General features: G+C 36.8%; 1 long non-coding RNA gene across 1 annotated transcript; it reads right to left on the bottom strand.

Moving 5' to 3' along the window:
* Window positions 1-25,187: 25,187 nt before the first annotated feature.
* LOC123858221 (uncharacterized) lies at window positions 25,188-33,900 on the bottom strand. Its single transcript, XR_006794118.1, has 3 exons — window positions 33,592-33,900; window positions 27,351-27,405; window positions 25,188-25,276 (listed from the first exon to the last, which is right to left on the bottom strand). It is a non-coding gene; the product is annotated as an uncharacterized LOC123858221 (long non-coding RNA).
* Between the last annotated feature and the right edge of the window lie 27,656 nt (window positions 33,901-61,556).

Raw genomic sequence — 61,556 nt, 5'->3', positions numbered from 1 at the left:
GAAGAGACTGTCCTTTCTATATTTCTATATTATTGCCTCCTTTGTCATAAATTAACTCACCATATATGTGTGGGTTTATTTCTGGGCTCTCATTCTGTTCCACTGATCAATGTTTCTGTTTTTATGCCAAGACCATACTGTTTTGATTACTATAGCTTTGTAAAATAGTTTGAAATCAGGGAATGTGATGCCTCCAGTTTTGTTCTTCTTTATCAAGATTGCTTTGGCTATTCAGGATCTTTTGTGATTTCATACAAATTTTAGGATTTTTTTTTATATCTGTGAAAAATGCCATTGGAATTTTGATGGATTTGGATGCCATTGGAATGACTGATGAATTTTGATTGCACTGAATCTGTATAATGCTCTGGGTAGTATGGACATTTTATTTTTTTTTATTTAAAGATTTTATTTATTCATTTGAACTAGAAAGAGAGAGCATGCACGAGCAGGGTGAAGGGCAGGGGGAGAAGCAGACTCCCCACTGAGCGGGGAGCCCAAGGTGGGGCTTGATCCTGGGACTCTGGGATCATGCCCCTAGCCAAAGGCAGCCACTCAACTGACTGAGCCACCCAGGCACCCCTAGTATGGACATTTTAACAATATTAATTCTTCCAATCCATGAGCATGGAATATCTTTCCATTTACTCGTGTCTTCTGCAATTTATTTCATCAATGTCTTATAGTTTTAGAGTACAGGTGTTTCATCTCCTTTGTTAAATTTATTCCTAGGTATTTTTTTAATGCAATTGTAAGTAAGAATGTTTTTTAAGATTTCTCCTTCTGATAGTTTGTTGTTAGTGTATAAAAACACAACAGATTTTTTAATTGATTTTGTATCCTGCAACTTTACTGAATTCATTTATTAGTTCTAAGTTTTTTTGGTGAAGGTTTTAGAAAGATTTTCTATGTATAGTATCATGTCATCTGAAAATAGTGACAGTTTAATTTCTTCCTTACCAATTTGGATTTTTTAAATTTATTTTTCTTGTTTGATTGCTGTGGCTAAGATTTCCAGTACTATGTTGAATAAAAGTGGTGAGAGTGGACACCTTGCCATGTTCCTGATCTTAAAGAAATGCTCTGTTTTTCACCATTGAGTATGGTGTTAGTTGTGTACTTATATATGGCCTTTATTATGTTGAAGTACATTCCTTCTATACCTGCTTTGTTGGGCATTTTTAGCATAAATATATGTTGAATTTTTTCAAATGCTTTCTCTGCATCAATTGAGATGATCATAAGATTTTTTATCCTTCATTTTGTTAACATAGTGTATCACATTGATTAATATGTGGGTGGTGAACCATCCTTGAATCCCTGAAATATAGCCCACTTGATCACACGTATAATCTTTTTCATGTACTGTTGAATTCAGTTTGCTAATATATTTGTTGAGGATTTTTGCATCTGTGTTCTTCAGGGATATTAGACTGAAATTTTCTTTTTTGTGTGTGTTGTCCTTGTCCGCTTCTTTGTAGCAAGGCAATTCTGGCCTTGTAAAATGAGTTTGGAAATATTCCCTACTCTTCAATGTTTTGGATAATTTGGGAAGGATAATTATTGAATCTTCTTTGAGTATTTGGTAGAATTCACCAGTGAAACCATCTGGTCATCTTTATTGACCCTTTTGTCACTGGACTTTTGTTCTTTGGGAGGTTTTTGATTACTGCTTCAAGATCTTTACTAATTGAACTACTCAAATTTTCTATTTCTTCATAATTCAGACTCAGAAGATTTTGTTTCTAAGAATTTATTGATTTCTTCTAGGGTGTCATTTATTGGCATATAATTGTTCATAGTAGTCTCTTATGATCCTTTTATTTCTTTGGTATCAGTTGTAACTTTCCCTCTTTCATTTCTGATATTATTTATTTGAGCTCTCTCTTTTTTTTCTTAGTGAGTCTAGCTAAGAGTTTATCAATTTTTTTATCTTTTCAAAGATCAGCTCTCAGGTTCACTGATCTTTTCTATTGTCTTTTTGGTGCCTATTCCATTTATTTCTGCCCTGATCTTTTATTATCTCCTCCCTTCTTTTCATTAACTTCGGGCTTCATTTGTTTCCTTTTTTCCTAGTTCCTTTTGGTGTAAAGTTAAATTATTTATTTGAGATTTTGGGTGTAAAGTTAGATTATTTATTTGAGATTTTTCTTGTTTCTTGAGGTAGGCCTGAATTGCAATGAATTTCTATTTTAAAACTGCTTTTGCTTCATCCAATAGATTTTGGTATGTTGTATTTTCATTTTCATTTGTCTCAGGTATTTTTTTATTTCTGCTTTGATTTCTTCACTGATCCATTGGCTGTTCAGTAGCATGTTGTTTAATCTCCACATATTTGTGATTTTTCCAGTTTGTTTTCTGTGATTGGTTTCCAGTTTCACACCATTGTGGCTTGAAAAGATGGTTGATATGATTTCAATCTTCTTAAATTTATTTGGACTTGTTTTGTGACCTAACATATGATCTATCCTGGAGAATGTTCCATGTGCACTTGAGAAGAATGTATTTTCTGCTGCTTTTGGATAGAATGTTCTGTTTAGTCCATCTGGTCTAATGTGTCAATGTTTCTTTCTTGATTTTCTGTCTGGATAATTTATCTATTGATGCAAGTGGGTGTTAGAGTTTCCTACTACTACTATATTGCCATTGATTTCTCCCTTTATGTCTGTTAATACCTGCTTTGCACAATTTGGTGCTCCTATGTATGATGCATAAATATTTGTAGATGTTACATTTTCTTGCTTCATTGATCCTTTTGTCATTGTGTAATGCCCAGCTTATCTTTTATTTCAGTCTTTGTTTTTAAGTCTATTTTGTCTGAAATATGTACAGCTACCCCAGCTTTTTGTTCGTTTGTTTGTTTCCATCTGCATAAAACACCTTTTTCCATCACTTCACTTTCAGTCTGTGTGTTTTCTTACACCTGAGGTAAGTCTCTTGTAGACAGCATATAGATGGGTCTTGTTTTTTTTTTTTTTTATTATTCCATTCATCCATTTTATGTTTTTTGATTGGAGTATTTAGTTCATTTATATTTAAAGTAATTATGGAAAACAAATAATTATGGATAGGTACGTACTTATTGCCATTTTGTTCATTGTTTTTTGGCTGTTTTTGTAGTTCCTCCTGTTTCTTTCGTCTTTTATTGCCTTCTTCCACTGTGGTTTGATGCCTTTCTTTAGTATTATTTTTAGATTGCAGTCTCATTGTTTTTTGTGTAGCTACTATAGGTTTTTGCTTTGTGGTTACCATGATGCTTACATATATCAATGTATATAGACTAGTCTATTTTAAGTTGGTAGCAAGTTAAGTTAGAACTAAACTGCATTTTTATTCCCCACTCCCAATGTTTTTGATGTCATATTACATATCTTTTTATTTTGTCTATTTCTTTTTTTAAAAGATTTATTTATTTATTTTAGAGAGAGAGCGTGGGGGAGGAGGGGCAGAGGGGGAGGGAGAGAGTCTGAAGCAGACTCCTTGCTGATCATGGAGCCCAATTTGGGGCTCGATTGCACAACCCATGAGATCATGACCTGAGCCAAAATCACAAGTCAGATGCTCAACTGACTGAGCCACCCAGGTGCCCCATCTTGTCTATTTCTTAACTAAGTTTTATATTGATAATTATTTTTTTTACCACTCTTGTCTTTTAACCTTCATGTTAGCTTTATAAGTGCTGACTTGACTATATATTTATCTTTACCAGTGAACTTTTACTTCCATATGTTTTCTTGTCACTAATTACTACTCTTTCTTTCAGCTTAAAGAAGTTCCTTTAACATTTCTTGTATGGCAAATTTAGTGGTGATGAACTATTTCAGTTTTCACTTGTCTGGAAAACACTTTATCTCTCTTTCAATTATGATTGATAACCTTACCACGTGTAATATCCTTGGTTAGAAGTTTTTGCTTTCAGCATTTTGATCATATCATGACACTCCTTTCTGGACTGCAAAGTTTCTGCTGAAAAATCTGCTTATAGTCTTATGGGGGTTTCCTTGTATATACCAAATCACTTTTCTCTTGATGCTTTTAAGATTCTGTCATTATCTTTAGCCTTTGACATTTTAATTATGATGTATCTTGGGGTGGATCTCTGGATTCATTTTATTTGAAATTCTCTGAACTTCCTGGATCTATCTGTTTCCTTCCCCAGGTTAGGGATGTTTTCAGCTATTATTTCTTCAAATAAGTTTTCTGTCCCTTTTTCTCTCTTCTTCTTTTGAGACCCCTATATATTGTTCCAGTTGCCCTTGTCCTATAGGTTCCTGAAGTTATTTTCACTTTTTAAAATTCTTTTTTGTCTTTGCTGCTCTGTTTGGGTGAGTTCCACTGTCCTGTCTTCCAGGTCACTGATCCTTTCTTCTGCTTTATCTAGTCTGCTGCTGTACCCCTTTAGTGTATTTTCAGTTCATTTATTGTATTCTTCACTCTGTGGCTTCTGTTCTGTACTTTCTTATAGCTTCTATCTCTTTGTTGAAGTTCTCTCTGTGTTCATTTATTCTTCTCCTGAGATTGGTGAGCATCTTAATGAACATTACCTTGAACTTTCTATCAAGTAAATTACTTATCTTTCATTAATTTTTTTTTTTCTGGGATTTTATCTTCTTCTTTTGTTCGGAACATATTCTTGTTTCCTCATTTTGATTGACTCTGTGTTTGTTTCTATGTATTAGGTTAACAGCTGTCTCTCCCAGGCTTCAAGGAATGGTCACAGGAAGACTGGGGGAGTGTTTCAGTCTGCTGTCTTCACTGTGCCCTGAAGATGGTAGCCTGCCAAGAACTGTCTCTATGATGTTTCAGTCCCTTGGCACCCAGAAACACAAGCCCTGATGACCACAGAGCCAGGCATTCAAGGGGTGTCCTCTGTGCAGACTGCCTGCAACCACTGGGCCAGGGCACATCACCCACTGGGCTTAGGGCCATGGGGGAGCACCAGGCCAGGATAAGCCTGTCCACTGGCAATATGTACTTTTAATGATTATTTTATAATGCTATGTCCTTGACAGTTTGAATATATGGGTACAAGAGCTAAGAGGTAGAATTAGGAGTGGCTTGGTTTACTATGACTCCCAGTGGCCAATTTGAAGGACTTATACATCCCTCACCACAGATCTGGACTCTGTGGCTCTAATGATCCCTGGTCCTCAAAAGGAGAATGCTTCCATCAGGGAACATAGTAAAAGTCCTATTAAACTTTAAGCCCTGAATGCCTCTCAGTCATTGGGCTTCTTTTGCTGGGATAATCAACATGGCAAAGAAGAGTCACCATCCTGGCAGGAGTAACTGGCTTTGGTCATTGGGAGTAGTGAGGCTGCTATTATATTTTGGGGACAGAGAAGAATACATTTAGCACCCAAGTGATCCACTGAGGTGTCTCCTGGTTTTTCCTGGTCCAAACCTGGAAACAAATCAACATATGTAGCACATAATTGAATGTTATGGTGACCAGGGGCTCAGATCCCTTAAGGAGGAAGGTCTGAGTCATGCCGCCAAGTAAGCCATCTAAATCAGCAGAGGTATTTGTCAAGGATCAAGGGAATTAATAAAAGAGTAAGTAGAAAATAAACAATATACAAAGCAAGTGGATTTGAACTGTGAAGTGTAGACTGTAGTGGATACCATGGTATGCCATTACCGTCTCTCTGCTTCAGGACTAAGGTATTCATTTCCCCCACCTAGTGAGAGTGCTGGAATCTAATGGGTCTTGCTGAATCCATTTCTAGGAATTGCCTCTGGTCAGAGAACTATCTAAGCCCAAATCACATCCCCACAGGGGCAGCCCACATTCACCCTTGCCTTAAGGCAGGACAAACTCCGAAGAGCAGTCCCAGAGCTCTTAGTAGAAATGGCCAAGGCTTCTGTTACAACTGCATTACAATTCAACTTCTCCCCTGCCCAGTCCTGCTGCCCTTTCTTCTAAAAAGTGTTGTTCCCACGAGCATGTCCCCACCTCCAAACAAAAACAAAAGCATTGTGTGGCACATTCCTGTCTCAATCTATTTTTCAGGGAATCTAATGATGGGTCAAGGATTGATGAGATTAGCCCTGGGGGCTGAAGGCAGGTACTGGTGGCTAGGATGGAAGTGCTGGTAGATATGAAGCTCACTCTTTACCTATAAAATGATATAGTCCTTCTTGCAGTCTTTGTAATGAGATCCTTGAGAATTCATGGCCTTGGCTGCAATTTGTGGGTTTGTTCTTGATTCCATTGGAGGCAAGAAGATGAAGGCACATCTCATTATTACTCAAGTAGAAAACCAAGAAACATTGATGCTTTTTACTCGAAAGAGTGATGGTAAAAAAAAATGTTAGTTTATTTGACAACACAGTGTATTGTTTTGACATATGCTTTTCACATTACTCCATTGGGATATCCATTCATGGTGAGTCTTTATCATTATATATTTAATTTTAAAATCTGAAAAAAATTGAGATATTTTGGTGGCTTTTCCAAGGAGCTTGTTATTAGCTCAGTATAATAAAAAATATAAAAGTGTGAAACATGATCTCTTTAAGAACTCATAATCTAACTACGGAGAGAAAATAAACACATAAGACCACAATAACTGACAAGAGAGAATATACAATTACATTTGAAATGAGTGCCACAGCAATATGTGAGAGAGTAGGTCAGAGAAGAGGTCCACAGAATGGATGCTCTTGTCTCTATCTTTTAACAGATAAGCTTCCTTTTAGTGATCTAAAATACTACCCACTGAAGTCTAAGTACCTCATTTTAAAAAAAGAAAATGTAATCTTAATATTATATATTAGAAATTTGGGCTTTCAGTGTTTTTCCACTATATTTTTCACAAAATGAACAGATTATCCTAAATGCCTAAATCATTGCTGGTAAGAACTGATCTGTACCTCTGAAACAAATAATACAATATATGTTTTAAAAAAGAAGAAGAAGAAGATAGCAGGAGGGGAAGAATGAAGGGGGGGAAATCGGAGGGGGAGATGAACCATGAGAGACGATGGACTCTGAAAAACAAACGGGTTCTAGAGGGGAGGAGGGTGGGAGGATGGGTTAGCCTGGTGATGGGTATTAAAGAGGGCACGTATTGAATGGAGCACTGGGTGTTATATGCAAACAATGAATCATGGAACACTACATCAAAAACTAATGATGTAATGTATGGTGATTAACATAACAATAAAATTTTTTTTAAAAAAGAACTTAGACAAATGTGCAGTAATTTTTACCCCAGATATGATGCCACATTTGATACAATGTTATATTTTCTCTGAAGTTTTCTTTTCTTTTTTTAATTTGAGGAGTTGTCACTTCCTTTCCTGAAACTCTCCACCCCAACACTCTGAGGTATGGATACCCGGACAATCTACAATAGCTACTTGACTACACTTTTAGGAAATTAGGAGAGATAGGACCCTGTGGGAAAGTTAAAGTCCTGTGTTCATTTGAAATGAGTCTCATGATTCCTGAGAGAGCCTAGTCTACCGTGAATGGCAAATTTACTTTTACACAGGAACTATAGAGATATTGTTCATTCTTTAAGGACAGTGCCTGCAATATACGAGCCAGCTCTCTCAGCTATGTCTTAGAAACTTGTGACCATGCTCATGTTTATAGAGCTATGTCAAGCTAGAGTGTGCCCAACAGTAAACTTATAATTTAAGCTTCTCCTATTACTCATGTCATAAATTCAGCATCTAAGTTGTTGCTATTTATTGATGGTTGGTTTGCTGTCATGCAACACTGATTCACTGGCAAGGTTATTTGATAATATCAGGTTTATAAGAGGGGGGAATTTTTTCCCCATAAGGCCAGAGCTAACAGATGCTTTTTTTCCTTATTTAATTGAGATTAAGTTTTATGAGTGATAGATTAATTGTATAACATCCACAACAGTTTTTTCAAAAAATAGTCAAGCCATTAAAAGCCACATTGCAATAATAATAATTAATAATAACAATAATAATAATAATAATAATAATAATAATAATAACTTGCTCTGAATTGTGAGGTAAGAGGTAAGTGGCACTAAGAAGACTCCCTACAAACCTCCTGCTGCCCCTCTGTGCTGGTGAACATACCCTCCTTTGGGATGTCATTCCAGCAACATTGTCAGAGCACATCGCTTCTATGCTGCCATTGCATCTGGCGTTTACCATGATTGTAAAACCTAACCCTCTGAACTGTAATTGCCTCACCCAGTAACCTGGAAACATTTGCAAGAAAACAGAGATTGTTTCTTATTTATTTTTATATCTCCTGTATATAAGGTCTGTGTCTTAGTAACATTAGTAAATGTTCATTGATGTTCAACTCCACCCAGACATAAGCATATAAAGATGACGTCAGTGCAAACATGAACCTAGAAAATTGCCTTTCTCCAGAAGATGCATCAAAAAGCTACTCACTGAATGTACAGATGATGCGCTGGCCCACCTCCCTGGAGCAAAAGTTCACTGATCCATGTGAGCTTTTGCTTATAGTTCCCTTCACCACTGAAGATGTGCTTTTGTAACACAGCCAAAAAAGAGATAGGAGGTAAGTTAACAGCAGCAGGTAAGTCAAGAAATCCTAGTTGGTCCCCATAAAGACTGACCAAATGACCATGATGTTATGAACCAATCAGTTCCAAACTCAACTCTCCAAGAATGCGGAAGAATCATACAATTCCAAAAATAATTCAATCTGCACATGAACCAAAAATTTTAAAGAAAGAACTATTCAGTCATTCATTAAAATACAAAATAATATACCAAAATTTGGAATATGGTGTAACTAAAATACAAATTTACTCTAATTTGTAACCAAATGCAAATGATGTAGCTCAGCTAAATAACGTGTGTACCACCAAACTTCTTTGAATTGCCTATAGATTAACTAAACAATTCAGTTAATGTATAGTGACGGTTTAGCCATGAAATATATGAATAGTTCATTGGTCTTTTCAGAAACATAATATGATGGGTCATGGGGATTTCCCCAAAAGAAGTTGAATATAATAAGATAAAGTTAGAAAATTAAAGACAGCAAGAGATGGTCATTATGTGGATTTTATGATCAGGATACCAAAAGAATTCAAAAATAATTTAAATACAGAAAGAGATTTATTGTTTGCTAGGCAATTTAACTTCATTATAGTGAGACTTATTTTAATTTATTAATACTTCCAAATATCTTCTTTAAGTACATAAAATAAAAATATATGTGGTTTTATGTTTTGTCAAATAGTAAAACAAAGTATTAAGAAAAATGAAATACAGGGGACCTTAATTTAAACCTAAAGAAATACAAAAATGAAATTCACAGTTCATAAATGTTTGCCTTATCAAGATAGTATTATATTTGAGGAGAAGATATTTAAAGTAAGTCCTATTTTTTTTAAAAAACTTTTTTATTCTTTTTAAAAAAATTTATTTATTTTCAAGAGGGAGTGAGAGAGCACATGCACAAACAAAGGGGAGGGGCAGAGGGAGAGGGAAAGGGAGAGAATCTCAAGCTGACTCCCCACTGAGCACAGAGCCTTACCTGGGGCTCAATCTCATGACCCTGAGATCATGACCTGAGCTGAAACCTAGAGTCAGACACTTAACTGACTGAGCCACCCAAGCACCACTCCCCAAAAAAAACTTTAAAAGAAGATTATGGCAGCATCTTAGTTGATCCTAAATAAGTATTTTATTAGATAGGTTGTATCTGCTAAAAAATTAAACATGGTTGAATAATAATAGCATCTTGACAATTCAAGTTAAATGCACTTGTAGCATTGAGTTTAAAGTGACTCTTTTTACTTTAACTAATGAGTCAATGATCTGAATCCTTTTCTTTTATTTAAAGTTGGTATTCCTAGCCAAAAATAAAATAAAATAAGTTAAAATAATGAGAGCTGTAAAATTCCATGATAACGGGGATAAAAATACTGTATTTTTGTATATTATATTAGTATACGATAAGACCACATACATTCATTTTTTTGGGTATATTCACAAATATCTAGTTTTAGAAGAAAATAAAATGTACCCTCCTTTAATTTCCCTAGCATAGTATTTTATAAAATTTTATATAGCAATTGTGCTACTAGCAGAAATTTTGTTAGCAGAAAACGCTTGCAAAAATGGTTAAATTTATAAAGCAAAAGACATAGTTGAGGCTGAAGTGGGGGTTGGAAGATGCCTTTGCTCCCCTTCTCCCTCCCACTTCCCTAGGCTGGGCCAACAAGACCACTGGGCTGCCAGGGCTCCCCCTGCTTTCTGGGGAGGAAGGAGCCAAGCTGGCTCAGCTCTTTCCTGGGGAAAATGGTTTTAACCCCCAAGCCTCAAACCTGAAAGAAAAAGAAATCTTAAATACAAGTATCTTCATGGTATTTTCAGATCACTCCCATGAATTCTGTGGAAAAGCTTCAATCATCTTGCCATTTAATCAATATCTCATTTTATTTTGTTTGGCAAAAATCACATGAGGACTGACATCCTCTATGTCTTCCCCCTGACTTTAAACCTTATTCATACTTTATTTAAACATATTAACACTTTATATATGTGTGTGTAGAATGGTGCCTGGGGCTTCCTAGAGGTTATGGAGTGTTTGTTTTGATCATCTAGCCACTGGGCAAGCACCTTCTGCAGCTGGAAGAGAAACAGAACCCTTCCATGCACACTTCTAAAGAAAAAAAAAACCCAGTTAACTTTGTCATAAAACTTAGGGTTCAAGGTAAATTGCAGTTATTTAATAATCAAGGCGAGAACTTTAAGCTTTAACGAAAGGTGCTGAATAGAATGCAGAACCTCCCTCCATGCAGGCACTAGCAAAACTGCACTTCTGTTCTCATTTTTTAATGGAATGTCAGAATGGAGTAAGTGACAGTGATTGTAAAATACACATCAAAAAATATCTGCTTTAAAATTACTTTTGAACAAAAATAACAAAGGTAATTAATATTTAATTCATGACCATGTGAATAAATTCAAGATCATGTGAATTAGCCAGACAACTCAGAGGGAAGAAAAAGTTTATTGTGGACAACTTTATAAAAAATTATTTCTATATGCACCATGTCCAAACCTATCAAATATCAAGTTCCTACATGTTTGTGATGCAGGCACATCCTTATTAATGAAAATGATCTCATTTATTTACAAAGTAAAAATCATTAATTAATGATGGGGTTTGGAACTTCTTTGTTTCTGGGGGTCAATCACTGCCAGAAACACTCAAACCAGGACCACATAAGTAAAATAAAGTTAATTTAGTAGAGCTCCAAATGAGGACCAGGAAACACAAAGGTCTAATTAGCACTGTAATGAATAAAGAGGTGTCCTTCTGTTCTTGAATTTGAACATTTTATTTTCTTTTTCCCAAGATGTGCGTATGTGAACTCGCTAAAGAGTGGGCTCTGAATGGGTATTGAGAATGAAGCTTAATATAGGTTTAAAATTTGATGTAAGAATTAAATATTTTTACTTACAATGGATAATTATAACCATAACTCATATATTGGAAAGTAATATAGTGGCTTCTTTTCTTTGAAATATAATTAATTCATGACTCCTGGATGAAATTTATATATGAATAGTTCCATTAGGTATTATTTATATTTGTATGATGTTGTAGTAAGAAAGTCATGTTTATTTTTGTTATTTGGAACAGAGTTTACCAATGTTGACCTTTCCATTATTCACTGATTTTTTTTTTTTATCAACTCCCATTGTGATTTCTACTATAGATATTTTTCAATGTTCAAAAGAATGTTTTTCTCAGTTTCAAGTGGGATAGATCTAGTGTGGATGTTTAGAATAGAAATTCGCAGAAGGACAGATACTATGAAAAGAAGGAGCCTTAAGAGAGAGGGAAAGAGAGGATGAGATGGAAGAGGTCACAAGGAAGGAAGTGGAGGTCTGGGAGGCCAGGGAGGGGGTGTGTGGGGGGTGGGAAAGGGAAGGAAACCAAGCATGGGGTGGGGGCAGGCACAATGAGCTCGTCAAAGATGAGCAGAAATGAAGACACTGAGCACAACCTAAAGTGCGAAAGAGTAGGAGACAGAGACACACCAACAGGAGGCAAAGATGTACCCACTGAAGGAAAACAAAACACAACAAGCACAAATACAAACACAAACACAGAACGTCATCAAGTAATATGAGTCATATGGTAATTTTTTGGTTTTTAAAATTACAATGACAAAAGACTTTTTAAGAGCATGTGGTTGTTTTATGACTACTATCATAAATGCCAATTTTATTTCTTGACATTTACCCGAATGCGGATATTTGGTCCATAAATCTACGTTCCTTTCTTAGTTCCCTGAACTAAAATACTAGAAGCCTACAGATCTGCACACTGTCTTTGCTATGAAAAAGAACTGCCCGATATTTGGAATGCTCCCATTTATCCTTCTCTACTTCACCAGAACATACTATGAATCATTTCACAGAACTTGCTGCCATGCTGGGATAACATTTAAAAGGAGGATCAAGGGTTAAAATAGCAAAGTGAGTACTGAGATAGTAGGAATCACCTACTTTAATATATCATTATAATTATGTGTATATAAATGTATGTGTAATGTCTATCTCTCTGTGTGAGTATGTGTAAGTATATATGTGTACACACAAATCTGTGAACTGTTTTAGCAGCCAAGTATCCGACTGAATCAGAAATAACTTGCTTTGAAAGGCTGTCCCTGATTTAGAAACACTCTGCTACAAATGAAGCCTACCAGTCCCACACATCACTTCCTGTAACCCAACCCCTTCTACACGTCCCTGTACCACCACAGCTTCTGAGGAGCCACTTCCTGGCCACCTCTGTGCCCAGACTGCACCATTGCAGACAGGCATGGTCCCAACATGGTTCTACTGTCTCCCAACCTAGCAGGCTGTTCAACTTCCTGGGCAACACACAGGACGCCCCTATATTTCCATTCACCAGTGGGGGTAGGTTTGAGTGACTATTTTGCCAGTGCCTCCATTCAAATTTAATACTCTATCACATAACCTTTTTCTAAATCATGTTCTTATTCAGAATATTATAAACTGTGCTTCCCTGAGAACACCAAAGCAATTGGGAACCCAGTTCTGAGCCAGAGTTTGCTCATTTCGTGTGGACAGTAGTGCTTCAGGGCATGGGAGAGCTCAAGATTCTCATTTCACCATTTGATCCACACAGTGGTTGGGTGCTCTTCTGGGAGCTATCTTGTAAATCATTGTTTATAAGGATGTCTCCATGATTAATAAGTATCATGAGGTTAAAAACCTGTTTGCAGGCTTGGTCTACAGTGTTGTCAAGAGATCATCCTGCTTTTTTTAGATATAGAAATAAATTGAATGTCAAAGCTTAATTCATTAAAGCACAAAATCAGAAAAAAAATAAAGACGTCTGGATCTTACAGTACAAGCTTTTTTCTGATACATGATTTTTTACTGCTTTTAAAAATATGGGGCAATCTTGTTCAGGATGGGCAAATGGAAGTGGGTTTGAAGTAACAGAGGGAATTGGCCTCATATACACTCAAGGGCCAGGAATCAGGCTGATGGAAGAGATCGCCATTCAAGCTAATTTCACTCATCTTTACAGAGTGCCTGTTTTCTGCCCATAGGAATTGCCTAGGCAGATACATTCTTACCCTTCCAACTCAGGTCAAACTCCCGCCAGTATTAGCTGGCTCATCCCTTGTGCTCCCTTACATAAATCTATTTTTTAGAAATTATCACACTGTGTTTTCATGACCTTTAGGCTATTTCAAACATTGTGAGTTCTTGTCTTATTCCAGTGCCTTCTGTAAGACTCAGAACACATTTATGAAAAATTTTTCAATTGCTCCTTATATGCGTCAGGCACTATTCTAGATTTGGGAATATTATCAAAGTAATGAAGGAAAACAATTCCTGCTCTCAGAAAACTTAACAATGCCAGGAAAAGAGACAGATTAGAAAAAAGGTAATAAGTAGTTGTAACTATATGTTAAAAGGTATTCTTTCTTTTTTTTTCCCACCAAAAATAAAACAGGGAAGGAGAATAGGGAAGACTAAGAAATGAGGGCTTGGCATTTTAAAGGCTGAAGTCAGAGAAAGACTTGCTGACAAGGAAACATTTGAGTAGAGACTTGAAGCAAGAGAGGGAGGGAGACATGCAACTATGCAAGGAACAGCATTCTAGACAAAGGGAATAGCATGTAAAGGCCTGAGGCTTCAGCAGATCTGATCCAGGCAAGGGCATGGGCATACAAGGGGCAGTGGAGAAGTCACAGAAACCAGGTCAGAGTGAAAATTTTGTCTTTCTTTTGAGAAAGGAGAAACCCATAGGGAAGCTTTGAGAAGAGGGGTGGCATGGCCTGACTTTCACTTTCAGCAAGGTCATTCTGGCCGCCTTGTAGAGTGAACAGCAGGTTGCTAAGGGGACAGAGATAAGGAAACTTGTGAGGAGGTTGCTTTATTTTTTTTTTCCTAAGATTTTATTTATTTGAGAGAGAGAGAATGAGAGACAGAGAGCACGAGAGGGGAGAGGGTCAGAGGGAGAAGCAGACTGCCTGCTGAGCAGGGAGCCCAATGCGGGACTTGATCCCGGGACTCCAGGATCATGACCCGAGCCGAAGTCAGTCGCTTAACCAACTGAGCCACCCAGGCGCCCGAGGAGGTTGCTTTAATAACTCAAATGAACAGTGATGGGTTGGGAGCCTAGTAATAGCAGTGGATGTGGTGAGAAATGGTCAGACTGTGGATTTATCTTGAAATTCAAGTCATAAGAATATTCAGAGAGATTGCATATAGTGTATGAAGGGAAAAGTCAAGGAGGCCCCAGGGCTTTTGTGCTTCCCCAATTACTGATATGGGCAAGGCTATGGATGTGTCCAATTTATAGGAGATTGTGATTTCAATTTTGGATTATTAAGTTTGAGATACACATTAGGGATCCATTTGGAGATGCTGACTACATAGTTGGAGATACAAGTTGAAGTTTAGGGAAGAAAGGATTTATTTTCATGTAAATATACTAAAAGCCTAAATGAGATCATCAAAGGATCACTAGCAAAAAGGATCAAGGACACATCTGGGGGGGGATCCAGTGTTTAGAGTCTGGGATGTTGATGGGAAACTAGCAATAAGAACTAAGAAGATACAAAGAGCTAGGAGGAAATCAGGAAGTGTGTCATGTTAGGACGCCAAGTTTCTTTAAAAACGATCATGGCAGAATGAACCTGCCAGTCCTTCCTTCAAGGAGCTCAGAGCTTAGTGATCCCGCAGGACAGGCTGCAGGCTTTGTGTTAGCTTCCATCTACAAGGACACTGGGTCCTCCAAGGGCAAAGGCTCTGGAGCAATTACCACAAATACTGTAATGAGTCTGGAGTCTAAATTCTCTCCATTCTCATAGGGGTGACCTGGAAGAAGGGAGTTTGCTCTGTGACTCCCACACAGGAAAAAAGGTGGAGAGTGTGCCCTCAGGGACATATTGCAATCATTTCCCTGCATAGGTTCACTCCCCAGACCCTGATTTTGAAATGAGTCCCCAGAACGCATCCCCCACCCCAACTCAGGATCATCTTGATGTGTGTCTCCCCCACAGAGGAGAGTGTGCCCCTGAACCAAGGTGAGGATCTTCAAAGAAAACCCATGTTCAAAAGCCATTCTTCTTTATCTACATTGTTCTGCACCTGGCTTCCCCAACCTTGGATTTCTTCTAAGTGGCCTTAGGTCCAGCAGTGGCTTTACTTTCTGACCTTGTGGCAAAGAGTCACTTGGCTGATTGCTCCATACAAACATAGAAATATGATTTTGTATTCCAGTTCTGTTTTCTCTTCCTGACTGAAAATGACCAAATGAGACCAAAGGAGAAGTTAACAGAATAAAGAGCACCTCACTTTTACATTTGACACTTTGATAGAATATATTTGGAGAGGAAGACACATATTGAATATGACTTAGAAATGAATCAGAAGCCAGCTAGAGTAGGCTGGCTTGTATTTATGGAGCCAGTGGGAGTTTTGCTGGCTAACCAGTATTGACTTTAAAGTAACAAAACTAGGGAAAGAATCTAAGAATTTGGAAGCAGAGAAGTTGTGGGCACCATATAAAAATAGTTAAAGAGAATCAACATTAAATAGAAATTCCTTTACAATGAATTACTAACTACATTATTTATTCTAAAAACAAACATTGGTGGACAATGTAAAATATTTTGTGAGTAACATCTTGTACTAGGGATACAATGGCAAATAAAATATTCTTTGTCCTTAAAAAGTTGACCAAAAAAAAGTGTATCAAAAAGGTGTGACTAATTAATTTTTTTTTAGTTTTTCATTTTTTAGTGTTTTTTTTTTTTTTTAAATTTTGTCACTCAAACTGTAAACTTAAAGGCAGGGGATCTGCCTTCTTTTGAATGGGTGGACAGATGGATGAATGAATAATAAAATAGCTATGATTCAATGTAATAAGTGCTTTAACACAGACAAGAAAAGTTGTGTTTTGAGTACACAATGGAAAAAAGTTATTAGCCTGGGAGGTCACAGGACAATTCATGGAGGAGATGACATTAGTCATTCGCTTTAAAGGATGAGTATGAATCCCATGTGCGAGAAGATAGAGGAAAGAATTTTGCTAGGAATAGACTATAACAGAGTTGAAATGGAAAGAGCATTTTATAAAAACAAGAATAAGCACCAGCTTTAGGCATGGGTTTTCCTATAGGAAATAGTATGGCCGTGAGATTAGAAGAACAAAATGTGAAGATGAAGGTAATTAGAAAAAAAAATGCTTTTGAAAAAGAAAAAAAGAAAAAGGAGGGGGATGCCTGGCTGGCTCAGTTGGTTAAGTGTCCAACTTTTGATTTCAACTCAGATCATGATCTCGGGTTCCTGAGATGGAGCCTGGCTTTGAGCTCCGTGCTCAGCAGGGAGTCTGCTTGAGATTCTCTCTCTGCTCGTCCTCCCTCTTCTTTCTCTCTCTCAAAGATAAATAAATAAATCTTTTTTAAAAAGAAAAAAAAATGCTTTCTCCTTCAAAAAAAGAAAATAAGCAAGGAGAAAGATCATGCAAGGAAAACAAGATCAGGTGCAAAGGGAGCCAAGGAGAGGTTCAAAGGCAAAGATGAACTCAGAAGTTAGGTATGAATAAACCAAGAGATTAAATGTAGCTATACTTTGGGATGGGGGTTGGGGGCAGCTAGGTGAGTTCAGAGGCCAGGACTGAAAGTGCTATACAGAAGTTTCCTGAGTCAAGAAGGCAGCAAGACTTGATATTTGAACACCTCTCCACAGTCACATGCTAGCCACTGACAGAATCCCTAGATCCCAGTGCTGCTGTTAACACACTGCTCTTTCTACCACATGGGCCAGCCAAACCCTAAGTGATGGTTTGAATTAGTGTTATGAGAAGTCACCCATTGTGAGGAATGAAAACTCAAGAACACCATGTTTTGGTTGTGGGAGCTGATCTGTCAACGCTGTGGGACATACTTATTTCAGTTCGCACTTTATGCAGAAAAAATATTGCAAGATGCCAGAAACATTATTTTTGTAAACATATCATGCAATTTAAATGGAACTTCCAATGGTTATAGTTTACCTAAAAGGTAACAGCAAGAGATGAAATATTCTGCCTGAAGATTAAAGTCAATGTCCTCCTTCAAGAAGGATTGAGTTGAAACAAGCAGTAGTATTAAATAATTCTGTGTTGTGCTAGAGGTACTCAAAAGCACATTAGGGGGCGCCTGGGTGGCTCAGTTGGTTGAGCGACTGCCTTGGGCTCAGGTCATGATCCTGGAGTCCCTGGATCGAGTCCCGCATTGGGCTCCCTGCTCGGCAGGGAGTCTGCTTTGCCCTCTGACCCTATCCCCTCTCAGGTGTTCTCTCTCATTCTCTCTCTCTCAAAATAAATAAATAAAATCTTAAGAAAAAAAAAAAAAGCACATTAGGGCGAGAAGATGCCAACCAAAGGGAACAAGTAAACTGTGAAGGGCCTGAGCAAGTTAGAAGGAACCTCAGCATATTAGTTACTAATAAGTCAAAGTAGCAAGGCAGTCATGTGACAGAAGGAAGTTGATAGAGATTCTGGATTTTGCTTGAGACACAGTATTAAACTTTGAGAACACACTCTGGATGACTATGGAGTCATCTATTGAGGCATATAAAATGCTGTTTAAAAAGTATCCTTACATATTTTCTCTATCTAATGATCTGTGAAAAATATTTAAGGCAGATTTGGTTGATATCCAAGAGGTCAAAACAAAGACTCACAGGAGACTAAGGCTTGTGCTTTTTGCTACACTACTATTAAAATTGTTCGGTATTCTGCTACTTTTCATCAAATAGAAATGCAAACAATGGGTTAATAGAAGCCCTAGGTTCTGGGGATTCTGTCAGTGGCTAGCGTGTGACCTTGGAGAGTTGTTCAAATGTCAAGTCTTGCTGCCTTCTTGGCTAAGGAAACTTCTGTGTAGCAAACAATCATTAACATTAACCCAAGAATTCACGAACTAAGAAAATCCCAAAGAAACCCAAACATTTGACTTTCCTGCCAACCCACACCATTGAAAATTAGCAACGAAGAGAAGAGTTTTTCCAAGTAAGTAGTAAAGTCTAAGCTAATGCTTCTCAAACTTTAGTATGCATGTTAGTAGCTTAGCGATTTGTTAAAATGCAGGTTTAGTAGGTCTACGATGGGCCTGAGACTGCATTGCTAATAAGCTCCCAGGGATGCCAAGCATACTGACATTCTGAGTAGCCAGGCTTCAGGTCACATTTGATCCCCACGTTGGAAGTTATCTCTCCCTCTACACACCTGTAGCACTTTGCTCACATCACCCACAATGACGTCATCACATAACTCCCTGGGCTTGTTACACTGATGCCATTAATTTTCTTTCTTTTTTTTTTTTTTAAAGATTTTATTTATTTATTTGAGACACAGAGAATGAGAGAGAGAGAGCACATGAGAGGGGGGAGGGTCAGAGGGAGAAGCAGACTCCCTGCCGAGCAGGGAGCCCGATGCGGGACTGGATCCTGGGACTCCAGGATCATGACCTGAGCCGAAGGCAGTCGCTTAACCAACTGAGCCACCCAGGCGCCCGATGCCATTAATTTTCTGTCTACTGCAATCCCTAGCCCTACATTTGTGCAGAAGTAGCACTGAATGAACAAATAGTGAAGGAAAAATTCATTCCTCAATCAAGAGTGGCAAATACTGCTGTGTAAAAAGATTTATGTTACAAAAAAAGAAGAGTTAAATGGATGAAAAAAATTATCTCTGTCGGTGAGCTCTGCGAATCTGAAAGCCACAGTGAGGTAAATCTTCACGTGTGGCTTGCGGTGGTGACATTTTTTCACAGTTTTAGAAAATGTCTGATTTCTAGAGATGTTCGTGCCTTAGACTCTTTTAAGCCATTGGTTGACATAAGCCACCAATATCCTTGTGATAATATTCGAATGTAAAAATAAAAGGTAAAGAAAATAAAGCACATTTCCTTGTTCTTATTTTTTTTCCGAGAAATTTCACTCTGGATATTTACTTAGAAGCTCCATGGTATTTTACTGAAATACAGACATTATAGTTTAAAGTAGAACATAAACAATTAAGTTGGGGAGTGCCCCACCCCATGTAATCATAACTTTATATATAATATATACTATTTCCATATATATATATATATATATGGTGTGTGTAAACTGGAAAATACACAGCCATTTAGTCTCTAAGTTCAATGTGCTCTGAAGGGACAGGACCCCATTGTTGGCCCATTTCTAAGTGCCTGTCATCAGCCTCAGGTGGGTGTTAAGTGACACACACTTCCCACACTGTGAAAGCAGTCTTTGAAGTACAAGTACAGGTAGATCATCACCTGGGAGGTAGCATTTTGAAAGGAAAAACAAATAGAGAAGACACATATCTGTATCATCTCCTAATACTTTAATAGAGACATAAAATCACATGCAATTCATGGAAAGATCTAGAAAGAAAGGACAATGGCCTCTTTATAATTGGTACTGTGGTGAATAAAGAAAAGGTGCTGGGGTTAGTTGGCAGATATATGTCAACTTGATTTATTAATTTATTGATAAAGTTCAAATAAATATTTACCCCAAAAGCGGATAATGAATTGGAATGCTGGTGTGTTAATGGAGGTTCATCAGTTGTCACGAAAGTACCGCTCTGGTGGGGGGAAGGGTAGATACTGGGGGAGGCTGTGTGCGTCAGGGCACAGGGTCTATGGGGAGTTCCTACACCTTCCAGCGTCTGCTCAGTTATTCTGTGAACCTAAAACTGCTCTAAAAAGTAAAAACAAACAAACAAACAAACAAAAACAGGAGGGGGTGGGCTTGGAATATGAGGGCTTGCAGTAGTGGAAAATAATACAGAGGCTGCATTGGGTACTGGGAAATATGGGATGTGCCCTGGACCACACATAGGACCTAAGTTCTACTTCTAGTTCAGTCACTAATTACTCAGACACCTTGTAAAAATCACTTAACTTCCCCAGCTCATGAGTTAAATGTGGCTAATGTCATTTGTCCTGACTACCTCCCAGGCAGCTTGTATGGATCCAATTAGACACTGTGTGTTCTTTCAACCAATCACTCTACAGGCACCTATTGAAAGCCCACTCAATGGCAGGTTTAGTGCCAAATGTTATTAAAGGCTATGTAAGTACATAAATATATGATAGAATTATGGTTAATGAGATTTTCTTGTTACATAACAAACTCTTTTTTAAATTTCATTCTTTTTTTTTTTTTAAAGAATTTATTTATTTATTTGACAGAGAGAGACACAGCCCGAGAGGGAACACAAGCAGGGGGAGTGGGAGAGGGAGAAGCAGGCCTCCCGCGGAGCAAGGAGCCCGATATGGGACTCGATCCCAGGACCCTGGGATCATGACCTGAGCCGAAGGCAGACGCTTAACGACTGAGCCACCCAGGCGCCCTAAATTTCATTCTTATTGGAAGTCTCCCTAATCTATTTTAAGACACTCTCTGTCCCTATAAGTATAGTAGAGTAAACAAAATTATCTCTCTGGAGTGATTAACTCATCTTATGCCTCAACGTCACATGTCCAACAACAGCCTACCCATTACCCAGAGGTGAGGATGAGGAAGGCGGAGAGTGGGCAAATAAACAATAATGCCTCAGGCACCCCCAGATGGACATTTCTCTTCTACATCCAATCTTTATCATCCGCTGCTTCGGTTATCAATCTCACTTGCCCCCAAAGTGGCCTATCATAAAATGAGTTTTCTTTAAGGTGTCAGGTTTTTGGATTCCAATTTATAGGTTTGGCAACAATATTTAGAAAGACATATTGCTAAAATGAATGTAGTAGATATGTTATAAAAAATCTAAAACATGAACTGAGCTCTGCATTTGGAAATCATAGCAATTAACCTTGTGATTTTTTTATCCAACCTTGTGATTACAGCTACTTATTTCCTTTAATGTGGATGATGGACTTATGGAACTCTTAATTTTAGAAATCCACTTATATCTATTTTATTTCCTTCAGTTGTCATCTCCAGAAATCTCTGTGCAACAAGTAGTTGCAATGAAATCGTACTTATTAAAAGAAACTCTAGGGCGCCTGGGTGGCTCAGTTGGTTAAGCGGCTGCCTTCGGCTCAGGTCATGATCCTGGAGTCCCGGGATCGAGTCCCACATCGGACTCCCTGCTTGGCAGGGAGTCTGCTTCTCCCTCTGACCCTCCTCCCTCTCATGCTCTCTGTCTCTCATTCTCTCTGTCTCAAATAAATAAATAAAATCTTAAAAAAAAAAAAAAAGAAACTCTATTCCCCCACCCCAAAATTGGGAAGAAAGCTATTAAGTATTAAGTAAAATGTTTAATTGATATAAAAACTCTTGTGAATGAAATAAGATAGAAGAAAAAAGAGAAAGCTATCTAAATCTGTAAGTCACAAGTTTTTCACATGCTGATTAAATGTTATGATTAAATCTATAGCCTATTGATTACAGACTTTATAAAATACTTAACATTTTAAAACTTACAAGAAAATGCCAAATGACATGGTTTTTAAATAAAGAAACAAATTATACAAAATAAAATAAAGTGAAAAGAGACACCTAAATTGTAATTTTCATTACAAAACTTGCCAACAAATTGGTAAGCAGCAATAAGACCACAAAAGGACAGTGGGATTTGACTCTAATACACTTAAGAGTCTTGAATTCATTTGTGTCTCTAAGTAGTCACATAGGAAAGCCATTTCAGAGGCTAGAATATATTTTCCTAATTAGAGGAAAGGGCTGGATTGGTGTAAAACACTTTGCCAATGCATGAGACAATTACCAATATTAGTAGATGCAATAGCATTCAGATCAGATTAAGGATAATAGTAATAAAAGAAAAGCAGAGATAACACAATGGTCATGATTTAGAAGGACATGAGAGCACCTTCTCAACACCACCTGTAACCTGAATTGTGTTGGAGGAAAGACTGGAAATGCTAATAAGGAATGTGATTAAAGGTGGGCCTGTGGTTATAAATTGCTTTTTTAATGGTGATGATAGTAGCTGACATAGAGTATAATAAGAAGATGAGAATGTCACTATCAATTTTTATTAGTGTCATGAACAATATACAGTATATTTAAATTAGCTTCATTTGTATTAGTATTTTTGTAAGTAGTAGCTCTAGAAGCAATAACATGTCCAATGCATCTAAAAAGAAGAACTAAATAAAGTTGCCAACATTCCCTAGAAAATGGCCATAACTTTTACACTGGGGAAAATGTGCCACATATCCTAAGATACTCAGAATTCAGGTGCACAAAAATTCTAGATTCCGGAGCATAACAAATCTGCAGAATAAATTGGAGGAGCAATTGTAGCAAATGGATAAAGTCATACAAAAATGTCAAAGACACTAAAAATATAACCTTCTGTATAAATTGGAATGTTTTCCCAAGATTTACATAGAATGATAGTTCAGGTCTATACCTGAGTCAACTTAAATCACGTAAGAAATCATTTGGAACCTATTCGGCCTAAGCATGAACATTTTGTTGAAAATAAGTAATTATAAAATTAAATAATTGGTTCTTATTAAAGAAAAATAGGTGAATTGGTTTCGCTTATGAATTTTCCCAGCAATTATCACCAGCTTTCTGAGTTGGGCTAATGACAAATTAGGTAAAATTGAATATCTGAAAAAAATAATTTGGAAAATAGGAAATATTTTTTACTTTTAATCAAAATATCTTCTTTGTTTCAATTTCAGAAACCTAAGCTGTTGAAAAACAGGCCATAAAGTTTAAAATATAGAATTTCAAAAATCCAGCTGCTGACAATATGAATAAACCATTTCTTTTTGATTTATATTCTAGATGGTTAGTATTAATTGTGTATGAGAGAAAGCATAGCCTGGTGGTCGAGAACCTGGCCTGAGTCAGAAGTCTGGACTAGTTACTAGCTGTGTAATCTTGGGCTAGTTATTTTCACTTTCTTCATCTGAAAATTGGAAAACCATAGTTCTTAACTTATAAGTTTATTGTGAGGATTAAATGAGATAATAATGTGAAAAGAATGCTCAAGAGTGTGGTACACAACAAGACCTCAATATATATTAGTTTTATTGTAATTACTAAAGCTAACAGTGTGCTTAAATAGTAATCTCTATTTCTCCAGAAAGTTTATATTAAACATTTTTTCCCTACAAAGTTGCTTCTCTCTGCTAATTCCTCCCTTTTCCTCTATGAATTGTAGATTTCTCCTTAAGCCAAAATACACATTCACTCATTCTTTCAAAATTCTTTTCTTTTCAAGTTATTTTTTAAGACATATCACTCAAAAGGCCCTCTTCCCTCCCAAGAATGGTTTGATTCCCTAAAAAGACTGACTGGAGACACAGTCATTTCTACAGGGGGCGAAGACCATGAGTTCCTGGGTGCCCTGTTTCTGCTCGGACCACTAGGAAACCATTGCCTAATAGGGAAACATCTCATGCACTTTAAGCCCTTGATCATTTTAAACTTCTTTTGCTCATTCTATAGGGAACATAAAGTCTCCAAGCAGATAGGAATTTTAAATGAGAGCAGATTTAAAAACAAGAAATTAAGTAAGTCAGACACTTCATTCATTTAATCCTGCCCTGATGTGTGGGTGCATTCTCCTTTCTGCTCAAGTAATTTAAAATGTAAAATGTAAACTTCTCAATCACGAAATTGGAAATGTAGGCAGGATCAGGGATTGCCTACTAACAAATTTCCGCAGAGAAGAGTATCAGCGTGAAAGCTTGTACTCCATTCTGATAAATAGGTGTTCCACTAAATAAGTGAACCAAAATTGTGACAGAACGAATCCTCTGAAACATGGAAGTAACTAAGAGAGCCTTTGCTTCAGGAAATCACAGAACACAGTTGCCTGGAAAAATAACCACGTAAACTGTTCATGGATACAGTGTAAATTTCAAGGTGTACCAAATGCTGTTCTACATCCTCCTGTTTTCAAACATTTCCCCAAGAAACACATATAGACCATTGTTGTTTTCAGAAAGGTGGATTAGATGGTAGGTTTGAGACTTTCTGGGACTGCAATAGCAAACAAGGGAAAAGGGACAAAGGACTCATCTTGCTCCTGACACAATTTCTCTAAAAAATACCACCGGTACAAAATATGTATGTCAGCATGTGTTTCTATTTTGAATGTACTTTAAAAAAAATAATAAATTACACCTTGACAGAGACTCTGCAAAATACAAAACAAAACAAACTCCACAACTAATCGGAGTTTATTCTGCTAAACCTCTTATGATGGAATTTCCATAACATTGTCTTAGGTGCATTCATAGTCTCTAAGCTGGAAATGCATGGACACACCCACAAACCTACTGTCTTCCAATGACTACATTTAAAAATTTATATAATAGAATTATCTAATCATTTATAACAAAAACTGGAGAACTTGGAACTTGGGTCATTTGTTGATCAGGGTCACAGATGACAGTTCAGTTCTTCACTCATAACCAGTGCACAAACCAACCACAGGCGAGGTGTGAGCACAGAAACGGGAAACACTCCACGGAGGAAAGTGGGAAACTACATTACAGCAAAATGTTGCTGTGTTTTGTTATCAAAATGGGAGCCCTAATTGTTTTGAATCAATTGAATCAAATTTCCCTTTCTCTTCTCCTTTGGGGTATAGACTAATAAGCCTGTTGGCCTATTCCTCCTACTACCACAGGGATTCTCAGGTTTGAAATGTACAAAAACATTCTAATAATTAAAGCCAAATCGATACTAGAAAAAGTAACGTGGGACAAATCTTACCTGAGCTCCTGAATTAGAGAATCTATTGGCACTGTTGACGAAAAGAAAGGAGAAAAATCAGTTTGTAATTTTGAAAACTGTTTGACTGAAACTTTTCATCCACCTAGAGATAATGACCAATAAATGGTTAATCCAGACCCCACTTAACTTCCCACTGGGTGAATGGATCATTTCTGGTTCTGGTTCTTTGAAGTGGATACCAGTGGATAGATGAATATGGCCCAGAACAGATGATTCTGGGTTTAGTGCCTTAGGTGACCCTGGGACCTTGCATTCATGGATTGGATTTTCCAAATACCCATCTTTAAACATTCATTGAAAACATACAAGAACATGGAGGACTTGAATTATATTTTAAATCAATTTTATTGTTTATATGAAATTTTTCAAAAGAATCCTAACTGACACTTTTATTGACATTAAACAAGTATTTATACAAAACTGGGAAAGTTTTACTAAGTGAATGTGTCCCAAGATTATGTTCCATAAGTTTTATATGTATAGAAAGAGAAAGATATGCTTCAGCGATGTTAGTATCAACATCGTTTTAAAAATAAGAATCTTGTAGAAAAAAGAGTTTTGATCTTTTTTCTGACAAGTGATGGGAATTAAAGAAGTTCATGTTTATAAATACCTGCCTACACAAGGATAAGCAGCATATTGAGAAAGACAACAGGTGGTTTGAAAGATTACTCATGCCGCATGAGAAACAGTTGTTTCATTTCTAGAAGAACATTTTGGCTCTATTTAAGGGTGTATATTACGTGCCAAAGAATTCAAAGTACAAAAAGAATTGCAAATTAAAAGACCCACATTTTAAAAGTATGCTAGAATAGTGTGCTTTTAGAAGTCAAAACAAGGGATTCGTATAATCCAAATACAGTCCCTAGAATGCTGGTATTTATAGCAGATGTGAGCTTATCCTAAATAACAATTCAAATCATTTTTTTCTTCAACTTGTATTCTATTGAGAAGTTTGTTGCATAAAAATTTAATGTTTAGAACTATTGCATTCCAAATATTAGGATATATGATGTAATTACTTTAAATGTAACTTGAAGTAAAACTGGGCACTAACATGGTGTAAAACTTCTGTTTGGGTAGAGAAAGTTCCTGCATCTTGTACAGCATTATTCTGCATTTTGTTTATCATAACTAATAATAACCATGGTTACATTTTAACTGAAAAAAAATCATCTTGGAATTTATTAAAAATTTTGGGATTCTGGACTTTACTCAAACAGCCATTATTTACCTTGACCACAAAGATAAACATAGCTAAGGAAAGCATTTCATCTGATTAGCCACTTTCAATGGTAAATCTCAAAAACCCTTCCTTAGCAAGGCTGACCGGGAGAAGAGTCGGGTGGGGAACGGCTATCCAGAGCGTTTTCAGAGGCTATGGTGAAACTACAGTTGTCCATTTAGAATTAAGGGTCACAAAAATATAGCTAATTATAATAAAAGTTATTTTCCTTAAGGGGTATTATTGCCAGTCAATTCTGTTTTCCAGATGTTTAGATCATCAAGAGCCTGTTTATATTTCAATATTACATTACCATCTGTTGGTTACAAAAAGAGAAGGATAACCGGCAAGTTAAACCTTTCAAACATTACTTTGCGGAGCTGCCGGAAATTCCCAGCAGGGACAGGCAAAAAACAAACATCATCATTTTACTTGAACTAAGTTTAGATTGGGAGCCACTAAACCAGATAACATAAAAATCAAAATCTGCTTTGGCAGTAAACTAACAATTCTGTTTTTTCCCTTGGCCATTAAAGGTCACTTCAATAATTTGGAGGTCTTCGTGAAGCATTCTTCCCTTCTGACCCTTATGTTGTTTTGCATGATGTTTTAAATCTACTCATGATTGCATTTTGTAAAAATTAGCATCATACACATTGGGACTTTTCTGAGTCCTTTAGCTCCTGGTTCATAATATTTTGCCTTTTAATGCCATGATCGAATGTCCTAGCTTGATTTAAAAAAAGAAGCCCTGAGGAAGTTGTAATCATTCGGACTACATGTTAGGGACTGAGCATTGGAACTCCCATACTTTATGGTGTGATGGGCACGGTGTCATGGAACCTGCTTGCTAACTCACCCTTGGTTCCTTTAGAGCGGGTACGCAGCGTTTTATCTTCAGCTTCTGCATCCATCTGTAACATGAACACAAAGTCCTGAAGTCATTCCTTTGACATTGACCAAAATACGAAAACATGTCCTTGCAAGTTCTAAAGGTCATAATGAAAAATAGAGTAGCCTTCCATGCTCTTGAATAGCACCCTGCCTTGGCAGGTATATAGCTGCGACTGCCCTTGCAGTACATGAGTTTTGGAAATACTTTTATAGATGCTGAAACCAGAGGGAACAGTGACAAGAGGGCAGATGTCCTTGTCCATAAGTGTTTGCTAGTGATTCAAACACTTCTGGCATTACAAAAATAGGGGGAAAAAAAAGAAAAAAGAAAAGGATTGTCTGCTTAACAGTGGTTGTAAAGGAGACAAAACCTCAAATGCCAAACCAAAAGGTTTCAGACTAATTTACTAAAACCTGATTCCTTTGCATTTCTAGACCCTGTCTGATATGCACCTCTTTCTAATTCAGGAAAAATAATCCCCTGTGCAAAAAAGCAACATGAAGGCAAATTCCTGAAATGCTCCCTTTTCAAAATAACACTGGAAACGTTGATCATTAAATGATATATATTTACTCCCAGAATTCCAGAATAAATATTGGTTATAATTGTGCAAATCTGTAAGGAAAGTGAAATTTGAGTGCTGCACATGTCAACATCAAACTCCCTAAAACATCATTACTAAATATTTTAAATGTAATCAAATGAACTATCGAAAGGATGGAAAGACTTTAAAAGCCTGCTGTTTTTGTCCCTCTGAAGATAGTCAGACATGACTACTCCCATTGGTTTCACTAGAATCTTCCCAATAATCTCTAGTTTAATTCACCTTTGCACATTATCAGAAGGAGTTCTTAAATGGAGAGAAGTTATTTTGCTTGAAATTGAGAAGCAGCCAGAAGGCACTGTCCGTGGTGCCTATCCTTACATCCTGACACTAGCGTGGATGTGGTATGACTGCGATGGTAATGGGAGGCGCATCTCTGCTCTCTCAGGCTGAGTTGTGATTGAAGGCACTGACCTGCCATAGACTTATAATAGGGGAGCAGGTGTGGCAATGATGGACTTTAATTTCCTTTAATAAACCTTTTATGTGCCACACTTTTACTGCCATTCGACGCTCTCCAAGGTCCTGCACATAATAGGTTCATTACTTTTGATTACTATAGTCTATTGAGACAAACAACTCCAGAACACACTATATATTATGTTCAGTTAAACCAATATAGACTATTTATCCATTGTGCATTTTTTCACCTGCAACACTACAGACAAAATTAACGACAGCTCTTGTAAGCTAAAACTATTAAAACCACCGGTACTCTTTTGTCATCATTTCATAATAAACACCACACCAATCGTTGAACTGTTTTTTAAATTAGCAAACAAAAAGTGTTCACTGCTTTTGCTAAGTGAAGTTGCTTTAGTCTAAATAAAATGGTCCATCGTTATGAATATTTTAAAACCACATAATAAGAGAAAACAATAATAAAACAGAGGTGATTTTTTTTTTCCTGTAGATTTTCCTTCTTTTAAAACCACATGAATTTATGACAGATGTGATACTGCCTAGGATTAAAATGGCTTGGTTTACTCAGGATGGTGAGCACTGCGTTGTGAAATCCTCCTCTTCCGTGAGTATCTCTGTTGCATATAAAGTGGCTCAACTCACGCAAACTCCCCTCCATGGGCTAAATGAGTAACTCAGTTAAGAGAGATCAGTAGCAGGAGGGTTAAAATGATGAAAACCACCAACTATTTCTGAGGAGGCTAATTCTACGGGTGAGTAGCAACTCAATACAACTCTGACATTTTCCTGCCACACAGGTGCTGTGAGGTCTCCCCAACCACTCGGAAAAATCTCTCCCTAAAGGCAAGTGAAGATTGAACTCCATGAGTTTCTTTACCAAAACTGAAACACAGGTTGCAAAGAGTGCCAGCAGGCACATATAAAAGTTTCAGAAACATACTTATATGGAACCTTCCTTATAACAGCTTTAAGACTAATTCCATTTTGCAATTCAGCTATCCCTTTGGACCTGACATGTCTGCAACCACCCCATGCAGCCGCCTCCCCATTAAAGTCATTGGAAGGAATGCATAAATATTCATGGACCTCTGCTTGATTATGCTTGGAATGCTAGCCTCATAATTGTATTTTGTGGCACTATTGTTCTCTTGATGGTGTAGCATATATATCCCATGTAAACATTTTAAAGACTGGTAAATCATCCATAAAGCAAAGTTTTCAAGTTTAACTTGTGTGCCAAGTTGTATGAATGAAATGGATCGAGGCCATAATATATAATCCATCGATTTCACCTTCTTTCTCTGTTTCACAACCAAAGAACAATAAAAGTTACTAAGTTCAGTGTCTACTCATGTCTGATAGCTCACTGAGGAATAAGAAGTTCAGAAACCTAAAGCAATGTGCTTTCTTTTTAGGGGTGGAAGTTTTTAACATTCATGAGATGGCTTTCTCTCCTGACAGATCTCAATCTGAAGGTAAGTCTTTGTTTTCTAAAACCTTATATATGGGCGTAGAAATTTCTAAGCATTTTTTATATGGACTATTCTCGTGGACTTTAATAAACTCCCAATAAGCAGACTTAATTTTTATAAAATCAAACTTCATATTCAGTGAGTACCTTGTTCTGGGAATGGTGCATTAAATGTGGAAAGAGATTTCTATCTCAGTGCATGTGTTGATACCTGGGGTGAGTGTGCCAGGGTGGGGGTGGGGGTGGAATTCCCATCCTTTCAACTTCTTCCAGACCTATAGAGAAGGCCCACAGCTATGGCATGATTCAGGAGACTGACCTAATTAACACGTGCTACAATCTGGGAAGCTACACTTCTCACTGGGAACATTTTTTTTTTTTTTTTCCTGTTGGAAGAGGAGACTTGATCATTTTTACTGCTGAAGTCCCAAATGCTATTGACAAGTCTCCAATGAATTTGGCAAAACTTAATGAATCATTTTCTTTCTCAAAACAGAGATGTGATTTTCTAAAAAAGCTGTCCTTTTTGAGGTTTCTTAGAACCTTTGTCTACCTCATTTCATTGTTTATGAATGGGAACACATCGAGATATTTTCTGAGATCCCTGTAATGGGTTCCTCCTGGCTCTGATAATCTACTCCTCGAAAGAGATAAAATATTGAAGGCAGGCTTTGCCATTTGTTTTTCCTGATCTGAAACTACTTTAAGAAAATTCATCTAACCTACAAGTATGAAAATTTTATGTATAAATATGTGAAAAGGAGGAAAAAGTGGCTCTTACCTGGTATTCATAATAAAGCCATGAAAAAATTTTTACAAGACTTCATTCCCCAGTTCTCTGGGAAGAGGAGTTAATACGAGGAGAAATGGCAAGAGGGAAAGAAACTTATGAGATAAAGAAGGCAAAGAAGTGAAACTTGCAGGAAGGATATGCAAGAATCGGCAAGTAATAAGTAGATAGGCAATGAAGAAGAAAAATGACCATAAAATAAAATTTAACTACTTAGTTGAATTTGGAAACCCCTTACTTAACATCCTTATATACTCACAAACCTGTATACAGGTGCACATCATAAATTCCTAGTTACTTTTACTTGACCATCTTTTCTTACTGGCACTCACATCAGGGGCAATCAGCAGATCTCCTGTCCACATCACCCCAGTGCACAGATCTGGAGCCTTCTTCTGGGCTGAAGAGAGAGTCCTGAAATCTCTGGTTTGTGGGAAGGAGAGCCTCAAGGAGCAGGACACAGAATTTATAAACTCAGTTTTGCTTTCAGTCACACAAAGTTCCCTTTGATTTTATTTGTCACTCAAAATCCTATTTTAACCTAATGGTAAAAAAATAAAAAATCTCCAAGTAAATATTTAATCATTTCTTAAAAACTGGATAAAAAATATCTCTTGGTGATGTTGAAGTTTTAGTTTTCCTCTCAACAGAACTGTAGACACTGATGTTCTAGATAGGTAGATAGATAGATAGATAGATAAATAGATAGATAGATAGATAGATAGATAGAAATATATATAAGTAGTCTTGAATTTCTTATTATTCATATAAAAAGCCATAGTGATCATAGCGTTTCAAGCACACCTTCTCAAAATCCTGATGGAATTAATCTTAATAGTGTCTACTTACACATAATCTCGTGACGGTAGCTACCTTTAATTTGAGAAGTCCTTCACATACACTCAACTTGCAATAATTTCCACTTATAACAAGATTTCATTGTGTTTCCCTCCTCAGAGCTTTGTACTGGCAATGCATTTTTGTAGATTGTGCCACATGACTCTTGTTAGATGTCATTTCAAGTCCAGGGCATATGTGGCAATGGAGAGAGGAAGCTCTATGGCTGCCGAGAAGAGGTCCTGGGGTCCTCTCCATGAGGAGCCTTTTATCCTCAGTGGATGCTTCCTTTACAAAAATCAATTTTTTAAAAAAAAAATCACAGAGAGAAACTCAGGAAGTTGGAAAGGCTAAACCCAGAAAATGAAACAACTGGAGGATGCCAGTATCTTAGAATGAAATTTGGCCAGATTGAAGAACAAAGAATCTTACACTGAGTGCCCTTTCTTTTGCTGATTTCTGGCATCATTTTCTTTTAAATACAGGTTTGGATCTGCCCAAAATGGCAGCAAAAGCTGTCTCCCTATTATACAGGGAAAGGATGGGGAACATGAGTTGTGATACTAAAAGAATAGTTTACTTGTTGAGAGAATATTGAGATGGAATGTTCAAGTATTTGTTTTCTCTGTTCTGACCCTCTTTTTACTTTTCTGGTTTTCTTTTCATATGTTTCTTAATTTCTCAGAAAGAGTACATCAAAAAATGGATTTTTAAAAAAATGTAAACTAATAAAAACTGTTGTTTACATCATTCAAGATGTCACATTAATTTTCTCAACCTTCTCTGAATCCTTTATTCTAGATAAAATGAAAATTTTCTGAATCCTTTATCCTTATCTCTGATTCCAACTCCTTGTTCTTACCTATATGTCTCTAATTATACTATCTTTGATTCTGTACGGAAAGCTAGAGAATTGAATGATGTGTCCCCTTTAGATTTAGGATACCTCTCTCGTCTGCCCTAATCTTTCTCACTCTGACAAATACCACAACTAAGGAAGAAGTAGACTCAGTCCACCATCAGATTAAAAAAAAAAGTGCAGTTCTCTGGGAAACTCTTCTTTCTGAGAGCCAACTACATGCCCATTCCCCTTAGATAAGGAGGTGATTTTCAGAGGGATTTCCAGAGTCACTTGGAAATGCACTCCAGTAAAAGAACTCTTAGACCTGAGACAAGCTTGGGTAGCTTTATAAGGAAGTTGTTCTATTTTGAGTCTCATTTCTCATTTCTGAGTTGTCACTGCTATTGTCGACTTCATCCTGTAACTTCGCACAACTGGCAAAGCTGAATATAAACCAAAGCCATATGTTTGTGTCCTTTTGCCAAACGACTCCAGCAAATAGTTCTATTATTCCCTTAGGTAGCCAACGTGTGCCAAAGATTTCTATTAGTCGCTGTACTACGGCCTCTGAGTCACAGCTTTGTGACATAAGGGGGCAATCGCCAGCTTTACGTTTTAAGAGAATTTTTGTGTATTTTTTAAATATGCCCTGTTTAAGGATAACTCAGTAAGTAATAACTTAAAAGGGCCTTAATTTTTTTTTCTTGCTGATATATTGAGGTACATGTGTACAAATATGTAATTGTTAGAAGACAAGCTCCTTCATAGAGGGATAAATTATTTTTAATAGGTTTTTCCCAAGGACAACTCAATTCCTTATTTTCCAGTGTTTGTAGGAATTAACTTCAGAAGTCATCTATAGTGCTTTTAAAAACATGCTTTTAAACTATCTCACTTGTTTATTCTTAATCCTTCAGTAAACTAATTTCTAACACAAATGAATTTAAATAGATTTTTAAGACAATTTTAATGCTGAACTTTTCTTTAAGGGTAAACATGTATGAGCAAATAACATAAACCAATCAATATGCAAAAGGACTCCACCTGCTTAATATTTTTAAATATTAAAGTGACCATGCTCTGACAAAAATCCCAATTCCAAATTCAGCACTAACAATAAATCTCTTTCAGAGCAAATCCATAAAATGCTGTTATAAAGGAGAGCATTTATATAAATGCTTTGATTGGATACATTTTATTTCAATAGATTCTACTTTTTAATACAAAATGTTGCCTTACCTCTCTTTTTCTCCAGGTAACTTGTCTGCCAACTTGGTTTGCCCTGCTCTGTCAAAGTGACTAAATGTCTTTGTCCACTTCAGTGAGAAGTCCTTAAATTCATTCTGTTAAATCAAAAATAAAAGAAGGAAGGCATGTCAAATTAAACAGAAGATCAGTAGTACACACTGACGTGAACAATAATGCATTGACACTTCTACCTATAATCTGGTTGGGCTCTACCATAGACAGAACGAAAGATTTTATACTACAATATCAATCGGAAAAAGACTTCTACGTTTTTAAAGGTAGCCACATTCATTCTTGTCTTAACTACTGACCTATATATATTACATCTCAATTTGGTAGATAAATTGGATAGTATTATCTATTACTAGTATTTTTACGATTATCACTAGTATTTTTACTTTTAACCACCAAAAGAAGTTCAGACAAGATTTGGAAAGTGCTCTACTCAAGAAATCACAAAAGACAGATTCAAAATTCATCCTTTTGTTGTTTAGAGCTCTCTTTAATGAGACTGTCATAAAATGCTACTAATGATTTTTGCCAATATTTTAACCTGCTTTCCATAGAAATGATTTACCCTTGTTTTACTTTGCATTCAGACATAACACATAGATGTGAAGAGCTGCTTCACATCTATTTTGTCCCAGGGATGGGAAGAGAATCTGTCTTCAGGCCATTTGGCTCTTCAGAGAAAACTTTGAAATTCAGCATAATTTCACTCAGCATCCTAGAGAGGGACTATTTATACAAATATCACATATATCAATGCACATCTAAAGTGTGTATATCTGGAAGTTCTGGCATTTTAAAACACAAGCCACCAACCTTCCGTGTAGAAGATTTCTATCTTCCTGTATTTTACCCTTTGCAGTAGATTGAAGTGCTTGGCTTTTTAACCATAGATTTCTGTATTGCTTGTAAGCTTTGACCAGACATTAAGCAGATGCTTCTTCAACTCAAGTCAGCAACTGTAGTTCCTGGGGAAAAATAGGTATAAAACTCTCTCAAGTGATAGAGCAGATTATTGAACATGATGTCAGAATTGAAAAGTGGCATGGTAGCTTGGGAATTCTTAGTTTGTGTTTGACTGCAACTGGAAAAAAAAAAAAAAAAAAAAGGCTTTCTGTACAAATGGCGTTTGGCTGATTCTACTTCACTCTTCTCAGTTCAGAAAGAGTCCCGAAGCTTTCCACCTGCCTATACCCTTTTGTTTGTCACACTCTAACCTAAAACAAAAGATCCTGGAAAACAGTCACACTGGTGAGCAAAGCTCTTTCTAAATCCTGAAAGTAATGGCTTTTTGTCTAATACCCTATCGTGTTATGTATTTATTAGCAATACATTTTCCATTTATTTTCTCAAAGATTGCCAATAAAGAACTGAATCACATAAGGGAGTAGCTGTAAACCCTCTGAGTTCCCTAATGTCAAACTCATTAGCATCCGAATAAGCACACAGCAGCACATCATCTGCACAATTGCAATTTTTTACTACTTTTAATAGCGTTTCTCAAAGGGCTCATTTTCAACTTTCTTCAGTGGTTAGTTGGTTCTCAGGGGAAAAGTAGCTTCCTAACGCTGGCAGCTTCCACTCAACAACCCGGCCGTTTGCTGTCAGATGCATCAGCCCTCTGCCCTAACCCCATCTGCTGTCTCTCCTCTCCCTGGGGAGAAGAGTTAAGGCAGCACAGCTGAGATCAACTTGGAGAAGTGCACAGAGGGCGCCAACAAATATAAGTTTAGAAATATGATTTGACACAAAAGGGCTTGAGAAATCCAAGTACACCAAAATACAAATGGGAAATTTGAGCCCTTCAGAGGCTCCCATTCCATGTGTCTATCATTAATAACTCCACCCCCCACCCCCGCTTTTTGGAAACACACTCTTGGCTGTTACTAAAAGGAATCTTCCACCGAAATTGGTTCCCTCTGTCCCTTACATGTGTCCTATTATTTCAGCGAGGGGATACCTATAAAACCCATTTTTATTAATTGCCATACTTCAATCTCTTTCACTAATCTTGAGCCATTTTGTAAAACTTCAGGACTTACTAATATATTCATAGAAAATAGACATTCTGGAACAGTTAACTTAAGGCTTGGAATCTTGACCAAGTTCCCACAATTGGCAAGAACATTAATTCTATCCCCCCTACCAGGATGAACACTTTTCCATTAAAGCTCATATTTTTATGAAACACCAATCTCAAAAGATAAAACCAGATGACAACCACCAAAGTGTTAGTAGCCTAATGGGTTACACGGTCCTTAAATGTGCTCTCTAATTAAGACATGGCTTTACTTGTTAAATGGAATCATCACAAAGTACTTCATTTGTCTGCTTTACTATATGCCAATAATTAGGGCCTCTCAGTTCTTTACAGCTGCTTCATGGGTGACTACTTGCTTCTGAAAAAGACAGTTCCTTCAACCAGTGATACATTAGAATGAATCTGCTGTGTTATTTTTTAAAAGGGTATATCAGATTATGTTTTATTGGTGGTCTGGGGGTGGGGGTGGGAGCGAAGACCTAAAGTGATATGATGTGTATATCAGTTGTATCCTTAAGCAGAGAACCACAGATTTACTTGTGGTTCCAAAAAAAATGCAATATTAAAAAAAAAAATCCTCCAAACTATACTCAAAGTGAAAAATTTGATGACAGGGCCAATAAATTTAACACTTTTTTTTTTTTTTAAGATTGTATTTATTTGCGAGAGAGAGAATGAGAGACAGAGAGCATGAGGGGTTGGGGGGTCAGAGGGAGAAGCAGACTCCCCGCCGAGCAGGGAGCCCGATGTGGGACTCGATCCCGGGACTCCAGGATCATGACCTGAGCCGAAGGCAGTCGCTTAACCAACTGAGCCACCCAGGCGCCCAGGGCCAATAAATTTAATAGGAAATATATGTCACACTTTTAGCCTTTTAACTAATAACTAAAAGGTGCTCACCACGACCACCAATTTCTTTTTGGAATTTCTCACCAATGGAACCAGACTGTTGTACTTCAGTCAGGATGGAAATGCATGGCAGGGTCCTCTCAGAAGTTTGGAATGTTAATACAAGCTGCAGAGACCACTCAGACTTAGTTTCTTAAAGAGTAAAATAAAAACAGAAGAATGCCAGCATATTTACATTAGCACTGCTATTCTTTGAGGCCATGTCTCCACAAATTCTAACAGTCTTAATCTCCTGATCATTTTTCAAAGATTAAAGTTGTCAACAATTGTTCATCAGGTAGAATGATGAGAAAGGGGGGTTATCTTGGCTCAGTTTATTTTTTTGAATGTTAAAGCAAATCCTTTACAGTCCAGAGTTTCCAGGTTTATTTTTATATGAGTCAGCAAGATAACTTAGAGTCAAATTTTGTAGAAACCTTAATATCTTAACCTGGACAACTAAATTCCTTGTTTTCTCATTTTACATGTAGCTCCATTAAATGTCTAATGAAACTCCAAACCCCCTATTTTGGAATTTCTAATCAATGAGCTATAGAATTGGGTTTTCCATCACAGTCAGAGATTGTATATTTAGAAATTGATGCATAAAAATTATGTCAGCCTATCTCCACCATATATTTACGTGGTCAAAGATGGCTTTCTTCTGCCTAGCTCTCCAGGTTGATATTAGGGGATATGCTTCATTGGCTGGAGCAAATGAAGAGAAGTAGTGAGTTTCATTTAAGTTGTTTTAGGAAAAGAAAAATACTGTTTATTGGCCACCAGCTTTACTTTTACCATCAGCCCCTATTCAACTCCTGATCACAGTAGTGGTAGAAAAAAGAGCTTCGGCAAAACTGGAACTACTCTGCAGGAAAACCAGCTCTCGTGACAAAGTGGGTCAATGGCATTGCTTACTTTTAGGGAGAATGTCTGGAGTTTCAATCATTATATATTCAACAAGACTAATTCTTTGATATTGGCAACCAAATTGCCTTTCATGATCCATTTTGAACATTTTTTTGCTTCCCTGACTGATGACTGAAGTTCAAATATAAAAAAGCCTTCTTGTTATTCAGCAGAGTTTGTCATTTTAAAAGAATAAAAATAAGATTTGTCAATGTACAAAATTTCCATGAATGGATTTAATTGATTTTTACTGGTTTGCCTGGCTTTTTGAAATCTCTGCCCTCTAGAATCTTTCAAGGAATTTTAAGTACAGGAGTGCTATGGCAACTCTGATCTCCTCCCAGAAAATGCAATTTTTGCTTTGCAAATTGCTGAAGTGATACAGAGCATTGAAATAACTTCTGGTTTCCACTGTGATAGATATAAAGTAATTGTACTTGTACCAGCAGTCACTATAGTATTTGTATTTGTCCTTCCAGTACCCGCAAAAATTAAACACAAACCTCTTCTCCTTAAACTGGAAAGCGATGCCAAAAACTTGTGTGACACCCATATTTCTCCCTGCAAGAGGATTTAACTTTTACCTGATTTAAGTAACAAAATAGCCCTCAAAGATACTTAAAACCTTGCTGCAATTAACATAACTGCATTTAGATGCCATTCATGACTGATAATTCCAACACCTTGTGGGGAAAAAAAAAAAGTTGCATGCTGTAAACATTATAAACATATTCAAATAAGCTTAACACAATCTGCCATGCTTATTTCTGCCTAGATCATGGACCAGCGAAATGGTTAATGCAAATGGATTTATAATTTGCTTTGGGGGGCCAGTTTCTTCTCCTTATTTATTAGCCCAGCTGATGGGGCAGATTTGATGAGGCACTTCTGGAATAATTGAGTCATCACACAAAGAAGGCTGCTAGCATTCAGAGTGGTTTTATCAGCAGCAAGCAGGCCTGATTACTGACAATTACACTCTGATCCGGTGATGGAGGAGAAAGAGCCAACGAGTGGGAAATGTCCGTGTTTCTATCCAGGAATAATTTCTACATTCATTTTACATGCTAAGTGTTTCCTATCTCTGCATAATAAACTGTAAACAGGAATAGATGGCACAATGTCCCTTAATATTTCCTGGTAATGAAGACACAAATGTACAGTGAGTGCTGATAAATATAGATGAAACATAAGCTATTCTCCTAGTCTGTATTGTTACCTTTAGAACAAATGCATTTTTGTGGTAAAAGCATAATCATAGCTAATGCAAAAAAATGACAGAAGATTGAAACTGTCCTTGTAACTACATAGAAACTTTGTAAAAGTCCTGTTAATCACTGCTGCTTTAAAGGCTCAGGAGCTGAAGGTGAGATACTTAAAACCACATCATTTTGTTTCTCAACAGTCAACTGTGAAGAACTCTTTGGGCAAACACAGCAGAGGACAATGCCAAAAGTGACCTCCATTAGCACTCCGAGAGAGCACATCTCAATGCGACACTGAGAAAACAATGAAACGGGCGCAAGGAGGTATCTTCACCAGCATGGACTTCCATTTCCCTTCCATCAGGCCTTTCGACAAAATGTTAGCCCCAAGATTGTATGATCTGCCCTGTAGAGAAAGGCACCGCTGTCTTCAAGAGTGGCATTTTTAACCACTTGTTTTATGGCATGGTTTATTAAGGTAACACTGTGAGCAAAAGTGTATCTCATAGGGATATCTTATTAAATTAGTTTTCCTTCTGACTCAAAATCTAGTTCGAAGTGCACAGGGAAAGGAAGTGTTCATATTTCTTAACATGCTGCTATATATTTTAGTGGGGAAGAAGGTTTATTTCCTGTAATATCAAGAGTTTCCTCTTTTAAAAAAGCCAATCAGGTGCGAAGCTCCACATAATGAACCTGCTTGGATCTGTTTGCTTAATCTTTTTTCTAAAGCTCCTTCCTGACTGCCAAAGAAATAAAAGTTATCCTCTGTTCTCTTGTGGTAACTATGGAAACTCTGTTTTATTAAACTAACCACTTAACTTCAAGGCTTGTGTTGCAACACTAAATGTGCTATTTTGAGTAACTCTATACTAAACAACCTTATAATGTCAAAACATTTGTAATAAAGTTCAAAGAGCACTTGTTGATTCAAAAAATGAGGTTTTTTATTATGTAAAAGGAATTTTCTTTACTTAATCTATTTTATTATATAGATTGTTACACAGTATGCTCAATATTTAGGCTTAGACATTTTCCATTTTCCTGATCCATATTAAAGAGACTTTTTAGATGTTTTCCAACAAGTCTGCCATTTTTCCCAACAGTAACTATTTTTCATTAATATCTTCACCATATCCTGTAAATTTAAATTAAAAGGATAAGGTCATTTATCTTCATTATCTGACTACAAAATACGGACTAGGAGAATCTACTAAAACTTACAAAAAACAAGTGACATGACCCTCAATTGTTGAGGCCAATGGGGCATTGGATTTTTGCAGAATGATCCTTGGATTTTATTCTCAATGAACTGCTTAATTTAAAATAGATTCTTTTAATGAAAGTATCCTTCTCCTAAAAAATTTACTTAATACTGGTTTAATACACATTTATTGAACCCCAACCAATGGATTGCTCCATGCCAAACAGTGAGCATGAAAAAAATATATAAAGCGCAACTCTTGTCCTCAGAAGTGCAAGCCAGCAAATTGAGGATTCCAGTGAAATGTGGAAAGCATGATTATGGAGGGAGGCAGAAGGCACAGTGGGACCAGACTGGATAAGCTTCTAGAAAATGATGTTTCCTCAAGAATTCATCCCTAGAGAGATTCAGAGAACTTTTACTAAAATAAATAAATGTCCCAAAGGCCAACTGGAAAGATACAAATAGTTGAAATTGTAGTCGGCCTGGTTAACCATGTATTAAAGCCATATTTTCTATAGTTACACGAGGGTCAAAGGAGACTGGATGGTCAAAATTAAATAGCTAAAATTAAATGTTTAGAATCTGTTCATTTGTAACTTTCCAAGGAACTTTCCCCTTCAGTGTCAGAACTGTAAAATCTTCCTACAAAAAAGTGATTTGTCACTCATACAGTGGATTAAGTGACAGCATCTCACAGAATTCTGCATCCCAATAGGGTTTTGATGGCACCTTCATCTTGATTTCTCTGTTGTGCCTGATATTACCTCAGTCATGTCCATCTGATCTTCTCCATGCCAGCATAAGCTCATGGAAGTGAAAGGCTGTGTCTTGTTGACCTTTCACTACAACATAATGCTGTGGCCAGAGTAGGTGCTCAATACATGATGGCTGAATTAAGTAAGCCAAAAATAATACTCTTCAGATGCTTGAAATAGTATTCTATAAATTGTATTTTAATACAAAACATCCCAGACACACAGCATCTGGGACTCTATAGATTTTTGTCTGACTGCTATGCCAGCTAAGGAGACTGTACACTTTTGTTTTCCCTTAAGTTGAAAATGTCAGATCCCCAAATGCAAAGGAGAGCAAGTATGAAATGTAACAGAATTTATGGTTAGATTTTCCCCAATGTCTACTTTTATCAAATGTATACAAAAATTTATAGTTTATGGGGATTTAAATTGGCCCTTTTGTGAGAATAAAAGCCAAAGGCAAAATTAGAATATAGTCTTATTTTTTCAAATTTGGCAAGAAAACCATCTAGGAAGATTTCTAATTTATTTAAACTAGATCCAGTTCCTAGTTTTTAATCCCTCACTTTTCTTATTTGTAATGTGCCAGAATGTCCTGACTATTATGCACTCAAACATTTTATTTTAAGCGAGGTTTATCCATAGGCTCCAAATTGATGACTTGTTTTGGAGGTAAGATGGCACTTGCCACGAGGAAAGACAAAAGTGATCTACTATTTTTATCGAAATAGTAAAGTGACACAGTGTTTTCTAAATAAATTTAGCTCACCTTTACTGAACTTTTATCAAGTGACAGGCACTAGTGTAAGTACTCACACACACTCTTCCTTAGTCATCATGATGGGCCTATGAGGAGGTATTAGCAATTTGACATGTGAAGAAAGGAAACCAAGTGAGCTCACTACCTTACCCAGTGTTCACATAGGTAGCAGGAGGTAGAACCAGGCTTCCCATGATAACCATCTGCTTTTAAGTGCTAGGCTCAGCATATTTTGGGACTGTCAGGTCAGCTTTCTTTCTGCAGCATGGACCTTGCCTCCCATCCACTGACATTCCACTCCCCTCACTCTTGCTCAGTTAAACACAGAATCACTAACAATTCCAATAAAGCTATGTACTCATTTGCACCTTGAATGATACAGACACTGATACAGACACTGTGTTTACAAAAATATCATGTGGAGAATTGTTTGTGTGTGTGTGTTTGTTTTGTGTAGGGAGTGGTGTGGCAAAGCGGAATATGGAATTCTCGGAGTTGGTGGTAACCATCTCTAGGATCTACAAAATGAATATTCCAACTCCTAAAGACCATATCAGTCTTGGCCTCTCGAGAAATTTTTCTCCTCTTTGTTCACACACAAGAAATTCTTCACTGGATCTATACTGCCACCTGTAAAATATATCCCATCTATTGGTTGTCTCATCTGCTGTATTAGTTTTTTATTGCTGCTGTAACAAATTTCTAAAAACTTACGGACTAAAACAACACAAGTATGTTCTCTTAGGGCTCCGCAGGCCCACAGTCTGGTACAGTCTCGCTAGGCTAAAATCAAATAAGGCTGCACTCCTTTCTGGAGGCAGAAAGAATTCATTTCCTTGCTCATTTGGGCTGTTGGCAGACTCCAGTTCCTTGCTGTTACAGGACTGAGGTCCCTGTTTTCTTGCTGGCTGTAAACTGAGAGCCGTTCCGTTTTCAGTTTCTAGAGGTGGCTGAATTCCTTGGCTCATGGCTCTGTTCCTCCGTCTTCAAAGCCAGCAATGGTGGGTTGAGTTGAGTTTTTCTCATGTGGCATCTCCCTGACTCATTCTCCTACCCTTTTCTTATGGAACATATGATTAATTGAGCCTACATGGATAATTCAATATAATCTCCCCATCACTAAATTCTTAATTTCACCATCCTCCTTTTATCTTGTAAGGTAACATATCCACAGGGTTCAGGAATTAGGACACAGACATCTTGGGGGAAAGGGGGGACATTATTCTGTCTACCACATTCTTTAGCTACATATATGAATTCTGACTGGGTTAAGTTATTAATGCTCTTCATATGAGCCATGTGAAGTCACAATCAGGATGAGCAAGTGTATGCACTCCTCAAAAAAAAAAAAAAAAAAAGAATATATCGCAAATTACCGTGATGATACCAACACTAAAAAAATCGAACATCTTTGGTTATCCCCTAAAACCAAGTTCCTTAACTTCTCAAGTTTTCTAAGGCTATTGAAAAGTTAGGAATCTTTTCTCTTTGGGGGTAAGGTTTATTTTTAAATAGTCTTTACTTACCTTCCCTAATATTCATTGGATTTGAACTGGAGAGTTTCCATCGCTACTGATGAGAAGCATCATCAGAGGAAAAATGGAAAGAAAAAAGAGAAAACTTAATTAAATGGCAATTATCTACAGCTTATTAACTATATAAAACAATCCTTTCAAGTAATTTACATACTGACTATTAGAGTATGGGTTAGGGTACTACCAATCTTGAGTAGTCAAACATAGTATTCATTCAAAAGAACTCCCCCTCAACAGGAAAAAAAGGTGTCTACTGTTATCAGAAAATCCTTTTTTAGATTTGAGCCCTTTTGTATCTAAATACATTTGAGAACCTTTTCTAGGGACACACCTGAGAGTGAAAGTCTTAAAAAAAAAAAAAAGAATCAGTGGTTTAACACTAATTTCTAATCAGATCCTACAGAAAGGAACAGCCCGCACGGCAGCTGTACTTTTCCCAGGGTTAATTACCTTTCACTGCTCTCTGCTAATGAGTCAGCTGTCCCTGTCACCGCGCACTACACTGGTTCATCTGGAGCTCTAGTTGTGGACAAACACCGAGTGACAGTCCTATTTACATATGGGGGTGTTCGTTGTGCAAAGATTTCAAAGGATTTTTTAAATCCTTTAATTTTCATGTGTTTCCATGCTAAAAATATTTTTACAAAAAGATTTTACTTGGTCAACTATTCTTGTTCTCCCAGGCCACTGGATTCACCAGTAGTCAGTGCAAAAGTCCAAATCCTTGGAAAGAGGCAAATTTCATCACTTCCACAGACAGCTTTGTCTTACTGATTCCTTAGCATAGTTACAATTACCCTATCAGGATGAGACAGAGCCTTGAAAGTTTGTAACTTCCTTTGCTTTCTAAAAAGATTCCTACAGAAAATTAAATTCAAAAGCAGGAAGTAATCTAAGATAAAAAGATGCAAAACAAACAAAAAAAGATACAAAACATAGATTTATTTGTACATGAAAAGTGAATTTAAAAATTGAATTTTCAAAAAAATTTAAACCTGAAAACTGCTTTCACCTAATATTCCTAGGTCACTGTGGGATATGTGTACATATAGATAGATAGATAGATAGATAGATAGATAGATAGATAGATGCATGTGCATATGTATAATACATATATACACACACATATAATTAATTACATAGATAATAGCTCTGCTACCCAGAGAATAGTTCTGCTCCCATCTCATAATGTAGACACAGTGTGCCTTTATGTATTTTTTGAACATTGCAGCCAAGAGGTATACACATCTCTTCCCCCTTTTTTATTCCAGAGGGAACTGAGGAAATATACAAATGTGAAGTATCTATTCAGGTCCATTTTGACAACCACCAAAATGCCTCTGAATAGAGGCTACTCTCAGACTAGTAAGTTTCCTGCTTTAACCCTTAGAGCAATGGCTGTCAGATTTTAATATGCATAAGGATCACCTGGGTACCTTGTTAAAATGCAGTTCCTGATTCTGACACCCTGATGTCCTGCATTTCTAATAAGGGTCCAGGTGCTCCTGCTGGTCCATGGACCACACTTTGAATAGCAAAGTGTCACAGCGGCGGTTCTTAAACTTCAGCCGGTGTCAGAATCACCTGGAGGGAGGGCTTATTAAAGCACAGGCTACTGATTCAGTAGTCTGGAGTGGGGCCTGAGAATGTACATTTCTAGCAAGTTCCCAGATGATCCAGATGCTGATGGTTTGGGGATCATGCTTTGAGAACCAACACCTTAGATATCCACTATTAAAGGCAAAGAAGAATCCTAATCCCCAAAGACAAAATACATCCACATGGAACAGTAGCATTTCCACTTTATTCTAGAGCTATTTATTTGCTCTCTTTTTAATGTTTTACGATAGAAAGAGACAGAAAAAAGTGAATGTTCTGGCCCATCGTTGAAGTACATTCTGAGAACCACTTTATAGCTTATTGAACTTGATCTTCTGTTCAGATGAAGCCATTCATGTCAAGAAAGAAATAGCAATTAAGTACTTCTTCACTACAGGTACCATTATCAAATGTAAGCTCACAAATTACAAATCTAAGACCGCACAATATTTAAACTTGCCAAAAGCAAATAAAATATGGAGGTGAATTGATTAAAAATCATATAATAAAAACAAATTTCAATATCAAGCAATAATGCAAATTTCTTTGAGACGTCAATGTTTTACCAGCCCTAGTAAACTCTGACGTTTTCTAATTGGTACAAAGAGTTTCTCATATACACCATGTGAAGTGTTCTTTTTCGATCAGTGCTATTTTGAAGAACACACTATCTTGAAATCTCCTTAAAAGATTAAAAAAAAAAAAACCCTTTTAGTCTAATACTAAAAATACATTTACATTTCTGTTCATGTAAATATCCCAGTGATAATTTTTGCAACATCATTTATAGAAATCATACAGATTTTAGAAAGAGGAGAATACAACCAGTTGATAATAAGAAAAATTATAGAATGAAAACTTGCTGAGTGTGATTTAGTAAAGAGATGGAGGGTGAGTCTCCCAAACACCAAATTTCGCACTGAGCAGAAGTTAGGTGTTTTAGCACTCAGGCCAGGAAAAACTACTCAGTATCCTAAAACATGGACTTATTAAATCGTACTCCAGTAAAGCTGGGAGAATATGGCACAATGTAAGAAGTATCAGTAAGCACAGGAGAAAGATCTTAAAAAGAATCAATTCCCCTTCTGAATTCTTGCCACCACTCATTTGGTTTTGCTATCTCACTGATGTTTTTTTTTTTTTTTTAAACAAAGCTATTTTAAAAGTATCAATCTCATCTAAATGCAAGAAAATTATAATGTCACAAATAAGGAATTTGGTTAATACCAGTGTAACCAGCCCTCTTGATATAGAACAGTATTATTTAATAAATTCATTAACTTATTTACACAAATCTTCATTAAGCACCTATTCTTCTGGAGAAGAAGGGAAAACATTTATGTAAACAGGTGGAGTCTTAGTGAGCAGAGAGGGGTGTATGGTGTGTGTCAATCTAATAGTACAGATATATCTGCTGTACATATCAAAGAGGCAATAAAATGAAAATCTTTGAGGAGATGTGGGTGCTGAATTTATTTCTTGGTAACATGGGAGAACAATCTGATGGGTTTGATAAGAACTCTCCTCTGAAAGCACAAACATCAGGGTATAGAGTTTGAGTAAAGAACTCATAATCATACACATTTAGAATGAAAATGCACATTGTTGTCTCGGGCCGAGCCTGCACGTGAATATCAACATCCTAACTGATCTTTCTCCTTGGATGGTTTTTAAGAGTTACAATGAATCAGACTAAATATGTGCCTTTGGTCATTTGAACATCTGGTTTTATAGTTGTCCCATGTGATTAATCAGAGGTCAGTACAGTTCACATCAGGCATTTTGTCCTATGCTTATCCAATTCCAGTCTATTATTTTTATTGGTTTTCATTGGCCAATTGGCTTCTCTCTATGTCAGTGTTTCATTAGCTATGGCAGATCACTGAGGGAATCTGACCTGAGTTTTCTGTCAGAGGTAACAGACTACATATTTTTTGGCTATGTTAAGTTTTTCCCCAAAAAGTGTGTGCAGGAAGAAAATGCCTTAGAAGATCTATGGCATCCCTGCTTTTAAAGACCTACTATGCACACTGTGTTGTCATAGCAAATGACAAGAGTGCTTGCGAAATGAATGCTTTAAGTCAGAGAAATCTGTATGGGTTTCCTTTCATCGTGTTAACTCCTCCCGCTCCAAGCCTGGGTTCCGCGTTCCTGTAGGAAGCTTTGCCTACACCTCACATAGCAGCTGGCCCACCAGGATGAGTCACTGTTGACATATTCATCATCTGCTCTAGATTGGACGCTCCTGCAGGGCAAGAGCAATCTTCTCTTTGCTTCCCTTCATAGATAAGGTGCTCAATGTTGAATGAGAATGTTGACTGAGTGCCAGTTGACTATTAACAAAACATGGAACCATGGCGAAGTCACTGCTTCTGTGATGTGAATTTTAGGAACTCAGTGGATGAAATATTTAGCGAGAAAATAGGAAAATAGCCATACAGTGTAACAAAAAGTCATGCTGGTGAAAACACACAGTTGAGATTAGCTAAGAGTAATAAATGTAATGCTGTAAATTATTGAATTATTGATGTTATATCTAAAGACCAGCGAAGTAGAAAATAATCATCTTATAAACAGTTTGCTTATAAATTGAGATTAATTTTACAAACAAAAAAATGGACCAAAAGCATAGGCAGTAGTACTATACTCTAGCCACTTGAAAGCAAAGGGAAGGGGATGTTAAAATTTAAGGACTGCTACTGCCGGTTCAACCACATGTTAAAATTAGAAGAGTGGCACATTGCAAATGCCAAAAAAGACTAAATGGAGCAGTTCTTGAAAACATGAAATAAAATTAAAAGATAATACAAGAAACATAATATTTATCATGAAAATATACATGAATGTTGTACGAGGCATACCGATCTCAAATTAGACCGTGGAGGTAGGGAGGCGAGAAAGTAGTAGACAATGCTTTGAGTGAAATAAATTTAGGAGGGAAAAGGTAAAGATAAAATCGGAGGAGGCTTTCACTGTTGCTGCCATTAGTGTTTGCATCGACACTGACTAGGACACCAGAACGGGCATCTTATGTTTCTATTATCTTATCTAAACCTGCCAACAATCTAAGGATGTTGACATCATTGTTATTCCCAATTGAAGTTGAGCAAACTTAGGTCACACCGCTAGTAAGAGCTAGTACTCAAAATAATGTCTGATGCCAATGTTTTTTTCTGCTATGTAGCACTCGATAGAGCAGCAGTGTGACGCTGGACAACTCTATGTCTTTCTTTGAGCAAACCATAGAAAGATCCACAACGCTAGAATGGAGTCAAGGAATGTAAACTTTTGTGTTGCATTTAGACTGGATATAGGCTGGACAGAATGTTCAGAAAATCAGCAATAGTTGCTAAGATAATGAACACACCGAAATATGTTTTTAAAAAATCATAAAGCCGGTATGTAGGGGAGATAGTGATAAATGACCCAGGAAATGCTTTGTTGATGACTGGAGATCCTGAGCACTGGTCCAGGGCAGCAGATTTAGAGAGTGCCAAGCTTTGTCGCTGAATTAACACCAGTGCGAGTTGGGATCTTAACTGTGACATCTGCTAGTTCTTAATCACGGAACTATGGTTCTTCATCTATAAAAAGGTGCAATAACAGAATCTCCCTCTAGAGCTGTGAGGACTGCATGAGATGTCACACATAAGAGGCAAGGCACACAGTAGAAATTCTGCAAAATTCCATGATCCAAAAAGAGATCACTCCTTACACAAAGCCCACAGGTAGGTAGTACCCCATTCATAACCCTGTGTGGTCATGGTGAGGACTCGTCTTGATGAGACTGATTAAACCTTTGGATGTTAAACAGGCCATTTTCTCCAAGAGAATATGCAGTCAGTAGAAAAATTCATTAAGGACTCAGTCAAAAATATTTGTTGACTTTTTTAATTCTATTATTTGTTTGTGATAGATACTGTCATAAATGTTTTCTATATATTAGATGTTAACTCAGTTTTCACAACAACTATATGGATAAGGGGTTCTTTATTATTTCCACCTTCCAAATAAGGAGATTAAAACAGAAAACTTAAGTACTTGCCCAGAGTCATGAAACTAGCAAGCAGCCACCCTGGAAATTGAACTCTAGCTCCAAGATGTATGTTTAATCACAACAGTCTCTCATCATCATGAGATAGGTGATAGAGAAGCAGGGATAGACAGCAGAAATTGTAGTCCAATGTGGGAACCAAACCAAAGCCAAAGAAACAACAAATATACAACGCAATCTAAAGCTGCGATAAGCACTATGGGAAAAAAAGGTAGGCTGGAAGACAGGGGGTATTTCAGACTGAAGTAGGAATAATCTTTATTCATTTGTGAAAGCGTAGAAAAACCATATGCCTGGGGTGAAAACAGAGCCCTTGTATCTAGAATATATAAAGAACAATTACAACTCAATAATAGAAAGACAAATTACCCAATTAAAAATGGGCAAAGGACTTGAATAGAAACGTCTTCAAAAAAGACATACAAATGGAAAATAAGCACGTGAAAAGACATTCAACATTATTAGTCACTAGGAGATGCAAATCAAAACCACAATGAGATACCACTTTATACCCATTAGGATAGCTATAATGAAAAAGACAGGCAATAACAAGTGTTGGTGAGGATGTGAGGGAATCTCGGACCTTCATACACTGTGGGTGGGAATGCCATTTTATTGCATTTTATTGCATAGTCTTTTCCAATGTCTTGGAAAACAGTTGGGCAGTTCTTCAAATTGCTAAACACAGAGTTACCATATAATCCAGCAATTCGACTCCTAGGTACATACACAAGAGAAATGAAAACATATGTCCACAGAAAACTGGACATGAATGTTCATAGTAGCATTATTCATAGTAGCAGAAATGCAGAAACACCCCAAATGTCCATAAACTAATGAGTGGGTAAAATATAGTATAACCAATCAAGGGAATATTATCCGCAATAATAAGGAATGAAGTATTGATATGTGCTAAAAGATAGGTGAACCTTGAAGACATGCTAAGTGAAAGAATCCAGTCACAGAAGACCACATGTTGTATAATTTCATTTACATGAAATTTCCAGAATAGGTATAGCTACAGATACATGAAGTAGATCATTAGTTGCCTAGAGCCTGGGGCAGAGGGAGGGTTGCAGGCTGATGGCTAAGGGGTGCAGAGTTTCTTTGGGGGAAGCAAAATGTGTTTTTTTTTTTTCACTGCTTTGCTTTTTTTTCTTTTCTTTTTATTATGCTAATCACCATACATTACATCATTAGTTTTTGATGTCGTGTTCCATGATTCATTGTTTGTGTATAACACCCAGTGTTCCATTTAGTACATGCCCTCTTTAATACCCAGCAAAATGTTTTAAAACTGATTAGGGTGATGGATGCATAACCCTGAATATACTAAAGACTACTGAACTGTACACTTCAAATGGGTAAATTGTATGGTATGTGGATTATATCTCAATAAAGCTGTTTTATAAAACATGTGGAGCTGTACAGACTGTAGTAAGGTGTCTGCATTTTTTTTTTTAAGATTTTTATTTATTTATTTGACAGAGAGAGAGACAGCGAGAGAGGGAACACAAGCAGGGAGAGTATGAGAGGGAGAAGCAGGCTTCCCACTGAGCAGTGAGCCCAATGTGGGGCTTGATCCCAGGACCCTGGGATCATGACCTGAGCCAAAGGCAGACGCTTAACGACTGAGCCACCCAGGCGCCCCAGGTGTCTCCATTTTAAGTGTGATGGCACATCCTTAAATGACTGAGCAGAGGAGTGAAAGGAAGGAAATCATCTGGATATGAAAAGGGAGGCTTTGTCTGGGACAGAGGTAGTAAAAGTAAGAAAGCTAACAGTTGGAAGTTCTATCTCCAGGATAAAATAAGGAAAAAATACCAAAAGAAGAGATATGGAGAGCAGAAACGTACCTACTGCCTGCTATGAGCCAAACTCATGGCTCCCAACATGCTCAACACTGTCCTGCATGGAGAGAAGCCCATTTCATCCTCTGCTCCTCACCCTTCCTGCTCCTGGCTCCAGAGGAAAGGACACTCTCTGCTGCCCCTTTACCCTTCCTAATTTAAAAGCAGTTCCTATCGGAGAGGAAAGCCCCTAGCTCTTCGGTTCCCATTAGTCTTCTGAGTTTCTATGCCAATATCAATCATTAATAACGTTGAGGAGTTAGGTAAAACCTTTTGTTTTTAATAATATGATGTGAATGTAATAATAAAAACTAGCATGTTCATGGCACTTGCAGTCTAAAACCATTTTATACAGAGTTGGTATTGAATTTGTTGCCTAATTTTATAGGGAATGTTGAAGCTACCAACTCTGAATGGTCTTGGCCTCTCATCTCTACACTCAACAAATATATTTCTGTCTCCACTCCCCCCTTTGCTCTAGTTTTAGAGGAAGAGGCTTTCTCCTTCCTTTTAAGGGTAGGTTCTCCTTTGGGCTCTATTACATTTGCTTCCTACTTCATCTAGTTGGTTTTCCTTCCATATCTTCAAACTTTTCAGTCTTTTTATCTCTTCTGGTTCCTCCTCTTTAGTATATAAACATATATTGCTATCTCTGTTCTTCAGTGTCAAACTTCTTAAAATCCCCAGAGACTTTTTGTTCTCAATTCCCCTTCTCTGCACAACCCATGGCTATCTAGCTTTCAACCCCTGATTCCACTGAAGTTTCTCAGCTAAGATCACCAGTAACCTCCTATTTGGCATATCTTGGGGTGCATTTGCAGTCTGTGTTCTGAGTAATTAACACTACTGCTGAGTCTTTCCTTAAGAAACTGTTTCTGTCTTTGTCTGTCACTCCTGGATTTCTCCAGCATTCTCTAAGTTCCTTCTTTATTGGCTCTCCTTCTTTTTTCCCTTTACATATTGATATTCCCAGAGTTCCTAATTTTGGTCCTTTTCTCACTTTATTTTCCTTGGAAGCCACATCCAAATGTCCATCTCTCCATCCCAACCAAGTCTCACTCTTGAATTTCTGATCCACTGACCCATTGTATAACCAATATCACCACCTGCCTATCTTGCATTCAATGTGTACATCATCTTTTCCTCAAAATAACCTCTTCCTTCTGAATGTCTTATCTTGGTTAACCATCTACACTGCAATCCAAGCCAGATGACTCATCACCAGTTTTCAAATCTATGTCCTGGGCTTGCCTCTTGCATAGCACAGGTCCGACTGTATTCTGAATATCAGTGTTCTGTGTCACCTACTATGGTGTAAGCTCTCACAGTGTTTATGGTTGTGTCTACACTGCTTGACACAGTTGCTGGAACATAGTAGATTTTTAGTTTTTTGAATGGATAGATTCAAGACTCTTTAAATGCCTCTTCTTTGAAATCTTCCCTGATGCTACCTCTAAGCAAAGATGGTCATTCTGTTCTTCAGGACATAACTTTGCCTTTCAGAGAAGAAATAGAATTGGCAATGCCTGATAAGATGCTCTGGCCCTACATACATTAAGATTGAGTGGCAGAGAGGAATTGCATGTGACCACAGCCTATTTTATCTTTGCACAGGCCACGGTGGTACAAAGCCTACATAACCTGTTCACAATTTTTCAGTACTGATACTTACATTTTTTTACTTGACTCTCTTGGAAAATTTAGTACATGTAAAATACAAAAAATATATGAAAATCATATCTAGCTGGAATAAAATATTTTCTTTTTCTATTTATTTACTCATTAATTTTTTAAATAGGCTCCACACCCAGGATGGAGCCTACTGTTTGGGCTTGAACTCACGACCATGGCATCAAGACCTGAGCTGAGATCAAGGGTCATACGCTTAACCCACTGAGCCACAGAGGCATCCCTGGAATAAAATATTTTAATCTCTTGTGAATTTGATGTGGTATCTACCTAGGAAGGGTTCTATTGTGACTAAAACTCTTCATTCTTATATTCTTTCTTTCTTTTAAGAATCACTTGTGCGTTTCTCACAATGTTCAAGCTTCTCCGCTAGATTCTGAGAAGAATGCAGTGATTTTAAATACAGTTTGTCTTCTAAAGGATTTTTGTCAAATTTCATTAACTTGACGCTTTTTAGTTAGTATTATATTTTCAACATGGTATTTGCAAAAGATTCAAAAATGCTTTTACGTTAATCTTCTATAGTAATTTAAGGAAACTTTAGAAGTATTGTAATAATAACTGCTTAATTAAGATCTAAAATGCAAAAATAAATGCTACAATGTATCTAAACATATCTGCAAACTGTAATCTATGTTTCCAAATATTTTTTAAGCGAAGCGAAATCTTAACAAGCCCACAGACAGAAGGCACAGAGGTCAAACGTGCTGCCGTCAGTCCGCCCTGCCTGAGGCCACAGGTCAGGCACAGCTCTGACCTTGCAGCCATGGATTTCCCTGGCAGCTTGCCCCGCCTCCCCATGGCACAGTCTTCTCATCTATGAGAAGGGGCTGGTAACAGACCTTCACTCTATCCTATAGGCTGTTGCTCTGGTTGTGGCTGTTGTGTGAATTAAAAGAATTCATAGACGGAAAGTACTTAGAAGAGTGGTTGGCACCATGTCAGTGGTATCTTATTATTATAATAGAAAAACACGTGTCTTCTGCTTGACACCAAACTACTCAGAGGAAGAATTCAATTATCAGACATTTCTAAGTATCTATGTTGATGCTCACAGATTCTGTGAGCTAAGATTTCTGGCTGTTGGGCAAATGTTTAACTTTCGATCCGATGTTTAGCATCAGAGCTAAGGCTCATTTGGTTCTTAGCACAGGCTATTTCTGATATCACTGTTAATTGGCATACTAGGTACATATGTCTTAGAGAGGTATAAAAAAGACTTATGCTGTCTCTGAATTATTTTTCAAACTGATGGGATGTTTTCATTATTAAAAGTTCATAGAGTTATAGAATTTGGGGAATGAAAAGGACAGTAGGGGTCACCCAGCATAACCCTTAATATGACAGATGTTATCAGTAAGGAAAATAAAGCAACTTGTCAAGTCAGAATCGTTCGACTACTTAATGATATTTAACTATGAGTGGAACCCAGACATACTTGAGACCCACTGTCATTTGACACAATGTTGTTGACACTGCTTTTGTTTTTGTTTTTTCACATACGTCGTGCCCAGACACCATGCAGCATAGGGACACATTAAGAGCATGGATTTAGACAACAGTTAGATTTGGGGCTCAAGCCTCAATCCTGCTGATGACCTAAGGAAAAACATCCTACTGTCTCAGTTTCAGTTGCTTCATCTGCAAAAAGCAGACACGAGTGGAAATGCTATGAGTATTGAATTATATAATCCTACAAGGAACTTAACACCATGGGTGGCTCAGTGTAAGCACCTGGCAAATGTTAAGAGTTATTATTATTACTATAGTCATACATATCATCATTGCTATGAAAAAAATTCATATGCACAATGTTTCTATCAAAAGTTCTTTTTCTTATTTGCCAAACTCTAAGAAATAGTTTTTGGGTCAATGATTTCATCCAAGTTAAGTTAGAATCCTTCAACTATTTAATGATATTTAACTATGAGTGGTGTATGTGTGCATGTGTATGTGTGTGTGTGTGAGTGTGTGTGAGGCAGGGAAGGTATATGTGCACATTTCCATTATTTGACAGAGCCAAGATCTGGGATCCTATGTTTTTTTTCAAATTCCCCTCACCTCACTTGCAGTCTGCTGTGATACAGCCTATATATCAACTCTAATCTGCAAATCCTGGCCCTTGGAATCCTCTGGTTGATAAGGTTTGATTACAGAAGAAACAGTCCCAAGGAAGTAAGTGAATCAGGTACAGAACATCACCAAACTTCAAATGTTTATGGTAGCAAAGAAGGACCCCAAGAAGATACCTGCCATGGGAAAGCTGGTCAGTACATGATTTCATACAAACAATAACAACAACAAACAAATAAACACTTGGAAATTTGACCTTTAAGCCAAAAGGTTGGCATCAAAATGTACAAACTGTTTTCCAATATGAAATCTATGCCTGGAAGGTTATTCAATTGAACATGAGTATTTAAGAAAAATAAAGTTGGTGGAATATTCTAATAGTTCAAAAAGTCTAAGTGAAATATATTTAACTGACCTGTGAAAACCAATGTAGGCAGTATTTGGAAAGGTTTTTTATTTGTTTGTTTTGTTTAGACTTGGAACCTGCGTTTCAGGAGTAAAAAGATAGAGCTTTAATCCCTAGGAAAAAAAAAATTCCCAAATACATCATAGAATCTAGGATAATCCTTCATGAAGTCAGAAGCAAAAAAAGAAAAAAAGAAAACAATAACTTCCTCTACCATTAAAAATAACCACAACAGCAACCCCAGTCTCCATTCTTTCATTTCCTTAGGTCTGACATTCTGCAGATGACCGCCCTTATTTGTCCCTACATGTTTTCCAAAATATAAAAGTGAAATAGAGTCCCAAGGGCACTGTACTTGAAAGGTTATGAGAGTTAGAGAATTTTAACCATGCCTGCCAAATCAGCAGATGGCTTGTGATTATAATTATATGCATCAATAAAACGAATAATCTTTACAAAATTTGAATTTCTACTAAAGTAAGGGATTTAGTAAGCAGATGCAACAGAATGCATTTTCTTTAACCCTTTTGGTAGACACTGGTATCTTTCACACGCACAAAAAAGATCAAGGACTGTGCACATAATAGGTTGTATACTCTCATTTTTGCCCCCTTTCTAAAGTAGTCATATTGTCAGCCTCAATCTTTCCTTGATTTCATTTTCTTCATGAGCATATTTCCTTCTCACCCCCTTTTCACCCTTCAGAATAGAAATGTTTAGACTAATTCCTGCCATTGTTTGATATTTGAAAGAAGAAAATTTAAAAGAGGTAAATACCTTCATTCAAATTCATACCAAATATACTATAGAAACAAAAGAGCAAACAGTGGATGCATCTTTCTAGCTAATTGTATTCTTTACAAATTAGGTTTTCAATAACAAAATTTTTCATTTTTTTGTTTTCTGTTTCTCTTTAATCTACATTCCAAGAATGAAAATACTGTTTATTCTATTGAAATAATTAAATATTTTATTTCTGTATGGTTCTGCATAACATTATAAGTAGTGATAACTAAGTTTTATCTCATGCCAAGCCTGAATTTACTCATATAGAAATTGGATACATATATGATACATTTGAAAAAAAAGGATAAGGCAAGATTTATACACTGGCCTTTAACCATGTTTCTCCTTCATGAGGAAAAACTCAAAATTTAGGAAATGAAATTAAACTTTCAAATTTTGGAAAAGGTGGGAAAATGTATCACAGAAATTTGCATACTTATTTTTTAAAGAAATTGTAATGTAAATGTTCTTCATGGAATTATCAAGTGTAACTCTTCATTAAGATAGTATATCAATTAACATATTTAACTACGACAAACCAACAAATAGAACATTTAGGAGTATTTAGAGAACATGTATTTATGCAGCTATCTCTGGCACCTTCATATTCATACTATATAAATCAAGTAAATTAAAATGCTCTGATCTAAAAAGCCATTTTATGTTATAGATAACCCTATATTTAATAGTATAAGTAAGTTACTAATAAGACTTTGAAGGTATTGATGGTTTTGTGGGTCAACACTATTTACTTGTGGATACAAGTTTTAAAAGATCAGAAATTCTTCTTAGCTACAAAATTCTCTCAAAGGTGCAGCTTAAATGTGCAGGTCAAATCCTGTCAGAACAAGTATTCCTACAATCACAATCTGAAGAATTAAACTGAAAAAGTAGTAATTCTTGCCCAGAAGCTTATAAATTTGATGCAAAACTCATCAAAACAATATTCAAATACTTATAAAGAAATTCAAGTGTCCCTTAGAGTTCACTGAAATGGAATTTTAAAGCATTCAGTAATAAACTATGTTCAAGTTTCTTTGTGCAGGTGATAAAATAAAATATTTTTCAATCATAACATCCTGGAAGAGGAAATTTTTTTCTTTTTTTTCTTTTTTACCAAATCTGAAGTATCAACTAAGAGAAACCATCTAAACCAAAACCTTATGAAATGAATCCTAAAGGGGCAAAAAATAAAGATACTAATTTTGAAAATAAGAAAGAAATGAGGAGTAAACCTAATAATCTTATTACTTGGAGACCTTTGCTATAATTTAATACTTAAATATAGATATTCCATTTTGAAATAGGATAAAATTAAGTATTTCTGCTTACAGAAAGTCAAAGTTGAAATATCATGAAATTCTAATGTATACTTTGGATTGCCATTAATATAACTACACATAATAAGCCAATTTAACCATATATACTTAATGTACACTTAGTATATTTAACTTGTTACCTTAGACTGGACATGAGCACTCAGCCATGTAAAATGGAATTTTCACAATCCTTCAAGGAATCTCACAAATTTAAGGCTCTGGAAGGGAAAACATGAGAGAGTTCTGTACTGATGGAAGCGGATGTGTAGGGAGTGCGTAACATGATGCTGGCGTGTCCGCTTACTGTCACAAACTCCAAGTGAAAGTTAAAAAACAAACACTTTTTGAACACCTACTACATACCAAAGGCTTTAGATATATTTAATTATTTAATTTTCACATGAGTCATGAGGCAAGATTTATCTAGCCTGGCCCCCATCTAACAGACCAGGAAACCGAGGCCCAGAAAAATTAAGTAACTTATCCAGGGCCACGGATTTAGTAAATGGAGGAATTAGGTCTCAAATACATGCACCTGAGGAGGAGGTGTCAGAGATTCTCTTGCCACTTTGTGTCACCCATATGGCACCGATAATGACCTCTTCTCCAGGAAATGCTTCATAGTTCTTCTTATATCATGGATCCTCAGGGGTGAGAATGAGGCCCCCATATTACCTATAGCACCGAGTACAATTCTTTGAACCATGTAGTTTTAGTAATACTTATTTGTCATATAAGGGAACCTAAATAAAAGTTCCTTTTGTCGACAGAAATTAAGTGCCTCAAATTTCCTTAAAGAAAAAAGTTGTAAAGCAGCTAAAACCATTTTCTTAGTGTATTTCCAGAGTTAAAATTTTTAAAAATCTATCAAATTCAAGAACAATGTTTGTAGAAACAAGTTCACATAAGCCAAAAGTAATGATCTGTACCCTCTTATCTTAATTACAACACAGACCTATTTTGTTCTCAAGAATGACAATTACATTTCTGTGACAGTAATTCCACTCAGTTTTATTCCAGTGATGCAACTACCCAGACTTCAGTCGAGTTTGCTCATCCTTTGCTGTGCTGGTGAGGAGAGGGGCAAAATATTTATAGCCATCCAGAAGGATTGTGTGTTTTCTGAACAGTTCACTCTTGTATTAACATGATGAACATTAGCAAGCACAGAAAAATAGTTTTTATAATCCATGAGATTCAAATTTAAAATCTTCACAACAGAAAAACAAACAAACAAACACCCTAATATATCTATAATGCCTGAAAGAGCAAACTAGTTGCAGAAATCTACTGGAAACTAAAATCGTTGGGTAGCAATTGTGGCCATTTTCATATAGCTTGCTTTTCCCATGATTTTTACCATATTGATGAGATTACATATTAGAAAATTCTAAATTTAGTAAAATCATAGCATATCTTCCCTACATGTATTTTACTCGACATTACCAAGACACTATTATACTTCTCTCTTCACAAAATTGATTTCCTTGTCAATTCTGGTTACTATAAAAATAATAGAGTCTGTAATACATAATATATGTTATATACTACACACATATAGTCTTAAATGAATCATATAAATAAAATGAATGTTGGGAACACATTTAGAAGAAGAAAAGTACTTTGAGACCAAAAAAAAAGGAAGAAGTATGTGACCTCTGGTCACCCAGACCATATTATAAACCTCTATTATGAATCTCTCACGAATACTAATAATAAGTGATTTATTCTGTAACATAAAATTTCTATATTCTTATATAAATAAAAATGTTTCAGGCCAAGTAATGCAAGTTAGCAAACTGGTTTCTACATAACATGGAGAGTTTTAATTTATGAACAGATGATTATGACATGCCATTCTAATATTAAATGACAGTGGTTTTAAAAATTCAATCCTGACACTGTTTTATGAACCCATCTATTTTAAAACACCACACTTATGTTAACAATACTTTTTCAAATGTTTTCAATGAGATTGTCAGAGTTTATTAAATCACTAACAATCAGCTAAGCTGACAGGTCTTAGAATAAAATATTTAATTTACCTGAATGTCCTGTAACAATATCATCCTCTCTTGAACTAAACATCCTCTGAGTACACAACTCTAAGGCAGACAGACATTTCAGCAAGGCAAATAAGACTTTCTGGCAACTTCCTGTTGCCATATTTCTCTAAAAGGATCCTGCAATGTTATACTTCAATACTGCAAATGCATTTTTCCAAGGGACACAGTAAGCCAATGCTGTTCAGTGTCAGATAGCTTTGATTTTTTCCCAAGTACAGCAAGCAAATAACCACTAATCCTATTCAATATTACAGAGTCACAGCAATGATTTTATTTGCAGATCCAAGAGAGATGGAATACATGAAGAACAGAGAAGCTTTTATTTTCTTGTTTTGTTGTGTTTGAGTGATTGATTTTTAAGATACTGATCAAAGAAATGGTTATCCTACATCTGATATTAAATATACCTTAGCAGATGGGACAATTTTACATTGACAAGAATGAACCTCACTGCACACACTCCGGCTCAACGTTTCCATTATCTTTTAAAAGCAGTAGGACTAACTAAATCAAAGTTCCCTCATGCTTTTGAAAGTTTTTCAAACCTGAATCCACACCTGAATGGTCGTCATTTGTCAAAGCACCATTTCTCCAACAAATAGCCTACCTTCTCAAATTCAAGTTCACTTGCATTTTGGGGTACACTTCACTTTTGAAATTCAAAAACTTTTATGAAACAGCAAAACAAAACAACAATAACAATAACAACAACATAAGAGCATTGATCACTGAAGCAACATTTCCAGAAGTGATAGCAAAATCCCTTCATTCTGACCTACTTGTCGAGAATCGGACTTTCAGCCCCACGGTTAGGCTAAGATTTGTTCTACTTTCTCCCTAGGGCTTAATTGCCAGACTGACTTACCCGTGCCTCCTAGCCTTTGTTCTGCCTCTCACGCTGACATCAGGGAAGCAGTGATGTAGAATAAAGCAGGGGTGGGCTAGGTTAGTCCAGTGTTTGTGTCGTTGTGTGGTGTGCAGGGACACTCTGTGATACTCTAGTGAGCTGCTAAGCTTTTTTTGTAGGCTTTGTGTCATTTACTTAACGACCAATCTCATTAGCTGCCAGGGTACAATGGGCTGATGCATTTTCTATGTACATACTCTACACAGTGACCCTCAAGGTTGCCGAAGGTCTATTTAATCAGTCAAATGCTGAATATATTTGCAGTAAATCACTAAAAAAAGAAAAAAAATATGGGACTACCGAGGTATCTTACAGGCTTACTATTTACGGGTGGTTATTCGCAGGTAATAAAATGCATGCATATTTAGCCAAAACAAGGGTAGAGCAGGCAGAGATGAATTATCTAGCTTGCACTGGTGACCTTAATTTTAGGAAACTTTGAGAATCAGAGACATTTTCTGTTTGCAAGGAACTCAGATTTGGAATTTAATTTCTGTCTTGGTTTAATCATATTAGCAAGGCAAAAAAGAATTGCTTTCTTTAGCAGCTTCTCCTTACTCCAAAGTCGCCCCCACCTTGGTCCCACCCCCTGCCCCAGCAGCCCCAGAACTGGCAAAGTTGCATTTATGCCCTCTTTCAGTTACAAGGTAAAAACCCTTTTAACTCCTATGAAAAATGAAATACTGAGAGCACTATGAATGACGACAGCTGTCCATAAGTATCAGGGAGAGTTCTATTGTCCAGCTTGTCCCTGGATAAAATGAATACTTTACAGCAGAGGCTGTTCAGCTTGGCTAAAGAGTATAGGGAGAAGGGGAGGAGGTCACTGGAGATTTCGCACACTAATTTAATCTGGGAAAAGGACAGGCTCTGCATCTCCCTTGAACAGACTGGCAGCAATCTGGGCCCCCACAGAACTATCTCCTTTTGCCTGTGCTCTATTTATTCCTTATCTCTGTTTACCAACCGCTAGGTCCCTTTCATTCACACCACGAGGCCGTTTTCCTACTATCAGTCAGCAGCTGACACTGTGGAAGAGCCTCAAAGGCAAAAAAAAAAAAAAAAAAAAGAAAAGAAAGAAAGAAAGAAAAAAAAGATCAAAACTAAACCAAAGCTGTATAAACAATGCAACAGTACAAGTAAATGCATAAACCCTGATTCTTAACCCAACCCACAGGGTGCAAACAGAATCTTTATAGTAAATCCAACATACCCACCACAGTGAGCTATGGGCCACAGAGAAAGAAAAGTCAAAAACCATTCATGAAATCACCATCCAAAAAGAAGTACTAAAATGTATGCTGGCTGCTGAAGCAGCCTAGCTTCCAGGGATGTTCTTATCTCTATCATGGATCAATTAACTGGCAACCAGCAAACATTTACCTTGCCCAAAAGGTGAGCTATACATTTCTAAGGGAAACCTCACTCTCATTAAAATGCTGGCAGACAAAAAAATCCACCAATACTGTTATAAGTTAAAGGGGATACAGCATTAACTTTTCTAACTCCTCATCATGTTGGTTTAATTGAAACAATTCAAGAAACAGGGCATCAGACCTCCATTACTTTTATATAAAGACACTAAAAAGTCCTGGGCAATCCAGTCACCTAAATCTTTTTTCCACGTCTTATGTCAAAGCAACTAACAGCAGAAGAGTTGAGAAAAACCTACTTCACATACAACTTGGTATCTTTTGAAGTCCTCTGCAAGGTATGAGTGAAAACAGAAACTGGGGCAACTAGTTTGAAGTATAGAAAGAGGAGAAAACAAAACAAGTGTTATTTTGAACCTTGCAACTTTTGAGTAAATATGAATTTTGAATCTAAAATATGCTTCACTTATATTCATCTTGAGTACTACATAATTTTGAATATTTCAACAAATGGGAGGATGCCAC

Source organism: Mirounga angustirostris, unplaced genomic scaffold (assembly GCF_029215605.1).
Source record: "Mirounga angustirostris isolate CCGP_5_RB_7025 unplaced genomic scaffold, mMirAng1.0.hap1 SCAF_4, whole genome shotgun sequence".
NCBI classification, from domain to species: Eukaryota; Metazoa; Chordata; class Mammalia; order Carnivora; family Phocidae; genus Mirounga; species Mirounga angustirostris.
This window is presented reverse-complemented; position numbering and strand designations above follow the sequence as displayed.